This window comes from Schistocerca americana, chromosome 1, assembly GCF_021461395.2.
Source record: "Schistocerca americana isolate TAMUIC-IGC-003095 chromosome 1, iqSchAmer2.1, whole genome shotgun sequence".
Lineage (NCBI taxonomy): Eukaryota > Metazoa > Arthropoda > Insecta > Orthoptera > Acrididae > Schistocerca > Schistocerca americana.
The window spans coordinates 429953633-430025721 of NC_060119.1; the positions used below are offsets into that span (position 1 = coordinate 429953633).

At 44.9% G+C, this 72089-nt stretch overlaps 2 non-coding genes across 2 annotated transcripts; one reads left to right on the plus strand and one right to left on the minus strand.

Annotated features, from left to right (window-relative positions):
* Nucleotides 1-27625: 27625 nt before the first annotated feature.
* On the minus strand, nucleotides 27626-27700 carry Trnas-uga. Its single transcript has one exon. It is a non-coding gene; the product is annotated as a tRNA-Ser (tRNA).
* A 453-nt stretch (nucleotides 27701-28153) lies between these two features.
* On the plus strand, nucleotides 28154-28228 carry Trnas-uga. The gene has a single exon. It is a non-coding gene; the product is annotated as a tRNA-Ser (tRNA).
* Nucleotides 28229-72089: the final 43861 nt, after the last annotated feature.

Genomic DNA, 72089 nt, shown 5'->3' on the forward strand with positions numbered 1-72089 from the left:
GTAGGAACGACCGGCTCTGATGCAGTTGTGGTCCTAGCGTTTAACACGGTGCTTATGCCAGCAACGAATCAACTCCAAAACGAACAGGGAATGTATAACAGAAAGCAAAATTTCTTCTCACGACTGGAAATCCATGTGCCATTGGTCACTGGTTAGGCACGTGTTGCTGTGTCTAGCCTTACTAACTTCAGAGCCTCCTCCTGGCGGCAGACACAAACACTTATCCCATAGGCTCGGTCGCACTGCCCTCCTGAGGCCGGAGAGACAGCGCGCGAAACACGCAATCCAAAAATCTTTGGTACTGGAACTTCCGCTTTGAAAATTAAGAATGACAGTTCTGGATAAATTCTTACGTTATTTGATACAGAAACAGGTGAGTAAAACTCAACGTACTCAGACAGTTTTCTCTTTACTTATTCTGATCATCACTAAACTGACACACAATATTTTAGCACAACGCAATCTGACTTTCAATAGTCCCTACAAAAGAATGGCCCTGACTCTCAATAACCTATACCTTCATGAATCACTTACCTCACAAAAATCTTCGTTACTAGAACTACTGCAATACAGCGAGCGCCAATACTGCCAGCTAAATAAAATATTTTAACTACTGAAGGTACTAACTACTGATAGGCATAGTTAGCAAATGAAAGATTCTGATACAGAACAAACAATGTATTTACGTTAATAGTGTTAAAAAGTCATAAATATATATTCTTAATATGTATAAAAATTCTTGACATATATTTGGACGAATTCCCTTTTTCTGACGGGTACACGTCCAGATCATCCGCTCATAGCATCCTCTCAAAACTCTGGCATCTCTCTCTCTCTCTCTCTCTCTCTCTCTCTCTCTCTCTCCCCCCACATCCACTACTGCTGGCGGCTCACCTCCAACTGCCCAACGCTACGCGCTGTTCAGATCCAACTGCCCAACACTACACTAGCGAATATTCCAACAATGAGTCCAACCAGGCACAGACTGCACACAGCATAGTCAGCGATTTTCATAAAGAGCACTACGTGGCGTTACCAACATAAAAACCTCAACAGCCTACTTACAGTACGAAGAGATTGGTTTTACTTTGATACAACGGGATCGATCCCAGCCGACCACGGTTCAGATGGGAAATCATTTTAGCAAGTGTACAGGCTGCAAATGGGGAAATTCACTAAAATAAGAGACTTTGATACGAAGCAAACAGCCGGCCTCGGTGGCCGTGTGGTTCTAGCCGCTTCAGTCCGGAGCCGAGTGTCTGCTACGGTGGCAGGTTCGAATCCTGCCTCGGGCATGGATGTGTGTCATGTCCTTAGGTTAGTTAGGTTTAAGTAGTTCTAAGTTCTAGGGGACTGATGACCTCAGATGTTAAGTCCCATAGTGCTCAGAGCCATTTGAACCATTTTGAACGGTGCAAACTGTTATGACCCAGCGTCTGGGAGCGAGCATCTCGGGAACGGAGTTGCTCATAGGCTCTTCGAGTGCTGCTGCCGTGATCTTCTATGGAAAGTGGTTGCGGGACGGTGAAACATGAGTAGGTGACAGGGTGTTGGGAGTCCGTGCCTTACGTGGAGGCGGAGGCTCGTTTGCTGTGTAAAGCAGGATCTGCGGCAGCACAAGTGTTTCAAACCACACTGTTGAGCATGTGTTGTTCAACATGTGCCTCTGACACGGGGACATCATCAGCTACAGCTGCTGGGAGCATGCGGTCATTGGAAATTTGTCTCCAGGCCACTTGCGTTACATTTCTTCTTACACCAGCTTGACGGTCGTGTGGAGGCACGCCGTCGTCCATCTGAGCGGCTGCTCGAAACACGCACCGTGCCACCGACGGAGACTGGCGGGAGCAGTATACTGCAATGGCGAACATCCACGTGGGCTTCCATCGGACGTGTGGTAGCAGTGTACCGAACCATGACGCCTCTGACGACTAACGCTTTATCGCGCACCACATGCATAGCTGCTTGATGTCTTCCCCGACAGCGACGACACCTTCCACCAGGATAATTTTCCACGTCTCAAGGCCAGAATCGTGCTGTAGCGTTTCAAGGAAGCACAATTGTGAACTCACTCATTTCTTGGCCACCAGATTCGCCTGATCTGAACGCAATGGAATACGTCTGAAACGCTACTGGGCGGCAGCTCCGTAACCGCAAACTGCCGACTTGTACGAGGGCAGTTCAATAAGTAATGCAACACATTTTTTTCTGAAACAGGGGTTGTTTTATTCAGCATTGAAATACACCAGGTTATTCCCCAATCTTTTAGCTACACAACACTATTTTTCAACGTAATCTCCATTCAATGCTACGGCCTTACGCCACCTTGAAATGAGGGCCTGTATGCCTGCACGGTACCATTCCACTGGTCGATGTCGGAGCCAACGTCGTACCGCATCAATAACTACTTCATCATCCGCGTAGTGCCTCCCACGGATTGCGTCCTTCATTGGGCCAAACATATGGAAATCCGACGGTGCGAGATCGGGGCTGTAGGGTGCATGAGGAAGAACAGTCCATTGAAGTTTTGTGAGCTCCTCTCGGGTGCGAAGACTTGTGTGAGGTCTTGCGTTGTCATGAAGAAGGAGAAGTTCGTTCAGATTTTTGTGCCTACGAACACGCAGAAGTCGTTTCTTCAATTTCTGAAGAGTAGCACAATGCACTTCAGAGTTGATCGTTTGACCATGGGGAAGGACATCGAACAGAATAACCCCTTCAGCGTCCCAGTAGACTGTAACCATGACTTTACCGGCTGAGGGTATGGCTTTAAACTTTTTCTTGGTAGGGGAGTGGGTGTGGCGCCACTCCATTGATTGCCGTTTTGTTTCAGGTTCGAAGTGATGAACCCATGTTTCATCGCCTGTAACAATCTTTGACAAGAAATTGTCACCCTCAGCCACATGACGAGCAAGCAATTCCGCACAGATGGTTCTCCTTTGCTCTTTATGGTGTTCGGTTAGACAACGAGGGACCCAGCGGGAACAAACCTTTGAATATCCCAACTGGTGAACAATTGTGACAGCACTACCAACAGAGATGTCAAGTTGAGCACTGAGTTGTTTGAAGGTGATCCGTCGATCATCTCGAACGAGTGTGTTCGCACGCTCCGCCATTGCAGGAGTCACAGCTGTGCACGGCCGGCCCGCACGCGGGAGATCAGACAGTCTTGCTTGACCTTGCGGCGATGATGACACACGCTTTGCCCAACGACTCACCGTGCTTTTGTCCACTGCCTTATCACCGTAGACATTCTGCAAGCGCCTATGAATATCTGAGATGCCCTGGTTTTCCGCCAAAAGAAACTCGATCACTGCCCGTTGTTTGCAACGCACATCCGTTACAGACGCCATTTTAACAGCTCCGTACAGCGCTGCCACCTGTCGGAAGTCAATGAAACTATACGAGACGAAGCGGGAACGTTTGAAAATATTCCACAAGAAATTTCCGGTTTTTTCAACCAAAATTGGCCGAGAAAAAAAAATGTGTTGCATTACTTATTGAACTGCCCTCGTAATTTACGGGAGCTACGCGAGCTGTTAGTAGACACCGTGTACCACATCGAAAACCCACTAAAGACTTTCCGAATCCCTGCCACGCAGAATCGCTAATGTACTGCGTTCCAGAATTGTATCAGAGCGTTATTTAAGCAGATGGTCATGTTGTTTTGGGACACGAATGTGCGTTAAAGCTGAAAGAAAAGACGTCCGGAAGGGGTTTTGTGGTGCAAACACCGCTTAGTGTAGCTCTCATGTTAGCCTTTGTGGTAATATACAACAGGAAGATAGTTCTACGTTAGTAAGATGAAACACGTTCCTCTTAGACTATTTTATACGACACAGAAACTGGGTCAGCTATGAATGAAACAATGTGTTACCTTATAACGTGTCGGGAGAGGCTTAGGAAAACGATTTCATTTATACACATTGTGATCAAAAGTACCTGGACACCCCCAAAAACATATGTTTTTCATATTACATTCACTTTGGTGCCATTTACTGCCAGATACTCCATACCAACGACGTCAGTAGCAGATACTCCATACCAACGACGTCAGTAGTCATTAGACATCGTGGGAGAACAGAATGGGGCGCTCCGCGAAACTCACGGACTTCGAACGTGATCAGGTGATCGGGTGTTACTTGTGTCATACGTCTGAACACGAGATTTCCACACTCCTAACCATCCCTAGGTCCACTGTTTCCGATGTGATAGTGAAGTGGAAACCTGAAGGGACACCCACAGCACAAAAGCGTACAGGACGACGTCGTCTGTTGACAGACAGAGATCGCCGACAGTTGAAGAGGGTCGTAATGTGTAATAGGCAGACATCTATCCATACCATCACACAGGACTTCCAAACTGCATCAGGATCCACTGAAAGTACTATTGCAAGTAGGCAGGGAGGGAGAGAATTTGGAATTCATTGTCGAGCGGCTGCTCATACGCCACAAATCACGCCGGTAAATACCAAACGACGCCTCGCTTGGTGTATGGTGCGTAAACATTGGACGATTTATCAGTGGAAAAACGTCGTGTGGAGTGACAAATCACGGCACACAATGTGGCGATCCGATGGCAGGGTCTGGGTATGGCGATTGCCCGGTGAACGTCAGCTGCCAGGTGTATAGTGCCAACAGTAATATTCGGTTTTCATGGAGGGTGCTTGTGCCCCTTGTTGCCTTCCGTGGCACTATCACAACACAGGCATACACTGATGTTTGAAGCACCTTCTTGCTTCCCACTGTTGAAGAGCAATTCGGGATTGGCGATTGCATCTTTCAACATGATCGAGCTTCTGTTCATAATGCACGGCCTGTGGCGGAGTGGTTACACGACAATAAAATCACTGTAATGAACTGTTCTAGACAGAGTCCTCACCTGAATCCTATAGCACACCTTTGGGATGTTTTGGAACGCCGATTTCGTGTCAGGCCTCACCGACTGGCATCGATACCTCTCCTCAATGCAGCACTCCGTGAAAAATGGGCTGCCATCGCCCAAGAAGCGTTCCAGCACCTGATTGAACGTATGCCTGTGAAAGTGGAAGCTGTCATCAAGGCTTTGTGTGGGCCAACAGCATATTGAATTCCAGCATTACCGATGGAGGTTGCCACGGACTTTTAAGTCACTTTCAGCCAAGTGTCCGGGTACTTTTGATCACACAATGTATGTGACGCTATGGTTTGCAGACAGCAACATTCCTGAAATGGACTGGCCTGCTCGGAGTCCTGATCTGAACCCAATCGAACACCTTTGGGATGAATTTGAATGTAGACTTGGCTCCCGATCGCAGCGTCCTACATTGCTACCTTCTCTGGTTTCGGCTCTTGAAAGAGAATCGGCTGCCATTCGTTCACAAACATTCCTCTTCCTCGCTGAACGTGTCCCTAGCAGAGTTCAAGTCATCACAGAGGCGAAGGGTGGACACAGCCACTTTCATGTCCACTAATATTTGTCAGGATACTTTTGATCGGAATGTGTATGTAGAATTAATACCAAGGCGCAGTTTTAGGTTTTCTACTAAATTTTCCATAACTATTTCAGGTTTATTTATAGCATAATGGAAGTTGGAAGCTACTTCTGGTATAGTCCTCGTAGTTCCGATTTCTTTCTCGTCTCGATTACCCCGTTTTACCTTGCTTCCCAGATAAAAGAATTCATTCACTTGTAGCACTGCTGAATCGTCCACACTTTGATGTATCAACAGTCGTTACTCGCCTTTCTACTACTGATCATGATATTCAGTGCTAAGTATACCGTCTATTCCTTTCAACAGATCCGTAAAATGTGAGAATCGATGTGTTTGAGACGTAGTGCTATAGAAAAATGGTCAAAATTAGATACAGTTAAGAAATGAGGACATTCCTCAGAGGATCCGCGAGGAGAACAACAGGTGGATAATATTAACAAGACGTAGCGACAGAACGATAGGACAAATGTTTAAGGCATCAGGTAATAAGTTCCGTAGTATAGGAAGGGGCTGTAGTGGTTACAGACTGTAGTGGAAAACAGTGATTGGAATATGGGTATATCCAACAAATAATTGAAGATGTTGGATGCAAATGCAACTCTGAGCTGAAGCGGTTGGTACAGGGAAGAAATTGGTGACGGGCTGAATCAAATCTGTCAGAAGACTAATGATTAGAGACAAGACATCTTCGTAAGTCTTCGTTGTATCAAACCAAAAGTTGCGAACCTTAGGTTAGCACTGGTATCTCTTCGCCTTTTTTGAGCTTCATCAGCCCTGTCTACTGAAGTACGGTTTCAATTTCTTGTGGAGCGACCGCCCACATAGTTGTCTACAGATCGTGCACTGTGCTTACGCAAAAGTCCTAGCATTAGTGTGTACGTGGCTGACGATGGAATGAATAAATTTGGAATCTAGTTGCGTTAATGAAGTCATTTCAGTTGTGTCGGAGCCAGTTTAATGAAAATATATTTCAGTCAGTAAGTATAAATACTGATTGCCAGAGAACGTGACCTCTGTTACAGCGGCGGGTGGTGAATTTATGGAATGCAGTAGACCGGGCAGTCTTTAGAAGGGAACAAAACACAGGTGAAGGCCTGTGTGATTATTAAAGGCTGTCTTCCCCTACTCCAGACGGCTTATATAGGTAACAACGAGCTGCCGCTGTGTATACCTCCGTTTTTTTGTCTCTGACACTTCCAGCGGAGGACTGCTAATGACGGTTTAGGTCCGCTTCGACCGCCACCTGTTCGCGCACATCGGCACGCGCCGTCTGGAATGCAGAGATCTTCGTGCCGTGCATAGCTTCGCCTGCAGCGGCCAAGCATGCATACTACTTGTACAGGTATGACGCACGCTCTCCAGTGGCTATCCGTAGGCATCTGCGTGGAGGTCCATCTGCTCATCGTCATTGTCACAACATACCAATCAGACGACGAGCGACTGAGGTATTCAGTGAAGCACTGCCCAGGACGAGCTGGGATTGTGCATTTGGTCCTTAAGGAGAAGAAAACTGGCCGTGGCGTTTTCAAAGCAACCACGTCACCTTTACTGTAATGAGACTAATGGCATCTCAGTTCCTCAGACGATAAGCACGGACTACGGTTGGAGCTTCAGGGGTTCTCATGGTAATGATCTGTAATAACGTCAAGCGTATTTGGCACCATGATTACCGTTTCTTCAAACGACATTTAGTGTGGACAGCAAGTGGTATGTTACCGGAACAGATGGAAGATGCTGCACTGTATTCAGCTAGTCATACTGACCAGGGTTACGAATAACTTAAATTGGAACGATCACGTTGATAATGTTGTGGGGGAAAGCAAACCTAAGACTGCGATTTACTGACAAAACACTTAGAAAATGCAACAGAGACTGCTTACACTGCCGGCCACTGTGGTCGAGCGGTTCTAGGCGCTTCAGTCCAGAACCACGCTGCTGCTACGGTCGCAGGTTCGAATCCTGCTTCGGGCATGGATGTGTGTGATGTCCTTATGTTAGTTAGGTTTAAGTAGTTCTAAGTCTAGGGGACTGATGACCTCAGGTGTTAAGTCCCATAGTGCTTAGAGTCATTCGAACTGCTTACGCTACGCTTGTCCATTTCTGTACGGTGTGGGATCTGCATTAGGTAGGATTTATGTTCAAAGACGTGCAGTTCGTTTTGTACTATCGCGAAATAGGGAGAGAGTGCCAAGGATGTGACACACGAATTGGGGTGGCAACCATTAAAACAAGGGCGTTTATTGTTGTGGGAAGACCCTGTCATGAAATTTCAATCACCTACTTTCTTCTCAGGGTGTGAAAATATTTTGTTGACGCCTACCCACATATGGAGATATGACCGTCATAATAAAATAAGTCAGAGCTCGCTCGGAAGGATCTGAGTGTTCGTTTTTCCCGTGCACTGTTAGAGAGTGGAACGGTAGAGAAGCAGCTTAAAGGTGGTTCGATGAACCCTCTGTCAGGCGGTTAACTGTGAATTGTAGAGTAATCATATACATGTTTTCACGTTGGTGTAACACCGCAAATATTCAACTGCGACTCATAGTTGCTACAGTCAAATTCCTTCGTTTGATGCTGTCTTTCTACACCTTTGGCCGAATTGTTTTTCCGCACTCCGTATATTTCTTTATGGTATTTTCTTTTATTTCTCCTTACATATATTCTTTGCGCTTACATAATTTGAGTGCCACGGGCCTTTGTTGTGCGTTCTCTTCCTCAGCGCAAAAAAGCCTAACGAAAGCAGGACGTGCCGGAGAGGCATATACAGGGTGGTCCACTGATCGTGACCGGGCCAAATGTCTCACGAAATAAGCGTCAAACGAAAAAAGGACAAAGAACGAAATTCGTCTAGCTTGAAGGGGGAAACCAGATGGCGCTATGGTTGGCCCGCTAGATGGCGCTGCCATAGGTCAAACGGATATCGACTGCGTTTTTTAAAATAGGAACCCCTATTTTTTATTACATATTCGGCTAGTACGTAAAGAAATACGAATGTTTTAGTTGGAACACTTTTTTCGCTTTGTGATAGATGGCGCTGCAATAGTCGCAAACATATGGCTCACAATTTTAGACGAACAGTTGGTAACAGGTAGGTTATTTAAATTAAAATACAGAACGTAGGTACGTTTGAACATTTTATTTCGGTTGTTCCAACGTGATACATGTACCTTTGTGAACTTATCATTTCTGAGAACGCATGCTGTTACAGCGTGATTACCTGCAAATACCACATTAATGCAACAAATGCTCAAAATGATGTCCGTCAACCTCAATGCATTTGGCAATACGTGTAACGACATTCCTCTCAACAGCGAGTAGTTCACCTTCCGTAATGTTCGCACATGCATTGACAATGCGCTGACGCATGTTGTCAGGCGTTATCGGTGGATCACGATAGCAGATATCCTTCAGCTTTCCCCACAGAAAGAAATCCGGGGACGTCAGGTCTGGTGAACGTGCGGGACATGGTATGGTGCTTCGACAATCAATCCAACTGTCATTAAACATGCTATTCAATACCGCTTCAACCGCACGCGAGCTATGTGCCGGACATCCATCATGTTGGAAGTAAATCGCCATTCTGTAAGGCAGTGAAACATTTCGTTGTAACATCGGTAGAACATCACGTAGGAAATCAGCATATATTGCACCATTTAGATTGCCATCGATAAAATGGGGGCCAATTATCCTTCCTCCCATAATGCCGCACCATACATTAACCCGCCAAGGTCGCTGATGTTCCACTTGACGCAGCCATCGTGGATTTTCCGTTGCCCAACAGTGCATATTATGGCGGTTTACGTTACCGCTGTTGTTGAATGACGCTTCGTCGCTAAATAGAACGCGTGCAAAAAATCTGTCATCATTCCGTAATTTCTCTTGTGCCCAGTGGCAGAACTGTACACGACGTTCAAAGTCGTCGCCATGCAATTTCTGCTGCATATAAATATGGTACCGGTGCAATCGATGTTGATGTAGCATTCTCAACACCGACGTTTTTGAGATTCTGGTACTGATGTGCGGATTAGCCGCGAGAGTAGCTAGAACACCTACTCGGGCATCATCATTTGTTGCAAGTCGTGGTTGAGGTTTCACATGTGGCTGAACACTTCCTGTTTCCTTACATAACGTAACGTAATGTCGTCCAGGATACCGGGCAGCATACATAGCATTTTGATCACAATAGTAATACATCAACACGATATCGACCTTTTCCGCAACTGGTAAACGGTCCATTAACACAGGTAATGTATCACGAAGCAAAAACCGTCCGCACTGGCGGAATGTTACGTGATACCACGTACTTACACGTTTGTGACTATTACAGCGCCATCTATCACAAAGCGAAAAAGTGGTCCAACTGAAACATTGTTATTTCTTTACGTACTACACGAGCATGTAATTTAAAAAATGGGGGTTCCTATTTTAAAAAAACGCAGTTGATATCCGTTTGAGCTATGGCAGCGCCATCTAGCGGGCCAACCGTAGCGCCATCTGATTTCCCCCTTCAAGGTAGACGAGTTTCGTTCTTTGTATTTTTTTCGTTTGATGCTTATTTCGTGAGATATTTGGCCCGGTCACTATCAACGGACTACGCTGTATATTTGGCTGGACATGTCCAGATAAAGCCGGACACCTGGCAACCGGAACAGAGACAAATCTTTCTCTTCCTAAACATAAACGCTAATCACTAAGGCACGATACTGCTGTTCACATCTTTTGAAAGAACAAACCTGCAAGAAAGGCAGTGGTACTGGTTCATGTTCCCATGGAAGCTGAACAAAATTTGCTTAATATTTTTTTTTTATTTTGGTTCTGGACATAACATTATTTTGGGGGTCATGATAAATTGAACAACCGGAAGGGCCAGCCGAGAAGCAAATCTATCAACAGAGCTACCAAGTAGGAACAGCCCGCAGGGTCAAGTCCTTGCGGAAGATCGAGAGAATAGGATTTGCCGTTAGAGAGACGGAATGGGCGGTGCGACGCCACGTCTCGCCTTCCCCTGCCCCTCGGCCGCCACCGCCACCGCTCGCCGCAGTCGGTCAGCCGGCGCTGGCGGCCTTTGTGCCTGCCAGTGGCGGTTCCTGCGGCCTCATTACCGACCCCGCCGCCGCCTCTGCACGGCGCTGGCCAGTCTCGCCGTAGCGCTGCGCTGACCTCCACGCCGCTGCTGCTGCTATCGTCCCATCGGCAGCCGCTAACAGATTCCCCCGGCCGGAGGCGAGTCGGAAAAAAAGTAAAGAAGCGGCGAGAGAAAAAGAAAGACGCGCCAGCACGCAAAGGGACTCGGTTAACGGGCGTGCTCGCCGCCGGACGAACTGCAGCTCCCGCTGTTTTAGCGACCAGTGGGAGAGAAATAAACCTACGCCTTCTGGTGCCGGGATAAATCGACCGCTTTATCGCCGCCGCGTTCCGAGTTTGTCCCGTAATTAGCAACCCTTCGTTCCTCGCCGCCGTGTGTTCTTTTTTTCTCCTCCTCCGCCATCCCGTTCACGTGTTTTTCGTCTACTCCTGTAATGCGACTGCACGAAATGCGATGGTCACAGACGAAGTAGACGTCTCTTGCTGCGATCTCTGGTCGCAAAGTAGCTGCTTCTCGGCCTAACTCAAGTGGCGTCAACACTTATTACACCACCCCACCCCACCCCACAACAGCTCCCCCGCCCCCTCCCCCATACAGACTAACATGTATCCACATCTCCATTCCGTAAGCCATCTCACGGTATGTGGCTGAGGGTACTTCTGATACCACTAATTGATTTGCGCCCCCCCCCCCCCCCCGCCACCCCTTTCACTGTTCCATTCGCGAATGGCATGTGGGAACAATACTGTCGGTAAACCACGACATTAGCTCTTTTTTCTTGGATGTTCTCGCTGTGGTAATGTCGCAAGACGTATGTCGTCTGACTCTTCCCGGAACGTACTCTCTCGGAATTTCAACAACAAACCTTTCCGTCATGCACCACGCCTCTCTTCTAGCGTCTCCATAACACTCTCGTACTTACTAAGCGACCCCGTCACGAAAGTTTCTGCTCTTGGCTGAATTTCGTGTAACTGCTGTTTATCCACTCTGGCAAGGACCCCAGGCCGATGAACAATACTCAACAATCTATCTAACAAGTGTGTTGTAAGCCAGTTCTTTCATGGATGAATTACTTTTCCTTAGGATTATTCCTCTGAATTTCACACTGGTATGTGCTTTTATTTCATGTGTCATTCCACTTAAGGTCGCTCCAGATGGTCACTTCCAGATATTTTACGGTAGTTACTGTTGTGAATTTCTTCTCATATGTATGTGCAATACGTTAATGTCTTCACAGGGTGATTTCGTGAGGATGTTACAAACTTTCAGTGATGATGCAGAAGTATACATGTTTCAATCTCAGTTAAGGAACCCTGCTCTGGAAACGAACAAGTCGAACGTTACAATCGAAAATCGTTCTGATACTTCTGACAGTGAAATACATGTAACGGTACTGTTTTTGCTAAGAGTGTGGGGTAGGACACTTCCAGAGGTGGTAGCATGGACCAAAACAAGGAGAAAAAGTAAACACGGACTCTGAAATGAGTACAAGAGAAGCTATGAGCACTTCTTTATCTTTCCTGCAGTGAAACTTGTCCTCTACTGAACAAGTGCTCATAGCTCCTTGAGTATGCATTTTCGTGTCCCTGCTTAAGAGAGTTTTTTTCTCATTTTGGTCCATGCAACCGTCTCGGAAAATTACCTACCATACAATCTTAACAACAATAGTACCTTTACATGTATTCGACGAGGTATCAGAACAATTTTCACTTATAGCTTTCGATTGTTCGTTTCCAGATTAGGCTCTCATAACTGTTATTGATACTGTAGCATATCGACTGTACTCAGTCAAAACGTATGTCAGATTGGGAGCCAGCTTAACACGGTATAGTAACAGCCGATGCTCACTACACTAGCAGAACGATGGAAACCTTTCCTCATTTGCCACTATGGAACTGTTTCGAGTACGTGCCTTAAGCCCTAAACGAACATAGTCTGAAGAGTATGCGTACTCAGCCATTAGTGTACTAAGATATTCTCGTCTCAGTATCCTAGTGTATACAACCGGCCTGTGACACCTGGAGCAATATCCTGGAATGCAGTGAGGGATCTGCTGTTTAACCATGGGACAGGCAGACTAGCCCGAGGCATGGGAGCAGCCACCGCCAGGGCAGAGAGCTGCCAGCTCGCTGGAGGGGAGTTCACGGTCTCCTCCGCAGTCTCACCAGCTGCACCTGCACTGTCATAGACATTGCTGACATCAGCACTTGACTGACGTGACGCTTGGTGCTAATTTGTCAGCAATGCCAGAAGTCTACAGAAAAGTAGTATCACACGAAAGTTGTGAACAAATCAATGAGGATTTGTAGAAAATAAATGCGTGGTGTAATGACAGGCACTTATCTCTCAACATTAGTAGGTGTAACCTACTACGTATAACAAGGCGAAAATCCCCATTAATGTACGAGTACAAAATAAATGCCCAGGTTTGGAAGCGGTAAATCCATCAAATATCTGGGTGTGACTACTCGACATGATCTCAAATGGAATGATCAGATTACACAAGTGACGGGCAAGGTGAACTCTAGATTGCGGTTTTTGGTATAATCCTGAAGCGATGCAGTCCTTCAACAAAGGAAATAGTTTACAATACGCTAGTTCGTTCAGTCTTAGAGTTCGTCTGTATGGGACCCTTACCAGTTGCGTATCATTCAAGAGATTGAGAAGGTCCAAAGAAGAGCGGCAAGATCCGCGACGTACATTTAGCCATCTCGAGAGCGTTACAAATCTCGTAGAAAGTTTGAAGTGGGACACACTTGCAGATAGACGGCGCGCTAAGAAGAAGTGGTTGCTCACTAACTTCCGAATTCTGGTCTTCGCCGAGGATGTAGAGCATATATTATTACCATCAGCTTTCAAATCGCGCAGTGATCACCATTCAAAGATAAGGGAAATTAGAGCTCGTACTGAGGCGTTCAGACAGTCGTTTTTCCCTCGCGCGACCCTCGAGTGGAACAGAGGGGGGAGATATGACTTTGGCGCGAATTGTGCCCTCCGCCACACACCGCTTGGTGGCTAGCAGAGTATATATGTAGATGTAGAAGTCAATTGTTTTGCATGAAAGGCGACTGGACGTCTCCACCAAGCTGTTCCTCGTTTACTACTGCAGACGGCCAGAATAAACAAGTTAATAAAGCAAATCTACTGTCACCCTGACATCTCATTTCACTCCTCATGGGTGACAGTCAAAGCGTCTTCCAACAATACGTTCATCCTCCTCCTTCAACCCTGAAAGTTTGTAACAATCTCGGAATCATCCTGTATAAACACAACAATAAATCAAATATACATAGATATACTGGTACCAACGCCTGTAACTTCGATGCTCTGTTGCATCGTTGGATGATTTTCCTGGGCACCACTTCCTACCCTCATTTTCTGCATCGCATCGAACTTTGTCAGCGTAATTTTGAGACACCCTGTATATATTTTAAGCAGTAATCATCTATCACATTTCCTTGGAGCACTTCTGAAATTATCTTTGCATCTTTCGATTTTGTTCCATTAAGAGCGATATACTGAGTTCTGACTGCAAGGAAGTTTTGAATCCGATAGCAAATCTTGTGACATATTCAGTGAGCTATTTTTTGTAAATGACAGCATGGGACTGTGTCAAATGCTTTGTTTTCTGTTTAGTTATGTTCACAGTTCCGCAATTTTTTTTTTTAGGAAGGATTGTCTTTAAATGTGTTTATTCACCACGATCGTAATTTTGTCCAACTGTATCATTTTCGCGTCGTATATGTAACAATATAAATTTCTGAAAGACCAGTTAAACTCTAGGATGCATTGTGTTCTCAAAATATTTTATATAAACTATGTTTTTTTTAAAAAAAATATAGCTCTTCCTACCTCAGTGTGAAGTTTGTGAAAGGATAACTATTTTAAGTGGAAGCTATCCCCGTGTCAAACATATTTAGATATGCCTTGTGTGTAACAAGACAGGAGTCTTTGTCATTTGTACAACACGACGTAGCACTTCACTAAAACGGGAACACAATGTCAAACCAGGTGTCGAAACATGTCCTTGCGGGACTCTGAATGAATTCATGCTTAGGAGCTTTGTGTCTACTTACTTGTTGATAGGAATTACACATGCAGCCTCCAAATAGACAAAGTTCATTCACAAATATCAGATCCGTAAACGACAGTTGAAGAACGAAAATAAGAAATCAGTGTTGGCATCAGAATATAAAATAATTGTAGTTATAGAAACTATCATTAGCAGAGCGATGAAATAAAAAAGCAATACTTTCGTTTAACGCCTAACATTTCGGTAAATATACGTAACATAATACTCAGAAATCCCGATTAACTGCAGATTAAAAACGGGAGCAAAAATTTCAACTATATTGCAAATGTCAGACAGTTACACAAACTTCAGTATATTAAACTAAGCTTTATATTTTCTGTGAATAATGTTACGAATATAAATACCATCATCTCACGACTGTATCATGCAAAATCTCTCTACGTGTCATCTGACAGAAAATAAATGAACCCACTGACGATGGCGAAACATTGCCCATAAACTAAGTACACAGACAACGCGATTCAGTGAATCTGGTTGGCATTGCCAGCTGCGCTCGTGCAGCCTAGTCCCACTGGTTGTGACAGACCAAGCCGAACACACAGACGCTAAACCAAACCCGCACGTCATTCTAAACTGAGCGGCCAGTTTTATGACCAAATTAACCACTCTGATGACGACGTTAGTATCTTACAACAACGAGGACGCCGAAGCTGGCCCAGGAGAAATCCCAGTCGGCCAATAATGGCAACCCACCCACTACTAACATACCCTTACAGCCATCCACTAACTGCCACTGCCGGCAGCACAAGTCCACCAGTAGCGCTACAACCGTCCAACGTGGTTAAACTAAAAATAAAATGAGTAAGTATCCTTTTAATTTAGGACTTACGGTAGCAGCGATGTGCTGAGTCGTCTTAACTGAGCAACTTCTTCAAAAGCCTCGTTCGGTCTTCCGTTTCAACACGGGTAGGGGCGATGCGCAAGCGTAGCGGGGCGTCGCGAGGTGGCATCGTCTGCCCCGATTCGGCACAGGACACAAATGTCGTAATGCTGAAGTTAAGCAAATTCAAGTGGGGGGTATTGGAGGATACGCCCTATAGTCCTGGCCTCGCCCGCATGCGATTATCACGCCTGTGGTCCCTTAGAAGAGCCCTTGAAGAGCCGACGATTCCTGTCTGACGAAGATGTGGAGCAAACAGATACGGACTTCTTCACGCAGAAGGACACGGCGTTTCACCAAACAGCTATCTTCAACCCTGTGCGTCGCTAGGATGACTGCCTCGCTGCTCACGGGCATCTTGCCTGATTGACACAACGATTGTGGACTGTACGGCCTCCAACAGAAACTTTCTGATCGCCCCTTATACTTTGCCTCGCTTGCTCTGCGCGTAGCGTGGTTGTGTCAGTGTGTGTTAAGCACGTATCGCCAAGGCCTATGAAGAAAAACATTGGATATAGACATAAGAAAATACCGAGCGAGGTGGCGCAGTGACTAGCACACTGGATTCTCATTCGGGAGGACAACGGTTCAATCCCGTGTCCGGCCATCCTCATTTAGGTTTTGCGTGATTTCCCTAAATTACTCCAGACAAATGCCGCAATGGTTCCTTCGAAAGGGCACGGCCGACTTCCTTCCCCGTCCTTTCCTAATTCGATGAGACCGATGACGTCGCTGTCTCGTCTCCAACCCCAAAAACAACCCAACAACAACATAAGAATAGAATGTATTTGTCCCTATGATAAATCATCTTATTCCCCCTAGTACTTATTTCCCTACGTCGATAGCTTGGAACTGCACTTAGTTGTGAGTACTCTATTTCATCGATTAAAAGCCTAAAAAAGGCCGGACAGGTCACAGCTGTATAAATTTGGCCGGACACGTTTGGCTGAAGCTGGACACATGGCAACTCTAGTAGCAGAGCATTCTTCCCACGGTACTTGCTGTGGCACATTTTCCCCTCTGCACTAAAGCCACTATTCTTAATCACTTTCTGTGTACTATTTCCTACGCTGTACCGTATTAATGGGTTATCTCAGTTCCGCATCCCGTCAAGCCGTGATATAAATACTAATCCTTTTCCAGAGGTGACAGTGGAACTTTCTATAAAAAAGTGGAGGGGTTACACGTTTCTATAAAAAAAAAAAAAAAAAAAAAAATCTAAGCTCTCTAATTTTACTTCGTAGTTATTTCGCGACCTATGCGTAGGAGGAAGCAATATATTGAAACTTCCTGGCAGATTAGATCTGTGTGCCGGACCGAGACTCTAACTCGGGACCTTTGCCTTTCGCTGGCAAGTGCTCTACCATCTGAGCTACCCAAGCACGATTCACGCCCCGTCCTCACAGCTTTATTTCTGCCAGTACCTCGTCGCCTACCTTCCAAGTTTGGAGGTACTGGCAGAAATAAGCTGTGACGACGGGGCGTGAGTCGTGCTTGGGTAGCTCAGATGGTAGAGCACTTGCCAGCGAAAGGGAAAGGTCCCGAGTTCGAGTCTCGGTCCGGCACACAGTTTTTATCTGCCCGGAACTTTCATATCAGCGCACACTCCGCTGCAGAGTGAAATTCTCATTCAGCAATATATTGGTTGGCTGTTCCAGTAAAGTAGGCTCTCGGAATATTTGCAGTTAGTCACACTGTGACGGGGAACGCCTCTCCTGTAACGTCTGCCACTGAAGTTGGCCGAGTGCGAGTGCAGCAGAGACCCCGCGCGCCACCAGTGGGAACCTGCAGCAGGAACTCCGTGCAGGGAACAGGTTTGGGCAGAGCTGCGCCCGTGGGCGACCCCGGCCCACAAATTTGCGGCGCCGCCGGCCCACGCTGCTCCGCACCTCCTCCCACCTGGCGCCATTGCCGAACAGCCAGCTCAGCTCCCACGGCACCGAACCACAGAGGCGGGGCCCGACATTGGGCTACGCCAGAGTCTGACAGGAGACCTACGAACGAGAAATCTTGGTTGTGGTCACCGATCTGTGGCGTAGCCCGATGTCTAGGTCAGATTCTAAGCCGACTATTCCGTTGTGAATTGGCGGAGCCACCAAATGAAGCGAAATGAAGGCTCTGGTAACAGACTGACACGTAACGTAACCCAACGGTCCCTTGCTGTGGCTTGCTGTCGCTCAACACGTCACCAAGCCCAATACATTGTACGATACACGCTGGCGTTGAAACACCTTCCAATTTTCTCGGAATGGATAAATAACGCGCTTGTATGACAGTAATATCGCAAATTGGGTCCGCTCTGATGCAAAACACCTTGTTATTCGTTTATTTCTTTATTATCCCAAACTAGTTTCGGCGACAAATATCACCATCATCAGTGTTTTTTTTTGTTTTTTTTTTAAATCTACAACATGCAGAAAATGGTATGGTTGTACAAACACAGTAAAACATTATTACGTCTTTAGAAAAAAAAATGTAATAATGTTTTACTGTGTTTGTACAGCCATACCATTTTCTGAATGTTTTACATTAAAAAAAACACTGATGATGGTGATATTTGTCGCCTAAACTGGTTTGGGATAATAAATAAATAAATGATTAACAAGGTGTTTTGCATCAAGCCGGACTCTATTTGTGACATTACTGTTTTTCTATGCAATCACGGACCAAATGGAAGAGTCCCAACTCCGCAGCTCGTGGTCGTGCGGTAGCGTTCTCGCTTCCCACGCCCGGGTTCCCGGGTTCGATTCCCGGCGGGGTCAGGGATTTTCTCTGCCTCGTGTGACTGGGTGTTGTGTGCTGTCCTTAGGTTGGTTGGGTTTAAGTAGTTCTAAGTTCTAGGGGACTGATGACCATAGATGTTAAGTCCCATAGTGCTCAGAGCCATTTGAACCATTTGAAGAGTTCCAAGATAATATTATTGCGCCTGTGTGGTTTTCAAGGAAATCTTACACTATGCTTCCTGGAAAACAGTGACAAGTTCAAGTAATGATGGTGAGGGTGGATATCTATCACGCACCCTTCTCTCCAAAGTAGACCACAAAGGCTCAATAACATTGCGATATGGTGACTGCGGCGAACAGGGGAGATGCGACAGTTCATCCTCGCGCTCAAAAAACGAATCCTGAACGATGCGAACTGTGTGAACGGTGGCCCTGTCGTCTTCGAACATACCATCACAATTGGGGAGCAAACTTTGCACCATAGGTTGGTTCTGATCAGCCAAAATAATAACATAATCCATGCCAGTAACGTGAGCTTGCAGAGTAACCACGAGAGCCAGCGAATATCACGGTATGGTTCCCTAAATCACCAACGAACCTCCGCGGTGTTTCACTCTTGGGACGTAAACTCGGTGTGGCGTTGGAAACAGTGTGAAAGACGCATCTGACGACAAAATGAGTTTCTTCAATTGCTTCACAAAAAAACTACACTGAATTCCGCCCGAACAGGCCAACGGTACTGACCAGCCGCCGTATCGTCCTCAGCGCACAGGCATCAGTAGATGCAGATATGGAGGGGCATGTGGTCAGCACACCGCTCTCCCGGCCGTATGTCAATTTACGAGACCGTCCATTGCTTCATAGTCCAGGTTTCATGGCTTCGGCGCCACGTTTTCATGTTGCAGGCATTTGCATTGTTGATTTAGTTTTGGAATTCCAGGTCAGCCTGTAATTCCCAGCTTACGGAGCTGCCTTTGTGTTGTTTTGGTGCCGACAGGGTTCATGAGGGCGACATTCAGTTCTCCAATGACTAATGCAGCTGTCGTCCCCTCATGTTTCGTCATAACCCTCATCGATGACCGTCTGGCACGGTCAATGATCACACACTTCCGTCTGCGTTGTAACATAGGGGTTTTTCGCTTTGTCTATACGCGGTATAAATTTTCGATACGGTGCCTCTTGGAATGCCAAACACCTACCTTTGTTACGCATGCACCCACCAACGAGCACCCGGAATTCGCCCACCTCCGAATTCACTAAGCTCCGACATAATGCACTCACAACTACACTGACTACGACTGACATTTGCAACTTATTGAGGGCATTGCACAGGCGCCGTTCGTGGTCAAATACAACAGTGCAACCTAGCACCCGCATGTAAATTGAAGCCTTCATCTCTCGCAGTGCTTGCATATTTTTTCCAATGCCTGTGATTACTCTTCGAAAAACTGGCAGTAGCCATAAGGAATGCTGTGAATCACTCCAAAATCGGAAGACACGTGGAGTGGAGGAGTCACAATAAGTGATTACGACTGCAGGGAGATGGCGTCCATGTAGGCACAGCGGCGCCCTCTTTTGTATGACTGTACGAGCCAGTGTCACGCAAAACTCAATTGGTGCACAGCCGCCAAACGAAGTGGAAACGTGCAAAACAAGTACCAGTAATCCACCAGTAAACCACGGCGACGTGAAAGGGCGCAATATCAGCATGCGAGTGAGGTTGAACGAAGAGGAACTGTTGGCCTCCAAAAACTGGGTCTAATGTGTGATCTCGCGTCATAAATATTAAGGAAAATCTGACCACCAACCGCAACGTCAAAGACGATTAGAGCGCGAGGTGCTGCCCCCTCTTCAGGCCATACTTCAGCAGGGCAATGTCCGGTCACATGTGGCGAGAAATGTGCAAAACATTGTCGAAGAATGCTACCCTGGCTTCCACGTTCGCCTGACCTGTCACTCGCCAAACGTGTGTGGGATATGGACTGTCAGCAACTTGTTCGTTCTGCTCCCACTGCAAAACCCGTGGACGCAGAGCAGCAGTGTGCTGCAGAGTAGCATACGCATGCCCTAATTCTGATTAGGCTTCATTGCAGTATGTGGAGACTTCACTCCGTACTTAATTGGTTGCGTTGTTGGTTGTTGGGGGCGGGGGGGAGGAGACCAGACAGCGACGTCATCGGTCTCACCGGATTAGGGAAGGACGGGGAAGGAAGTCGGTCGTGTCCTTTCAAAGGAGCCATCCCGGCAGTTGCCTGGAGCGATTTAGGGAAATCACGGAAAACCTAAATCAGGATGGCCGCACGCGGGATTGAACCGTCGTCCTCCCGAATGCGAGTCCAGTGTGCTAGCCACTGCGCGACCTCGCTCGGTCCGTACTTAATTCTCACGGTCGAAGTGCATGTATATAATTCTCCAAATTCGATCATTTCTGTGTAGTCTTGTTCCTAACTGGTGGAATGAATTTCTTTGCAGTTTTAGGTCATCTCCCTGGCGTTGCAATTTTCAGAAATAGCAATGTTTGTTCACCGACCCGTGATGAAACCTTCAACAGAGGATACTGACGTTAACACGCGGCTTAGCGGCTAACAACGAGACTTGCTTACATAGAAAGAAACTTGTCTTCATCATTAGGAAACCTAACATGATCTGAGCCTGCTCGTTCCACAGGAAGTGCCAGTGAAGAAAATGATCGCCGATTTATTATGATCGACGGTCTCCCACTCGTTCCTTCGGCTACTTCACGCGCGGGGATTGTTCACTGATGTGCGAGACCCACTGCTTGCTTCAACTCTCTTTCTTTACGACGTTGCAAAGCGCAACGCGAAACAGAAGTTACTTCGGCGACGTTAGAATGAACTAACTCACACAACTGACAATTGCCCCCTTTCAGCACGTTTATCAGATTCAGGTGTTGCCCCAGCCCGCCAAACAACAAATGCAAAAGCAGAATTTCGAGTCAAGAAATTGCAGCATTTTATGACTGTGTGCTGCATTACATTTCGCAAGAGTCGTGGATGAATATCCTTTGCCGGTACTTCCTAAGAACGGAAAAATGACAACGTATTCTCCGGGAGTAGTACCTAACTACTGAATAAATTCATTAGACTTGATTCAGCTAAGACGTCATTGCATGTAGCTACTATTCCAAGCGATGCTCGTCCACGGCAGTAGCATTCGCGTCTGTCCCATTTCACTGAAGATTTATGGCAATCGCATCCAGCCACTGCTTGTCCGCAAATCTAACACTTTCCTGGACACTGTGGCGTAGCTGTGCTTGATTCCTCTTTGTCTTCAACAGGTTACTGAATCATTAAGTCTCTCATCAGTTTCTTAATACCATCACATCCGCCTTGCTAGGTTCTTGCCCCGGCCCCCGTCGGATAAAACTTAAGCTGCAGATTCTCGCCTTACAAACCTATTACTAACTCTGAACGTACGTGCGGCTTCGCTGTAATCAACGGTTCCCAACGTACCTATCAGTGGTTTCGGTTTCATGGACTTTGTCTCCCGTATCGCTTTGATGACTCATTGTTTCATTATTTACATGTGCCTAGGGGTAGCGTATTTCAATAATAACCAAAAGTTTGGGACCCTTGTTCGAACACAGCCAATGCTTAAATTGTCAATAAAAAATCAGCAAATATAACGTCCGAAGACTTCCAGTATGAGAAGTCCCCCCTCGTTCTCCCAACGGCCTTATCAAAGAAGCCGGAGGAGCGGACAGTGTTTCAAGGCACTCTCTTGCCCTTATGGTGGGAAACTAATCCCAAAAGGTGGAACAATAAGCAATGATCAACAACATGAGGATGCAGAAAGCAATGGAAACCACTGAGCTGAAGATACAATATGTATTTAGAGGTAATATGATCTATAACTGAAAATCTGTCCTGATGATCTCCCCATTGGCGAAAGATTCCGGATTAGTTCCCCATTCGTGTCTGCGGAAGGGGATTGCCAAGGGCGAGCTGACTATGAGAAAAAGATGGAATAACCAACGAAAGGGTAACGTTCTTCGAGTCGTGGCGTCGAATGTCAGAAGTTTCAACGTGGTAAAGAAGCTAGAAAATCTGGAAAGGTACGCAAAGACTCAGTCTAGATATAGCGGGGTAAGCGAAGTGAAATCGAAAGAATATAAGGATTTACGGTCGGATGAATGTAGGGTAATATAAACAGCAGCAGAAAACGGTGTAACGGGAACGGGATCTGTTACGATAAGAAAGCAGGACATAGAGTCACTGCAGTTCACTGATAGGGTACTACTCATTAGAACTGATGCCAAACCAACGTCGACAACAATAGTCCAGATGTACGTACTTTCAGATGTCGCAGGCGAAGGTGTAGAGGTAGAGAAAGTATAGGAGGATATTGAATGTATATTCAGTGCAAATCTGTAATATTGGTTATCTGGAATGCGCTTGTAGGGGGAGCAGTAGAGGGAAGAGTTACGCGAGAATGTGGGTTCGGTAGTAGCAGTGAGAGAGAAGGAAGACTGAGTTCTGCAACAAATTTCGATGATAATTGCAATACTCTACTGAAGGATCACAAGAGGAGGAGTTATACTTGGAGATGGCCCGGAGATACAAAGGATTCGAGATATCAAGATCACAAAAAGATTCCGACATCTGATGTTGGATCATAAGACGTACCTAGGGGCATATATAGACTCAGATCACAATTTAGCAATGATGAAGAAAAGACTTAAGTTTAAAAGAATCGTCCAGAAGAATCAGTGTGGAAGGAAGTGGGATACTGAAGCACTGAGGAATAATGACACACATCCGAAGTTTGCTAAAAATGTGGCTACACCGATAAGGAGTTGACGAAAACATTACTAAAAAGAGCAATCAAAGATGTTACAGTACTTGTCACAGGGACAGTTTCAAATTTACCTCTCATAATATAAAACTTTATGCTCGATCACCATTGTACATGGGATTAAAAATCTAGAATAAATTAAATAACACAAATCTGTTAAATATGGTGTTTGACCCACTAAAAAGACTTAATTCATGCAGGCCAGTTTGGCAATTTGAAAAGAAAAGAAATAATACAGATTACGTATTGCATCATAAATTGTTAATATGTTGTATAAGATGTATTGCAAGTTGCATAAGTGTTGTATATGTTCTTCTTAAATTGTTCATGTGTAAAAATGCAGCAATGCCTGCTGACAGGTGTTTATTATTACAACCTTTTTTTAAAGTAATTTGGCGTGTCTCCAGTACAAAAATCTTTGATTTGTATCTGTACGTTATGAGACGAATAAACTACATTCTACATTCATTCCACATTCAATAAATGACGGAACTAAAAGAAAGATCCAAGAGTGTGATTAAATTCAGGGTAAAATGATATCAATGATCAAATCCGCTGGTGACATTGCTATCCTCACGAAGGTGAAGAATTACAGAATCGGCTGAATGGAAGGAACAGACTAACGAGTACGAAATATGGATTGAGAATAAACCGACAAAAGTAATGAGGAGTAGCAGAAACGAGAATATCGAGAAGTTTAACATCAAAATTGGTGATCACGAAGTAGACGAAATTAAGGAATTATTCTACCTTGACAAATTAAGGAACTATTCTGCCTTGGAAGCGAAACAACCCATAGCGAACGAAGGAAGGACGACATAGGAAGCATACCAGCACTGGCAAAAAAGGCATTCCTGGCCAAAAGAAGTACACTGCTGTCAAACTTAAACCTCAATTTGAGGAAGAAATTTGTGACAATGTACGTTCGGAGCACGGTATTGTACGGTGGTGAATCATGGACTGTGGGAAAGCCGGAACAGAACAGGATCGATGGGACTGAGGTGTGGTGGTGCAGACGAATGGTGAAAGTTATGTACGTAGATTCATAAGGTGCGGGATGAGGAGGTTCTCTGGAGAACTGGCGAAGAAACATACAAATAGAAATCACTGACAAGAAGATAGGAGGTATGTTAAGACATCAGGGATAACCACTAGGGCTCCATGTGGAGCATCAGAGGGTAAAAACAGACTGGACTGCATCCAACATGTAACTGAAAATGTAGAGTGCAAACGCTATTTTGAAGTGAAGAGATTGGCACAGGAGAGAGATTCGTGGCTGACGCATCAAACCAGTGAGAAGACTGACTGGAAAAAATTTTCGCAATACATGTAAATGGTTCATCAGAATAAACAGCACTGTAAGATCGTTCGCCGCAATGCTGTGCCCTACACGAAAATATTATACTTTGAGGCCAGTAAAGAAATGCAGAACGACTGTCATGAAACTTTCACTTTGTGTGCTGAACGATAGGTCTCTCTAAATATAAATAGATGTGTTGTAATAACTGCAACAAATCTATAGTACCTGATCCTAAAATTAGCGGCGAACATTTTATGCACGCCGAATCGTTTAAATATATTTAACGGTAAAGAAAGAAGATGTTTGAAACTGTAGAAAGCGGAAAGTAGTCCTGGGGAACACGAATGGAACACTGAAGATCTGTTAAGAGGAGTTCTCGAAAAGAGCAGTCCATTTGTAAATGGAATACAAGACGCTAGTGAGACCGATTCTTGAGTATCTTTCAGTGTTTGAAGTCCGTATCAAATATGCATGACAACAGAAATCTACAATTTCATGGATCGTACAGGCATGGTACAGCCCTTACCAAAGTGTAATTGATATGATCGAGGATTTTATGAGAAACGCAGAGTCACATTTTTAAAGGCGCTCTCGAGATTTTGTCACTGCCAGCCACTTCGCACTTTCCCAGTTCTTGAAGAATCAGTCAGGTGTGCATATGAAGCAGCCAGTTTTTTTAGCTCAATAAGACATCAAAATCTGAGAGTATTGGTGACTATTGAACAAACTTCACTAACTGCTTAAATACAAATATTTGGTTAGCTATCAGCTGTATCGAGTAATCTAAATGAATACATTTAACATTTTCAGTCTGAAGAAGAAATTACGAATGCATGCACAAAAATATATGTGTAATGAAGCTGAAATGTTGCCTTGCTGTATTTGCCAATCCTCTTAATCTGCGATGGCGTCCGCCCCCGGTAGCTGAGTGGTCAGCGCGACAGAATGCCAATCCTAAGGGCCCAGGTTCAATTCCCGGCTGGGTCGGAGATTTTCCCCGCTCAGGAACTGTCCTAATCATCATCATTTCATCCCCATCGACGCTCAAGTCCCCGAAGTGGCGTCAAATAGAAAGACTTGCACCCGGTGAACGGTCTACCTGACGGGAGGCCTTAGTCACACGACATTTACATTTGTAATGGCGAGAAACTGTGTAGGCTAGCGGTTTTATTACCTGTGAACATGGATTTTATTCCTCTGTGTGACGCAGGGCACATTAATTTCGTCGGCCACTTGAGGGATTGCAGGAGGGCTCCGTCTACTGCTCCGACCCAGGGGGCCCATGGCTGCCCTTGCTCGGTGGTCCAGCCTGTCTCCTGTCCTTCGCATTTTTATCCTTATTATTATTTTAAATCTGTCTTTGGTTTACTGTTGCGTCGTCTTTCTGTTTCCTGAGATTTTACCAACTCGTCCGTTTTCCTAGTTTTATCACGGTAATGAAGGGTGCCTCTCCCGACATACGAGATTTCGCAGGTGCCTCCAGATGCTTTCTGGGCGGGGCGTCTCTCCCATATTCACCCTTTGCCCCCTCTCTAACATCTACTTGTTTGTATCACTTGGTTTTCTCGACTCTCGGATATAATAGGATGCATCGGGAGTTGTCTTTTGTAGCCTTCCTCTTTGGGGACTATTCCCAAATGGCACAGAAGATATTGAGGGACCTATGACATCGTAGTTTGGTCCCTTCAACACCAAGAATCCATCCGTCGAATAATAAATAAACGGGCATCTTTGGAAAAGAGGCAATGCAGTTGCTGCAGAACCTTGTTGGCTAAATTTAGAGGACATGTATTCGAGGAAGACTGCAACAATTCTCCTGCTAGCATCTCATACCTGACGCAGCGACGACGATGGAAAGACGAGAGAGATTAGGACATGTACAGACAAATTTAGATAGTCATTTGTTCCTTCGTCACTTAATATGCCAATGGAATAGGACAGAACATAGCCAACGCCTTGCAGATAAACAAAAATTACGCGAAGCGAAATGTAATGTGAGGAGGGCCATGCGAGAGGCGTTCAATGAATTCGAAAGTAAAGTTCTATGTACTGACTTGGCAGAAAATCCTAAGAAATTTTGGTCTCATGGTGGATCAAAACAAAATGTCCAGACACTCTGTGATCAAAATGGTACTGAAACAGAGGATGACAGACTAAAGGCCGAAATACTAAATGTCTTTTTCCAAAGCTGTTTCACAGAGGAAGACTGCACTGTAGTTCCTTCTCTACACTGTCGCACAGATGACAAAATGGTAGATAGCGAAATAGACGACAGAGGGATAGAGAAACAATTAAAATCGCTCAAAAGAGGAAAGGCCGCTGGACCTGATGGGATACCAGTTCGATTTTACACAGAATACCCGAAGGAACTAGCCACAAACGACGGAACATGGGTTCATCACTTCGAAACGGAAACAAAACCGCAATCCAAAGAGTGGCCCCACACCACCTCTCACCCGAAGCAAAAGTTCAAAGCTGAGCTCTCAGCCGTTAAAGTCGTGGCGATGGTCTTCCGGGACTTTTCAGGGGCAATCCTGTTTGATGTCCTCCCGCATGGTGCAACGCTCAACTCTGATGTGTATTGTGCTACCCTCAGTAAACTGAAGAAACGACTTTAGCGTGTTCGTCACTACAAACAAACAAACAAACAAAAAAAACAAAAAAAAAAACATGAACTTCTCCGCGACAACGCAAGGTCTAGCCTAAGTCTAAGCACGCGGGGGGAGCTAACAAAAGTTCATTGCACTGTTCTTCCTCATCCACCCCACATCTCGGATCTCACACGTTTCGAGTTCCATCTGTTTGGCCCGATGAAGAAGGTACTTCACTGGAAGCAGTACGTGGAGATTGGGACATTATTGACGCAGCAAGACGTTGGGTCCGACGTCGACCACTAGAGTGGTTAGGGTGGTACTAAGCGGGCATTCAGGCCATGCCGTTATCGTCGTGGAAGACCGTCGCACGGAACAGAGATTATGTTGGAAAATAAAGTTTCGTGACCAAAACAGCGTACTGTAGCCTTAACGACAGCAACCTGCTTCCACGAAAAAGTAAGTGTTGCATTGAACCTACCTGGCAAAAATGGTTCAAATGGCTCTGAGCACTATGGGACTTAACATCTATGGTGATCAGTCCCCTAGAACTACTTAAACCCAACTAACCTAAGAACAGCACACAACACCCAGTCACCACGAGGCAGAGAAAATCCCTGACCCCGCCGGGAATCGAACCCGGGACTACCTGGCAGATTAAAACTGTATGCCGGACCGAGACTCGAACTCGGAACCTTTGCCTTTCAAGGGCAAGTGCTCTACCAACTGAGCTACCCATGCACGACTCACGCCCCGTCCTCACACCTTTACTTCTGCCAGTACCACGTCTCCTACCTTCCAAACTTTACAGAAGCTCTCCTGCGAACCTTGCAGAACTAGCACTCCTGAAAGAAAGGATATTGCGGAGACATGGCTTAGCCAGAGCCTGGGGGTTGTTTCCAGAATTCAGTTGGTAGAGCACTTGCCCGCGAAAGGCAAAGATGCCGAGTTCGAGTCTCTGTGCGGCACACAGTTTTAATCTACCAGGTTGTTTCATATCAGCGCACACTCCACTGCAGAGTGAAAATCTCATTCTGGAAACATCCCCCAGGCTGTGGCTAAGCCATGTCTCCGCAATATCCTTTCTTTCAGGAGTGCTAGTTCCGCAAGGTTCGCAGGAGAGCTTCTGTAAATTTTGGAAGGTAGGAGACGAGGTACTGGCAGAAGTAAAGCTGTGAGGACGGGGCGTGAGTCGTGCTTGGGTAGCTCAGTTAGTAGAGCACTTGCCCTTGAAAGGCAAAGGTCCCGAGTTCGAGTCTCGGTCCGGCACACAGTTTTAATCTGCTAGGTAGTTTCATATCAGCGCACACTCCGCTGCAGAGTGAAAATCTCATTCAAGTGTTGTATTACTTATTGAACGCCTCTTGTGTATAGACGAGTTTACGTGTAAGGAATGAGCGCAATGTTTTATCGCTGAGAATGAAAGTTCTTCAAAATGCATCCCAAGCAACATTAAGTCACGTGGTTAGCTTTGCTCCTTGGCCTTCGGCTTTTGCGAGGAGGCGAATACGCATCAATTCTTTATTTTGCAAGCACTGGGAGAGAGGGAGCCGGCTTCCCGCGAGGCCTGCGTACAGATAAGCGCCGGCAGCGGAGCTGTTTGGCACGGCGCACCTCGGAAGCGTCTTTGTGAAGGGCCGGGGGTGGGGGTGGGTGGTAGAGTGGGGGAGGTCTGTTGGGCCGGGCTGATGTGCCCCCTCCCCTTCCCTCCCCCCCCTTTCTATGGCAGTGGCTGCGCCTGCAGGTGACAGCAGGAAATGCCACCCCGTGCCTCCGGCTCTGCTCCAAGCTGTGCCGTCTCTCTCCAGTCCACACCCCACGCTGCGCTCTAGAGAGCAAGCCGCGAGCCGATTGCGCCCTGTCGCCAGTTCCCTTTATCTCCGTCGGCGCCAGTCTTAAAGCTGCAGTGATCGGACAGGAACTTCTGTTTTTTTATTCCTACCAGAAGCATCAATACAAAGGAGCACGAAACGAACTGACAGAATACATGAAACAAATAACGCAAAGTAAACATGTTGCTCCATGGGTGGGCAAAACAGTAAACCTCCAGAGAATTTGGAACAGATATTTTGTCGAAAACTGACGTTTTCAAACGGTGGTGCCGGAGTGGCCGTCCGGTTCTAGGCGCTGCAGTCTGGAGCTGAGCGACCGCTCCGGTCGCAGGTTCGAATCCTGCCTCGGACATGGATGTGTGTGATGTCCTTAGGTTAGTTAGGTTTAATTAGTTCTAAGTTCTAGGGGACTGATGACCTAAGATGTTAAGTCCCATAGTGCTCAGAACCATTTGAACCATCTTCTTATCGAGCATGTGAGTTGGAATTTGGAGAGAAAGGTGTGTGAGATCGCTATGCACCTCGATCACAGTTACGTGAACTTGACATTGGAAATTCGCGGTAAGGACTATGGGACCACACTGCTGAGGTCATCGGTCCCTAGGCTTACGCACTACTTAACCTAACTTACACTAAGGTCAACACACAGACCGATGCCCAAAGGAGGACTCGAACCTCCGACAGGGGGAGTCGCGCGAACCATGGCAAGGTGCCTAGACTGCACGGCTACCCCGCGCCGCCTGAACTTAACATTATTTTTGCAGGAAGACTGGTATAAGATTCCGTTGAAAACCAGACAGGATCTCTTATTTACGCACTCCGAAGGGGCTAAAGGCGTTTTGAACGCCAACGGTTTTCCCAGAATGTATTAGCAATGGTAATGTGTTGTGTTTTTGGTACTTCCATATTTTTGTCCACACACTCCATATGTTTGGGAATGAAATACATGCTGCCTTATAGTTGCAAAGGAAACTGTTGTTGTTGAGATATTCAGTCAGAACACTGACTTAATGCAACCCTCCGTGCTACCTTACCGTGTGCAAGCCGCATACAATCATGCTTAACTATTGCAATCCCCAACTATTTGAACCTCCATACTGTAGGCATTCTACTGTAGCACCACATTTCAAAGCTGATATTATCTCCTTGTCTGAACTGTTTATCGTCTGCATTTTACTCCCAAAGAGCAAACAGAAGCATTCTTCTTCTTCTTCTTCTTCCAAGAGTGTTTCAGCTTCTGTAGAGCGACAGCAACCCTAATTTAGGTGATTTAAACTTGACTATGGAACGGTATCAGCCGCCACCTCGACGGGAAGCCAGCCGTGTGATTTGCACGGCCGGGCTGGGGTGGCCACACGTGGGCAGCCAGCCAGCTGATGAGCGTTACGCAAGCCAATCCGCCGCTCCGCCCCAGTGTGAAGTGGCGCGTCAGCTGCCGCGCGCACGTAACGGCGGCGCAACCGTGCGCTGGAGCCGTGGGCGGAGACGTGCCGAATCTGATCGCGCACGCTTTTGCGTTATACGTCACGTCACAGCCTGCGCGAAACTTTCCTTTCGTCCTGGCCTCAGAGCTACCGTGGAGTCACACAAAGCGATGTAGCACACTAAACTTGCATTCGGGAGGACGTCGGTTCAGACCCGCGTCCGACCGTCCAGGTTTCCAGTCTTTTCGTGATTTCTGTAAATCGCTTGACGCAAATGGCGGGACGAACCTACTCAGTTTTTGGAAATGTGCGACGCGTAAGACAAATTACACGACTTGCTTATTCCCAGATTTCATCGGAAACGTTTATTTTTGGACCCGGATTGATTCTCCGCCCTGGTACAGATGTAAAATCAGTTTAAGGAAGAGTCGCCAGCTTCACTTTGACCCGCGAGACACTACCTCAACTTCAATAATTAAAGGCCGTTTAGCTGTGTAAGTACTTTAATGGAAAATTCTGAGATCCAACCACTGGACTGTAATACGTTCACATCTAACAGTTCCGTGTACCGCCTTCAACGGGCTAGTAACAACTGCGGTCGGAAATCACCGCAACAACAAAACAAGAATGTAGACGATAAAATTCTCTGTGGCCTCCAGCTGCCTGAAATTGTTTGAAGTCCACGAGTCTCTGGCCGAGTTTTCCTCGTCCACAGTCAAATGGTGACACTCTTGTTTATATCTTACATAGCCGCACTGTCTTCTGTGGCATCCCTGGCGCTCTCTCCGGCGCCATATATGGTAATGTTTTTGGTGCGCTCCCGCCACCACTCCAACTTTCTGATGGTCGGTTCTCAAGCTGTCTTTAGACGCACGCCACTGCCTTTTAGAGTGTTCTCACAAAATTTTATCTCGATCGCTTCTTTGATGACGCTATCCCAAAGTCAAATGCAATACTGTGTCCGTTTTCCAGAGCACGCTCAGCTCTCACTTATTTCTCATGATACCGTAGGCCACGGGCGGCCAAGAATTCGGCTCGAGCCTTCCCTTGCCAGAGTGCCACAGTGGTCAGTCTCGCTGCACGTTTCCGCCACCATCACTGCACCGTGTCAGAATGTATGGAGAGGAAGGTTGGGAAAACTGCAAACGTGCCGCATTTAAATGGCTTATTTCGCATTTCACGCCAACATAAAATATTCAAATGTCTGGGAAATCTTATGAGACCTAACTGCTAACGTCATCAGTCTTTCAGCTTACACACTACTTAACCTAAATTATCCTAGGGACAAACACACACACACACACACACACACACACACACACACACACACACACACACACACACGCTCGAGGGAGGACTCGAACCTCCGCCGGGACCAGCCGCACAGTCCATGACTGCAGCGCCATAGACCGCTCGACTAATCCCGCGTGGCTCACGCCAACATAGATCACAAAGAAAAGGAATCAGTATTATTTGATTATTTTCGGCGCGCTTAAGAATTAATTTTTATCTTGTACAAACTGTCGGCGTACAGACAGATACAGATATTTACCCAAATTTTTGCACTGAGTTTGCTATGTAATCGTGACATATTTAGCTTCATAATCGAAAAAAGGTCTATCACGCAAATATGTTTATCGAAATACTGTAGCAATTTTCCAACCTCTTTATGGAGACATGAAAATTCTGCCTGAGGGAAACAACGCAGACGTTGTGGGCAGTTTTAATGTAAAGGATCTGTTATTAAAACTGGAATTACCTTGCGGCCCAATAAGTTACGTCTGCGCAAGCTCAGGGACGCATCCATATGAAAAGGCAAATGGTCTCGAAAACAGATGTAAGATAGACAGCGTCCTTAAAACGTCTAGGATACTGTCCTTTTAATTCTTTCAAGCCAACCATGAATTCTTCAAGCCTCAAGTTTTCTTTAACAGCAGTGAGCTTATGGACCTGGACTGTGTCAGAATGAGTGCCTACTATAACGAAATTATCTTTTTAAATGCATCACCATCAAATAAAAAAAAGTTGATTCTCACCTTGCAGTGTCTTACTGTGGATAGCGTGCAGTTAACTGCACTTAAAGTGCGAGGTCTGCAATCCATTGTGGATGTCTTAGTGTTCGTTCCTGCCCTCCTTTTTCCTTCATAAAAACAACAACAGCGATTTTTGAATCAAAAACTCATTCCAGGCATGCCCCTGACTTAACCAACGTACCTTACAGTATATATATTATGTCTCCATACTCTTTGTTCAATTCTTTCGATGACTGTTACAACTAACAGTTGAATAATGCTCGCGACTTCTGAAGTTTTACTATCCCTATCAACAATCTCTTCATGTGCCGCATGCCTGCAAGTTTAGCACAACTGCTTCTTGACGCACAGGACAATGAATCCCGTCTGTCACTCTTAAGTTTTTACCTGTTTCATTGTCAACTGAATCTTTAAATTATTTCTAACTGCCTCTTTTTGTGTAGGCAGTCACTGGACCTGTGAACGTCGTTCATACCTGAAACAAATAGCGGGGGATAAACAGTGCTGCCGCGACGATTCTGTGAAACTGAAGAGACTTGTGCCGACTGAAAAATGCCACAGCACAATACTAAACGAAGTGTCGCGCTGTAGTGACTACTTATGAGAAGGAACGACCTAAGCCGAGAGAGGTCGGGCCTTGAACCGCACATCGAGCCCGCGCGAAATTTGGCGCGCTGTGGCCGGCTCTGCGGCAGGCGAAAACATCTCTCGTGTTCTACAGGGGGATGCTAAATAGAAAGCACAGTCCATCCGACATAAAACTGTTCACAGAAATTACCGTACAACGCGCTGGAGCGAGAAACAGAGGCGTCACTGAAGGCAGTGCGGCTACGTAAGGACGGCAGCAGCAATCGCATGACGTTCTGACCGCACCTCGCAGAAGACGCACCGCAAGCAGAAGTATAAAAGTCTGTCTGTAAACTCAAGAGCGAGCAGCGCTGCTGGTGGGGGAAGTGGCCTTTCCCGGAAGAACCCTGTCACTGGCGTACAGGGCCACCCAAAATCAATTGCCCCTTACCTGTCTAGCAGTGTAGTTCGCGGTGCAGTGATATACGTCGTTTCTGTTCGTAGGATCTTAGTTACCAGCGTCAGTCAGTTGACTTTGTGTACTCACTAACGTACTTCAGTATCCGGAAGTGATGGATAATCGCCCTGCATTGCAAGAAAATGTACAGAATACGAAGAAGAGGAGGTATTTGCGGAGTAACGAGCTTTCGATCGTCTCTAACGTTATTACAGCGTGTGTTGAGGAGGAGACACAAAACGAACTGTTGACTAATATTACCAGTCCCAATCAAAGGGCTGCAGTTTATGCAAACGTCAGCATCGCCACAATAGGACGCATAAGGAAGGAACGCGAAAATAAGCCGCATGGTTTACTGGAATCGTCGCAAAGGAAAACTAATAATTTAGGGAGGAAACCCACCGTTATAGACAGTTTAACAAAATCGGTCATTCGACAAACGACGGAGGACTTCTACATAAACAAAAAATTTTGTCCCCATTACGGAAATTACTTACTGCCGTGAAACAAAAAATACGTTTTCCTTGGCAGAAAGATGTTTTACACAAGACATTGCGTGAAATGGGATTTACCTGGAAATACTTTTCAGACATGTTTACGAAGATAGTGACAAAAAAAGCAGTGCGAATCGAACTAATATAACACATGAAATTCTAAATTTCTGGTTACTTTTTAAACACTCTTCGTGACGCAAGAGTTGTTAAGTTTCAATGCAGCCCTTCAAAGAAACCTTCAACCTTTTAGTAGAAACACAAAATAAGAACAAGCCTTAAATTCTACAGATTGATTGCACTATATCTGGTTCGTCTTACGAATAGAGGAACATACATTCACATGAGTAGGCATTCGGATCTATGTTTGTAGCAGAATCCTGACTTCCGTTCTTATGTTAATATTAATTACTCTGTAACGTTTTCTTTCGAAGAAGCTATCGTCTTTGTTTTCCTTATATTAAAGCATTTGTCTAAAACTAAACGCAGCCGGGGCGTATCTGTACACGGCGTCACCACAGATTTAAACGCGCGCCGCGGCAGGGCCGGTACTACGTTGTGAAACAGCCTGTAGAAGAGCCCTGTGACGTAGCAGGGCAGGCACAGTGGGGACTCGCTCGCTCTTCAGTTTACCGACAGACTATAGTGGCCAATAGTGATGGGCTAAACTGCGATTTTCCGATATCAGTGATTTCTGTGAATGCTACTTTTCAGTATCTGTTATTCTTAACTGCGATTTGTCGCAGTTAAGAGTCGCAGTTAAGGAACATAGGTCGTGTATCCCACCGCCACTGCTATTTCTGCGATTTCTGTGACTCCTGCGATTTCTGCGACTTACCACCGTATGAAAAAGTTACATCTGTCAACACAGAAAATTGCATCTCAACAAACCTGTCATTGGCAAGTATGTTTTACGTTTTTTCTTCCGTTGGCTTTAATTTTGTATTAAAGAAACAACTGTGAAAATATTAATAGTATAATTAATATGTAAGTAGCCGTACAGTACCGTAATAGTTCGTGTTTAGAAAATGAATTCTAACATATTGTTATGTTCACAGGTACCTGAACTACATTTCAGTCACTCAGTAAAGTGATAACTCAAAATATCATTGTCAACAGATCTGAAGAAATTGCCACTGCGTCTTTAGACCGTTTTCATCAGACGAGATGTTAGTTTCTAAGCGTTTCGATGGACTTAATTACTTCAGTGAGATCGTTCTTGCAAATGTGATATTCCTTATAGCAAATATTAGCAATCTACTCTGCCAATTATATTGTTAGTAATTAATGACAGCAAAAATTGTTTAATAATCCTTGTGTTTTTGCAGACGCAGTTCTGACTCTGATTACTGGTTGCTGTACGTATCTATCCACATCAAGGCAGTTGAGAGAGACTCGTGAAAATTCAAGACAGCTCTTAGAGGATTTGCAGTTTAAAAGTGAAATAATTTTAAAATAAGTGTGTGAATGATTAAACTGTGTTTTATTGAAGTTGTTGTGCGATTTTAAAGGAATAATAAATGTTAAATACAGTGAGTGAATAATAAAAATCTCATTTTCCACATGTTAAGCCGTCCAATACCCATAATTTTCCGCCACTTACTTATTGGTAAACACTTGTTGGAGAGTGACATGCCGCCCCCCCCCCCCCCCCCCCTTTCTCCACAATCTTGGTGTGACACTGTCCTGTAACATATCCCGAAGTCTACAATATGCATTTTGAGGCTGTTGATATGAAAGTGGGAAGTACAGATCTTCCAGTTAAATCAGAAATAGCTTAAGTGCATTACTTAAAAGTAACACAGGAAAAGCGTACTTATGTAGGTGGTAGTAGTGTTGGCAAAAAGTTCTTGTGTGTAAAGTTGCCATGTAGAACACCAGGTGTAAAACTTTTCTCCCGAGTCTTGAACTGTGTTGGAACAAAAGTGAGGCATTCATGTGACTGTTTTCATTTCACTACACTTATACAGAGGTCTAAGTTCTGCTGTGTTAACATTGCAAAGTCCTGTAGGCATGTGGAGTAGTAACCAAAACTGTCATATTGGAAGCAGAATCAAACACAGTTGTTACGTTACTTGATATTTTCAGGAGAAAAAGGCAATGTTGCTTCTTATTAATATAATACATTCAGAGTCACAGCAGTATTTGACCAATCATAACTGATGCTGAATGTGCATGTCGTCATATAATATGAAGGGCTTATTTCAATAGTGGTACAAGTCCATTACCTCCACTTTTCTGTCTATAATGCTTCTGAAATTAATGATCCAAACAAACATAAATAAAGGTTCATCTCTAGCAAGAAGCCATATGCTTGAATATTTCTGGTATCTAAACTGCAGATTTTTCAGCGCTCATTTAACTTTACGACTCTGTATCTCAAAATGAACAAAAATGGACTTTTACCACTATAGAAATAAGCCCTTCATATGCACACACAGCACATCGATCTCGTGAGGCACAAGGCTCTCATAACGAAGTACGTACGTCGGTCAACAGATGGCACTAGGAAAAGTATGTTAACTGCACTTTTTAGTTGCTACTTGCGACTCTTAGTTGCGATTTGTCACAGAAATCGTAGTTTGACTCTGTAGCGAATAGCGTAGTATGAACTTTGCTCAACAGATGGCAGTGCTAACTGCGCTTTTTAGTTGCTACTTGCGACTCTTAGTTGCGACTTGTCACAGAAATCGCAGTTGGACTCGACAGCGTGTCGCAGAGATGAGCGTAGTACGAACTTTGGCCTACAGGTGGCACTGTTAACTGCGCCTTTTAGTTGCTACTTGCGACTTCTAGCCGCGACTTGTCACTGAAATCGCAGAAAGGAGTATGGAATTCGGCCCACAGATGGCTCACGGCATTGAATGTGAAATGCTACTTCCGACTGCTAACTGACTGAAATCGCAGTTAGATTTTGTAAAGTTGTTATTGTGATATCTGTGACTTCTCAGTCACTGTGATTTCTAACAGATACGCGATTTTCTGCCCACCACTAGTGGCAAAGCAGACGGACGTCCCACCCGACAACGAAACCGCGCCAGAGAAGCTTCCCCACCATCTCAGCCCTGGACGGTGAGGCCGGCTCCAGGGGCCCTTGACGAAGTCGACGGGGACTTCGATGGTCAACAAGCTGCAGCCAGAGTGGGTCTGCTGCTGCGACTGCAGAGGCATCGATTCGCACTGGCCTTTTTACGACGAACAGATGTTTATGACACGGCTATCGGGTTGCGTGATAACCGCTGCTAATACAACCTGCCTTCGAATGATCTCTCGCAGATACATTCTACTGAACTTCGCCAAATCTGTCTCGTTCAATAGCTCTGGCTACTGGCTCTGCTTACCAGACATGTGCACTCTCACATAAAGGTATGCTCCTTCATGACACCGCGAAGTTCAACCTGAATTCACGATTGCGCCATTTTCCGAATTGTAAGAAATATCTTAGCTAATCACGAAGGACCACCTTCTCCTGACATCTGGGATACACAACAACACCAGCTCCACCCCGAAGAACACACGACTTCTACACTCAGCAAGGGTTACCGAGCGACTTACCTATTTCGCGAGCTCAAAACCAGGAAATTATTTAACGTTTGGATTTTCCAGCCATTTCCTGCTCACACTTATAGCACTTGTACAAGATGCTGTTCAGGATCTGATAGATGACGACGTCTGGCTCTAGGAAACGTAGAGGCAATACAGACTCCGTTCTGACGTTCCGCTTGATAACGGAAGAAAGAGAAAAGAAAAATTAGACACGCTCATCTGTGGACGTAGAAAAAGCGTTCTACCGTGGAAAATGGTGCAAGGCGTTGAAATTAATGAGACAAATAGAAATAAGCTATAGGGAATGTTCAAATGTGGGTGAAATCTTATGGGACTTAACTGCTAAGGTCATCAGTCCCTAAGCTTACACACTACTTAACCTAAATTATCCTAAGGAGAAACACAAACACCCATGCCCGAGGGAGGACTCGAACCTCCACCGGGACCAGCTATAGGGAAAGACGGGTATGTAAAATATACAAGAACTAAGAGGGACCAATAAGAGTGGACGACCAGGAAGGCAGTGCTAGAGTTAATAAGGGGATAAGACAGGTATGCAGTCTTTCGCCCCTGCTCTTCAGTCTACACATGGAGGACAATAAAAAAGTTTCAACACTGGGATTAAAATTCAGACGGAAAAGATATCAATGATAAAATTCGCTGATGACATTGCTATCATGAATTACATCTAAGAGCTGGATTGAATGAACAGGCTAACGAGCACAGTATGTGGATTGAGGGTAAATCGCAATAAGGACTAGCAGAAATGAGATTAGCAATAAACTTAACAACAAAATGGGTGGCCACGAAATACAAGAAGTTAAGGACTGCTACTACCTTGGAAACAAAATAACCCATGACGGACGGAGCAACGAGGACATCAACAGCAGACTAGCACAGTCAAAGAGGGCATTGTTGACCAGGAGGAGTCTACTGGTATCAAAGATTGGTCCTAATTTGAAGAATAAAATTCTGAAAACGTACGTTTGGAGCACAGCGTTCCATGGTGGTGAATCAACGACAGCTAAAAAAACAAAACAGAAGAGAAGAGAATCGAAGAGTTTGAGACATGGTGCTACACAAGAATGTTGAGAAGTAGGTGGACTGGTAAGATAAAAAAAAATGAGAAGGTTCCTCGCAGTGTCGGCGAAGTTAGTAACATACGGAAGACACTGATAAGAGGGAGGGACAGGATGACAGAACATGAGTTACGACGTACGGGAATGGTGATAGAGGTGTTTGTAGAGGGCAAGGCCTGTAGGGAAACACAGAGACTGGAATACATCGAAAAAATAACTGAGGTTGTAATATGCAAATGCTACTCTGAGTTGAAGAGATTACGGCAGGAAAAACTTTAGCAGGAATGGGTGCACACCTGCCAGTCGTCTTCAGGCCGAACAGAAGGCCCCTTACCCCTGCAACCGGAAACCAGCCGAGGCTACTACAATAGCAAACAAAGCTACCACACGCTGGCGTCCAGGAAATGATACGTTACAACTGTGACGTGAAAGGAGAACAACATGTCACTGGCTGCCATCACGTAGCTGCGGCGTATTGCACAAATGTAAGCGTCACAGAGGCCGAGTCCTAGAATCACATCAGAAGACTGTCACGGCGCGGGGGCGGACGCGCTGCGTCGTAATCTGCAGGTAGCGGGTTCGGTCTCGCTACTGAACGGGTTGTGTTTTTAAGTGTGCCGTGAACCGATCGAGATGATGCAGTAGTTTAAGTAATGAACTTGCTTTATAGTGTCCTAGAGTTCTGTTCCCCTTAGGATGATCCACATTTGGGATTTCATACAGGGCAACGTTAGCCAGTCAGCTAGTTAGTTGGTTAGTTAGATAGGTGTTCCATTGATCAACCCCACGGTAACCGTTGTGAGGTGAAACTTGTCAAGTGCATAAGAAATACACATGAATCGAGTTTATTTTTTTTTTAATTTTTACAGCTTGAAATTTTTATTACGTTCCCCATTCCCTTAAATGGCACAAAATGCATATATTATACCTATAGATTTATTTATTCCTATTCAAGAATTCGTCTGTGGTATAGAAGGAGTTGTCACGGAGATGTGATTTAAATTTATTTTTCAAACTATTATTGCTGTCTGTCAGACATTTTATTTCATCTGGTAATTTACGAAAAGTTTCACAGCAGAATATTTTCCCTCTTTCTGAGGTTAAGTAGATGACAGTGTCAGGCTTTCTTTCTTCTGATATTATAATCATGAATGCTACTCTTGTTTCTAAACTGGTCCATGTTGTTGAGAACTAATTTCATTACTGAATAAATGTACTGTGAGGCTGCTGTAAGAATTTATAACCTTTTAAACATATGTCTACAAGACGTGCGACTATGAGCACTACACATTATTCTAACCACTTTCTTTTGAACAATGAATACTTTTTGCCTAAGTAGGTTGTTACCCCAAAATATTATTCCGAATGTCATGAGATAGTGAAGGTATCCAAAGTGTGTAAGCTTACTAATTTCTATATCCTCAAAATTTACAATTATTCTGATTGCAAGATTTGTTGAACCTAGTCGCTTTAGGGGATCCGAAATATGAATTTCCCAACTAAGATTCTCATATATATGTGCACCCAAAAACTTAGTATGCTCCACCCTGGCTACTGACTTCTTTTGATGTGTGATATTTACTGAAGGAACTGTGCTCCTTGCAGTAGAAAATTGGATGTGCAGTGTTTTCTCAAAGTTCAGAGCAAGTCCATTCGTAGAAAACCAATCAATAACTGTTCCAAAGACATTCTTTGTATTATTTTCTATTGAAGTTTCTTTTACTGCACTGAAGCAGTGTCAGCTTAGCTTCTTATTTCAGATGGATATGACAAATGCCAGGATGGTTCCCTTGAAAGGGACATGAGCAACTTTCCTCCTCCATCAATACCAGACAATCTGTCTATAATGATCTTGTCGTCGACGAGACGCTAAATCCTTTCTTCGGTCTTCTGTCATTCAACATAATTACGACTTTAACAATTATGTGCAATAAAGAAAAATTGAATTCCGCTGAGAGGATCAGAGATTCGGATCGTTAGAATAATTTGAAGTAAAGACAGAGGGAGAAGAGTACAATATCTACAACACTGGAACGAAAATAGTAACACAACTGAAACTCAGAATTTCAGAACAAAGGAAAAAGGCACAACGAGAGCAGCCATTAATTATAAAATTCAATGACGACGTAAGGATCCTGAAAAATTGAAAAGAACGATTGAACTGAATGGCAGCCAACTTTGTTTATAATATGGATTACGGACAAACCAAGGCTTCAAAATGAGATGAAACGTACCTGAATAAAACAGAACGCTTTTACTGTCCTAATGCGATTATATAACAGTACTTATACATTTGTTAAATATTTGTGAAGTAGTGACACCCACAGAATTTGCATAAAAAAACATTTGTTTCATGTTGTCACAGCATCCAAGTTTGTTGCAGACAGCACGCAGTTCCCATTATGTTTCTCCCAGAACCATGGCCTGGCCTGCACTGTATTCTTATTATACAACTTCGTCATAATTACATATTAGCACAAAATAAGCCGCCTTCTGTTTTATCCAGGTATGTTTCATTACGTTTTTGTGCTCATGTTTTCTGCATATTTGGAATAATTATCTTGTCATTATTTTATAATTTACGGCTTACAAGATGTATATCATCCATCCCCTTTCTGACAGAACTGAAGATGATCATTACATACCACAATCTGTAAGTCTGACGACAATTTGCTTCGAATTAAAAAAATAAATTCTGAACTTCCTTGGTCACTGCCTACAGAGTCCGACAGAAAAATGTATACACACACTTTAAGGAACGAAAAGCTTTACTTATGTGTTTATTTTACATTTAGTAATTGATCACACATGTTTTGTAACCTTCAGTTTAGCACATGGTTACTTTAAATGTCCTAAATGTTCACCGTTGGCGGCTATACACATAACAGAACGACAAGCAACTACGTCATTCAATGTTACAGTGGAGATCACTGCACATGTCGCTGTAATCTCCTGGCGAAGTTCCTATAGCGTGCGTGGCTTACGTCGATGGACGTTATCTTTCACAGTGCCCCACAAGTAAAAGTCCATAGATGTTAGATATGGCGACCGTGAAGAGAACTCAATGGGCCCTCTTCGTCCAATGCAATGCCCCAGAAAATTGTCATCCAGGAAAGCTCGTACGGCTAGGTGATAGTGTGCTGGCGCCCCGTCGTGTTGGTAGAATACCTCTTCACCAGCTCCGTAAAGCGCATGTATACTTGGCAAAACTGATGTGCGTAACATTCCCAGGTACACTTCTCCAGCGACAGTAGCATCAAAGAAAAAGTGTCCTACTAAGTCCCTAGATGATATGCCACACCACACATGGACTTCTGGCAGACTGACCTGTTTATCCACATTAACATGTGGATTCTCCAGTGCCCAATACACATTGTTATGCCGACTCATGGTTCCATTAAGTTTAAATAGTGCCTCGTCACTCCACACTACCTTCCTCAGAAATTGTTCATCAGTTACCATTTGCTGATACCATTCACAAAATTGCATTCGGCGATCAGGATTGTCATCATTAATCGCGTGCAGTAATTGTGGAATGTAAACTTCCCACTTTGCACCTTTCAGAATTCTTCGTACACTTGTACTGCTAACCCCCACTTCAAGTGCACACTGCGTGACAGACTTCTGTGGAGAATTAACAAACTTTTCCAACACGAGAGCCGACGAAACAGGACTTGTAGCTGTACGCTGTCTTCCTGATCTTCCATTGTGAGTAATACAAATCGTTCAATGCAATTTAAACTTGTCAGTGATGCGTTTAATTGTTAGAAGGGTTGGAGGTTCTGTTTCTAACTTCCGCCTCCACTAACGTTGCACTTCAATGGCATTATCAAACTTGAAAAACCACTTCACAATACATTTTCGTTGCTCGAATGTCAAGCGTGCTCCAGCCATCTTGTTTTCTTAATACGGAGATGAAAGTACTAACATCTGTTGAGCCAAAGATCGTACTACAACACATTCGTAATTCAGATCGAACGACAATATCTCGATAGAGTTTGACAAAGAGTATATATATTTTTCTGGTGGACTCTGTATTTTTTGCTGCTACGTTGCACCTTGTACAAGACGTGCTTCACTAGTCAGTCTGTGTTTGGCGTACAATGGGGCGCTGTGCCTGCAAACAATTAGGCAATGTTCACGACGACTCTTAATCAGAAACATTGCTTTCGTACGGTATCGCATGAGCTGATGAGTTTGCCTGTAACACTTACATGGCGCGTACTTCAAAATGAACCGTTGGCCGAAAATAGTTGCAGGGTAAAAGAAAACTAAATTACAACATATGAAGTGGAAATATGGGTGTCTGATGTTCAATATGTGTTACTGCCTTACTGCAGGTGATTTGTAACATTATGCAACGAATGCATGTGTTGCAGCTCTCGGGAACTCAGTGCGTCAGTCGCGGAGTGGTGGTGTGGGTTGCCGAACCACTGGGGCACTCATTTTAGAAAGCGTTAGGCCGGTCTCATCAGCATTAAGCGCTCGGTCTGTTTACTCGCTTGTTAATATCCACGGGTCGTTAGCGCTGGAGGGCTACGGTGATTTTTTAACGTTTTTGTCTCCAAGGAATCTTACTGGCGTGTCATTTCCTAACTGGAACTCGGTTAACATAAAACTTGTCTTTATCGAAGCTCAACTCTCTCTCTCTCTCTCTCTCTCTCTCTCTCTCTCTCTCACTCTCTCCCCTTCTCTTATATAATATGAAATTACTACCGTTTCATTATTTTATAATTTACTGATTACAAGAATTTAAAAGAACTTTAGTCGACTTAAGATCAAATAAGGCAGAACGGACGGATAACATTCCATCAGAATTTCTAAAATCCTTAATTGAAGTTGCAACACAACGACTATTCATGTTAGTGTGTAGAATGTAGGAGACTGATGGTATACCATCAAGACTTCCAGAGCATACAAGTTCTTCAACTGTAACAGAACCAGATTAACAGCTCGTGCATCCAAGATGCTGACAAGAATAATACACAGAAGAATGGAAAATTGAGGATCTGTTAGATGACGATCAGTGTGGCTTTAGGAAAGGTAAAGGTACCAGACAGGCAGTTCTGATGTTGCGACTAATAATGGAGGCAAGACTGAAGAAATATCAGTACATGTTCGTAGGATTTGTCGACCTAGAAAAAGCGTTCGACAATGTAAAATGGCACAAGATGTTCGAAATTCTGAGAAAAATAGAAGTAAGCTATTGGGAAAGACGGGTAATATACAATGTGTACTTGAGCCAAGAGGGAACAATAAGAACGTAAGACCAAGATAGAAATGCTCGGATTAAGAAGAGAGTGAGAAAGGGATTCAGTCTTCCGCCCGTAGGCTTCTATCTGTATATAAAAGAAGTAATGACGGATATAAAAGAAAGACTCAAGAGTGGGATTAAAATTCAGGGTGAAAGATGTCGATGATAAGATTCGCTGACGACCTTACTATCCTGAGTGAAAGTGAAGAATTGCAGGATCTGTTGAATGGAAAGGAAAGCCTAATGAGCATAGAATATGGGACTGAAAGTCACTTTACAAAGATAAAAAGTAATGAGAAGTAGCAGAAATGAGAACTGCGAGAAACTTATCACTGGCAAAAAGGGCATTCCTGGCCAAGAGAAGTCAACTAGTATCGAATACGGGCGTTGTGGAAGAAATTTCAGAGTATGTACGTTTGGAGCACAGTATTGTATGGCAGTGAAATATGGACTGTGGGAAAGCCGGAACAGAACAGAATCGAAGCACTTCAGATATGGTGCTACAGAAGGATGTTGAAAATTAAGTAGACTGATAAGGCAAGGAATGAGGAGGTTGTCGGCAGAATGAGCGTGGGAGATCTGAAGAAGTTCATTATAAACAAAATTGATATTCTGAGAAGTTGTTTCTGATCACTGATTGGAATTACAAAAAGAAATTCACGTCTTGCACAGTGATGATTGGGTGCATAGCAGCCATCAATGTTCCCAAGTATTTATCATCTTTCCATTCACTACACTTTTGTGATCTCATTTTTGAATTATTCAAAACAATACTTTAACAACAATTGTGATTCTCCGAAGTAAATCTGAACAGGCCACGAAAGGCGTTCCTAATGCGAACACGTCTGCACTGTGCCTGACGGAGCTGAAGACTTACGCTAATTACCTAACAGTACAGCTTGAATAAAATAACTTGGTGACTGACAGACTGTAGTTGGGGGGGGGGGGGAGGGGGGGGGGGGGGCGCAGTGTTAGCAACGTGCAGTCAGCCACTTAAAACAAGGCGCAGGACGTACCTGCGAAACAGACAACACAGCGTGGGCGTGGGTCTCGGGAAAGAACTACACCTGGCTGCTCATCTACTCTAAAACACAGCTAAACTATTGCTAATAAAGTACCCGACAATGAAGGGCAGTGTGGAAATGAACAGTACGTAGCCACTTCTTCTCACCTTGCCAGTCTTTGATTGCACGTGAAATTACTCTTAGCACAAGGATTCAAACAGGGAAACTCCAGATACGGCGTCAACGCTTTGATACTGTCTAGTCAACTCTGCGACGTCGGGAGATAGATTCTAAGACAATTTAGAACACACGAGGGTCACTCCAAAAGAAATGCACACTATTTTTGTAAAAGTACAGTTTTCATTATGCATGTGTGAAAGTTTTACAGTGTGTTGATACATCCTTCCCACTTGTTTTCAAACTTAGTTCAACCTGTTCCCGTGAGTGGCACCGCCACAGCATATCTTCAAGATGGCTGCTACACTTGACGTTCGTCAGAAGCAAAGTGCTGTCATAGAATTCCTGAGCTGTGAAAACGAGACAGTGGGAAACATCCACAAGAGGATGAAAAAGGTGTATGGAGATGCAGCTGTCGATCGCAGTACAGTTAGTCGGTGTGCAAGCAGGTTATGTGATGAAAGTGGGCACGGCAATATTGAGGATTGTCCTCGCAGCGGCAAGCCTCGTACTGCACACACTCCAGACAATGTGCAGAGAGTTAACGAATTGGTGACTGCTGACAGACGCATCACAGTGAACGAATTGTCACGCTATGTTGTGATAGGGGAAGGAAGTGCTTACAGGATACTAAAAGTGTTGACGTTAAAAAAAGGTTTGTGCCAGGTGGGTTCCGAGGATGTTGACAGTGGGTCACAAAGAAACAAGAAAAACGGTATACAGCGAACTTTTGGAACAGTACGAGAATGGTGGAGATGAATTTCTTGGAAGAATTGTGACAGGTGATGAAACATGGTTCCATCATTTTTCACCAGAGATGAAGAGGCAATCAATGGAGTGGCATCATGCAAATTCACCCAAGAAAAAAAAAATTCAAAACCAGACCTTCTGCTGGAAAAGTTACGACTACGTTGTTTTTCGATTCCGACGGAATCTTGTTTGTGGACATTATGCCAAGTAGAACCACCATAAATTCTGATGCATATGTAACGACACTGAAGAAACTTCAAGCTCGACTGAGTCGTGTTCGACCACAGCGGCAAAAGCAGGATGTTTTGCTGTTGCACGACAATGCACGGCCACGTGTCAGTCAAAAAAAACCATGGAAGCGATCACAAAACTATGGTGGACAACACTGAAACACCCGCCTTACAATCCTGGCCTGGCTCCATGTGACTATCACCTCTTTCGGAAACTGAAAGACTATCTTCGTGGAACAAGGTTTGAAGATGATGACTCGCTTGTGCACGCTACCACACAGTGGCTCCAACGCGTTGATCCAGAATTTTACCGTGCGCGTATACAGGCACTTGTTTCAAGATGGCGTAAGGCAGTTAAGAGGGCTGGAAATTATTTGGAGAAATGAAAATATTATTCCTAAAGGATGTATCTACACAATGTAAAACTTTCAAACATGTAGAATAAAAGATGGATTTTAAAAAAATTCAGTGAATTTCTTTTGGGGTGACCCTCGTACGTCTTAAATGGTCGAAAGTAAATACTTTATCATTTTAGATTTTCCCCGCTCTTGAATCACCATCAGTCTGAACAAACGTTATCGACATGACATAGAAGGACGGTTTTTTGACAACAAAGGTACAGAAACAGCACAGGAGTCCACTGCAACTAGACACGGACTGGACACGAGGTGGGATGGCCGTCACACCCTCTCGTACCCACATTTGACCCTTTCTTTTGAACCCTCTGCGGCGGAGGTCGGAACAGCGACGATCAATTTTGAAATCACACGGCCTGGTTATAGATGGTGGAGGAAAACATTTGAGACTCACCGCCGCTCAAAATCAACACGAGAAGGCCTCAGAGGGTGGTATAAAGGGCGCCAATGAAACCAGTTCTTCAATTGGAACTTTGATTCCCAGACTTCGCGGTCGAAAGCGACAGTTCGCTGACGCCCCCAGTCGTTTCACCCCTTCTCTGTGGACAATGTGGGGCTGCATCCCTATTTAACGTTTTCGCACACCCTTTGGAGTGCCGCGCTGCCGCAATTTTTGCTCATTTGTACAACATGTAGGGACCGCTCAAAACCATTCGACGATATCTGAACGTGATCCAGAGCAGCAAAAGGTGCTTATGCATTTTCAGCCCTCTTGTTTCATGGCGTGCTGTGGCGCGATCATCGGGGGGAGGGGGGAAAAATTTTTACATGCTTGGATAAAACGACAAAGGGTTCCTCTATGATCCCTCTGTTTGGCAATAACCTCCGTGGCGTCCGCCCATATTTAATGAGAACTTTAAAAATGTGTCTTTACAGAAGAAACCTTTGAAACAGTCCTAGGCGTCTGCAGGCAGGTAACTGGCGTCGGAGGGTTGTCAAGTGGTTGCCTCCCTACACACACCTAGGACTGCTTCACAGGTTTTCTCTGTAAAGACACACTTTAAAATTCTCAATAAATATGGACGAGTGCCCCAGAGGTTGTTGCCGAACTGGAAGGGGGATGGGGGAGGGTAGTCTTAGACGGACCCTTTGCTGTTTCGTTCTCGCATTTATCAATGTCGCATCCCCACGATCACGCCAGAGGAGAGCTGAAATGCACAACCACCCCTTGCTGCTTTGGCTCACTTTCAAATTTCGTCGAACGGTTTTCAACGATCCCTAGTGGTTCCTACCTGCACACGAGAGCAAAAATTGCAGTCGTGCTGCACTACAAAGAGTTGCGATCACGTTCAATGGGGATGCAGCCTCTCAACATCCTCAGAGAAGGGCTGAAACGTCGGGGGAGCCAGCAGTGTCAAAGATTGTCAAGAACGTTGTTCTGTTCCTCATCGGAATGCAAACTGCCGTTTTCGACCGCGAAATTTATGAGAACCAACGTCCCCGAGGAAAGGGGTGGTTTCACTGACGCCCTTTATGTTGCCCCTCACGCCTTTTCGTGTCTGTTCTCAGCGGCACTGCGTCTAAATTTTTTTCCTTGACCAACCATAAGAAAACCGCGTGATTTCAACGCTTGGCATCGCGGTTCTGACCTCCATCGCAGAGGCGTCAAAAGAAAGGGTGAAATTTGTGTAAGAGGACCATCCCATGGTGTGACAGTTCCACGGTGGCGTTGGGCAAAAGTGTGGTGAAATTTAGTGCCAAAATGACATCATCAACCCACTTTTATACGTCGTAGCGGGAGACAGTTATGGGGTTTCGAAAAGGTGATCCTTTAATTGTGCTAGTCAGCGTAGTTCAGTACGTTGACACGAGGAGAACAAATTACATGCAATGTCGACAAATTGAATTATATTGTAGAACTATGAATACAGTTGATATCTGTGTTCTGCTTGTACTTTTGATGTCAATGAATCTTCCTGACTTCTGATCTTGAAAATCGAAACTTGTCTAAAATAACGTAAGAACTTCGGCATTCCTAAACTGCCTTTTCTGAATAAATATTGTAGCTAGTTCATAGACTTGGCGTGCTCTCGCAGTCTTCCATATTCCCCGCTTCCCTTCAAAAGCTTTCAGTCCATATGTACTATATGCTGACCATACTGACGAATGCACGCACCTTGTCGTATGGACAAAAATCACAGACCCGAATCCTGTGAATCCCGATGGTTCTACACGTTCCACAGAGGTGACAGAACGCTCTGTGCTGGAAACCACGCAGCGGTATCCTTTCTTTCTTACCTCCCCGGTCTTACATTCCTGAGCTCCTCACTGTGCAGGCCCCTGGCTGCCCTGACTTAACAACTCAACCACCGCCGCCGCGACTGATGCAGTAAAACAGAGTGCCGCCGGTAGCCCGCATTGCGACCGGGACAATTTCGCGCTGTAATTACTGTGTCAAAGTTGCGAGTTACCTTCAGTTCCGGCGTCAACTAAGAATAGAGGGGACGCAGTGAAGGGCCGCCGCAAAGGCAACGTCTAAATTGCCCGACGTCACGCCGCGGGCTGCTTTTTGCGGGACCCCGTGGCGCAATCAACGTCTGCGAGAACACCCAACACGCTGGGCGCTGTGTAATCTGCGTTTTTCTCCTGTCTCTCTCTCTCTCTCTCTCTCTCTCTCTCTCTCTCTCTCTCTCTCTCTCTCCCTCATGCGACGTTTATGTACTCGCGGCACCAGACGCCACCGCCTTGCTTCTGCGAAAGCTCCGCCGTGTCGCGTATACAAAGCAAACAGGCGTGCGCTATATATATTTTTTTTTGCGCCGTCAACACACGCGATGACTTTCCTGAAAGAGGCCGCCTCACTGTGCCCGAGACACGACGGACTTCCGCTTAGACAGTGCTCGGAGAAAGCAGAGCAGCTGGACGCAAGAGGAGCCGACGTCTTCCGCAGCAAGTACCCCGCTCTCGCTAGGAGACGCTATGTTGTCACTCTGACTGCGCGCGTTCGTTTCATCCATCTTGGTAATATACTCCCCCTCCGCCTCCTTCCCCACACTCAGTGTAAGTCTTTTTTCTGTGTCCCATGTTACAGTTCCAAAACTAATGCTTTGCTGGTGGAAGCAAATGAAATGCTGTTAGAATTACGCAGGAAATGCATCGTCGCCAAATTCCTGTTAAAGCGTTCCCACTTCTTACACTGCAGTGTATTAACAATGATTACAAATGGTTCAAATGGCTCTGAGAGCTATGGGACTTATCATCTGAGGTCATCATTCCCCTAGAACTTAGAACTACTTAAACCTAACTAATCTAAGAACATCACACACATCCATGCCCGAGGCAGGATTCGAACCTGCGACCGTAGCGGTCGCGCGGTTCCAGGCTGAAGCGCCTAGAACCGCTAGGTCACAACGGCCGACACAAATGATTACAGAACTCCCTACGAAGTTGTATGCAGACAGATTTTGGCTTACCACTGAACTGCCGTCCTTAGCAGATTTTTATTTTGACGCTTTGCCTTCGCGTGAGTACATCGTCACTTTCCCAAATTTGAGCTGCTTCACCAAGCCCTTCGCCATCACCTAAGAGACGCTGAACATTAAGACGCCTTCCATACATCCAAATTATAACGAAAGAGAAAATCGTTGCTGAAGTTTAGCAGCATGACCATCCTTAAAACAAATTTGCGCAGATGGGTCTAAACAAAATGACCGAGCAGGAAGTGCATTTGCAAGACTAATCCAGGCGACCAATTCAAGCTCCCTGACGCGATGCAGGCTTTCGATCCTCCGTGCCCTGATTCTAGTCCTTATGATACGTAAGAGCTCATCATGTGACACTTCCTAATTCCACGAAACCGTTGTATACAGCTTCCTTAACCGGAGTGTCTACTCCTTGGTTTTCTTGTTTGGCTCTGCCTCTGAGCACTATGGGACTTAACTTCTGGGGTCATCAATCCCCTAGAACTTAGAACTACTAAAACCTAACTAACCTAAGGACATCACACACATCCATGCCCGGAGCAGGATTCCAACCTGCGACCGTAGCGGTCACGCGGTTCCAGACTGAAGCGCCTAGAACCGCATGGCCACACCGGCCATCGGTTTTCTTGTTTCACTCAGATCATAATGATAATACCTCCTAGGCGCGAAAGCTTATGTAACAACTTTTGGTGTTGTTGATATTGTAGCATTTTAACAGCATTGATGCTGAGCGTGAATATGATAAAATAATCATTGTTTTTTTCTTGAACTGCTTATGCGTTATCAAGTCCCTCTAAAATCGCTGCAGGTAAGTTACGTGGTGAATATGGGCTATTGGCGCAAATACACATTTTCAAACGCTTTCTCGTGGAATAATGTCCTTTTTCAAAATTGTTATACATTTTGTCCAGCACGATGAACACAGCTGAGAGTAAAATAGTATTTTTCAAAATGGATCTAGTGCTCCCTTTGACAATATCAAATTTCATTGTCCAACCAGACGAGCTGCCACACGCATTTAGAGAAGGACAACGCATCTACGTCCCCCCCCCCCCCCACTCTGCAAACCACTGCGAAATGGATAGCAGAGGGTACATACCATTGTACCAGTTATTAGAGTTTCATCCCGTTCCATACACCTATGGAGTGCGGGAAGAATGACTGAATGCCTCTGTATGCTATGATTATACTACTCTTGTCCTCGCAATCCCTATGTGAGCGATAAGTAGGGCGTTAGAATATATTCCTATGCTCTTCATTTAAAGTCGCTTCTTAAAATTTTGTTAGGCGTAAACTACCGCGAGAAATTCTGCTATCTTCAACAGCCCGCCACTTCAGTTTCTTCAGTATTTCCGTGCCTCTGGCCCACGGTCAAACAATTCTGTGATCATTCGTGCTGCCCTTCTCTGCACTTTGAATATGCCCCGTCAATCCTATCTGGTATGCGTTCCACACACTTTAGCACTATTCCAGTTGGACTGACGGATTCGATTCCATCTAGAAACACTACAAAAATAATCGCCTTTCGGTTCAGTGAAGTAGGGAGAAAGGAAGCTACAGAATAATGTATCAAAGCTCTGTCTTGAAGGCACAAATGTTGCATTAAACCACTCGGAGACCCAGATATAGCTTCAACTATCACGTCTTAGAACAGAACTTGGCGGACAAGTTCGGGGTCAGCTGTAAAGCAGATTGCCCATAAGTGGCTAGAAACCAGGTATAGCAGCTGTAATTTGTTGGAAACATTCATTAAAGGGCACATCATGCAGCGAAGTGAGTCATTGTGAATGCTATAGTCGTATTTTAGAAAACCGGTGTCTACCATACCAGAAAACGCATCTATGGTGGACGAAAATCAGCGTGACAGGCAGAACATAGTCTCCCGCCGAGCAGTCGAGACCATATAACACTGTACAGCGTCATATGCACGCAATGAATGCGTCAGAGCTGAAGCGTCTTTCTTGAGATTTATGTATGCGTATTTCAATCTGCTTTAACGATGTTTTCCCCAGTGTTTTTCTCTTGAACCACCAGTCCTTGAATTCGCTACTTCGAGTCGGCGGAACAATACGTAACGTGACTGCAAACTACTGGTGGAAATCTCGCTGCTGATTACCACCCGCTCGTAAAACGCCCAGTTAATTGCAATCGCGATGAAAGAAAAAGAGTTAGAATGGTGGTGGAGTGGCTCATGAAATGAAAGAAGTCTTACCCTCCCCGCCCCCCCCCCCCTCCTTCCTTTACAGATAGTGATAATGGCGGTGGTGGTGAAAATGATCCACCATTACATATGGTCAAGAGTGCAATATTGACCGCACTAAGTCACGAAATCAAATGGTTTACAAATTTAAATTTTATATCTGTAGATACAATATTCTATATTCCTATCCTTTTTTCATCGCTTCAGTTCCATTTTACTCTCAAGCACACACACTTTGAAATTGTTAGGAGAGTAGGCTATTTACATAAGATAAATTGTTCATTCACTATAAGAATGACAGAAGTATAATTAAGCCAGAAATGATTAAGAGAAACGTGTGTCTGACATCAACAAAATACGCTAAACTCTCTCCTCCTAGCAAAACCAGGGACGCGGAGTGGCCGCATGGTTAGAGGCGCAATGTCACGGTTTGCGTGGCCTCTCCCGCCGGAGGTTCGAGTCCTCCCTCGGGCTTGGGTGTGCGTGTGTTGTTCTTAGCATAAGTTAAAGTTAGTTTAAAGTAGCTTGTAACTCTAGGTACCGATGACCTCAGTTGTTTGGTCCTTTAGGAATTTTCACACACCCACCCACCCCGCACCCCCTCCTCCCCCCCCCCCCCCCCCACACACACTCCAAAACAAGGGAAAACATCGATGTATAGTACAAAAAAAAGGGGGTAACGAACATAATAATACACAAATGTAAACACTGTTCGGCTTTTGCTCTTCGCCGGCCGCGGTGACCGAGCGTTTCTAGGCGCTTCAGTCCGGAACCGCGCTGCTGCTACGGTCGTAGGTTCGAATCCTACCTCGGGCATGGATGTGTGTGATGTCCTTAGGTTATATTATACATTTAATTTGCAATGCGAAGCATTTTAGAATCTGAAGTACTGTAGAAATGTGTGATAAGAATTCGCGGCGCTCTTTTATTTGCTGGAAGTAGCGAAAACAAATTTTCAGGGATTCTGAATATTTTATGTAATGAAAATTCGTCCCTCATTATTGCAGTTATCTCAGACTATTATGTATATAAAAATGTCATTAGAGTTTCCTGTAGAATTCTCAGGGAGCTGTTCATAATTGTGATCATAATTTTTTCGCGATACACTGTAAAGTTATTCAAATTTTGTACATGGAACTCTAGAACTATAGCATATCTATCAAGAACTCAAAACACAAAAAACGCATATTTCTTCAAATTAGGATGATAACTTTGCATGCCATGTTTAAGGACACCATTGCTACAACCAAAAAATAAGCTTTCCCGACTGAAAAATGGTAGCAATAGTAATATGCTAGACTGAGGCTGGAAGTCCGATATTTGTGGTGACGACGACTCGAGACATGATATCTACTAATAGTAACAAAAAATGTTTACGGCATTGTCGGGGTTGAAAAAAGCCTATGTCAGATTTTTGGTGATTTCCCTATACCCTTAAGGGTATCCCGAAAGCGGGATAGCCCCTCTGAAGAGGCCACTGCCGGTTTTACGACTCACCCTTGTCCAAGTCGAACTTGTGCTCCGTCTCTAAACCCTGCTCCCTCAATATGACGTTGAATTCAAATCTGTCTTCCTTTTTCCCAGCGATAAAAGAGCATGTACTTCACATCTAACATCTATTCTGCGGCCGTGTGTTACTTGAGACTAACTCTCAATGTTCGCAATCAGTTGTGTTTCAATTTAACGTTGTGCATATCGTGCTGTTTGGGGTGTAACCATTTACTTTCTTTGTGAAGATGAGAGAATCTCTGTACGCTTCTCACATATCTATGCGAGGCGATGTGGCGGGTTGGTAAAATACTGAGCTGGTTTCGGGAGGCGGTTCAAATGAGGACGGTGAACCAAATCATCGTCGTAGTTATTGACGGAAAGCTATCAGGTGAAAAAGAAGTGATATATTGAGTTCTCCAAGTAGACGTTATAGGCCCTCTGGCGTTCCTAATCTACATGAATGATTTAAGAGACAATCTGAGCAGCCCTCTTTTGTTTGCAGATGATCTCTCATATATCGTCTAGTAAAGTCATCGAAAGATCAAAACCAACTGCAAAAGATTTCAGGTAAGACATATGTACGGTGCGAAAAGTGGCAATTAACCTTAAATGATGGAAACTGTGAGATCACCCACAAGAGCAGTAAAAGATATCCGTTTAAGTTTCGTTACACGATAAACCACAAGGCTGTCAGTTCAACTAAATACCTACGAGTTACGATTACGAACAGCTTATGTTGGAACGATCAAACAGATAATATTGTGGGGAAGGCGAACCGAAGACTGCGATTTATTCGCAGAACACTTACAAAATGCAACAGATTTATTAAAGATACTGCCTACGCTAGGGTTGTCCGTCCTCTCCTAGAGTATTGCATCGCCGTATGGGATCCGTAGCAAATAGGATGACGGAGGACATAGAAAATTTTCAAAGATCGTCAGTTAGTTTTGTATTATCACGAAATAGGGGAGACAATATCACGAATATGGTAAGCGAGCTGAGGTCATTAAGAAAAGGCGTTTTTCGTTGAGGCGACATCTTTCCACGAAATTTCTATCACAACTTTCTCAACTAAATGCAAAGATATATTGTTGATTGCAATCTACATACGTACAACTGTTCATCATAATAAAATAAGAGAAATCAGAGCTCGCACGGACAAAATTAGCTGTTCGTTCTCACCACGTGCTGTTTGAGGCTGGAACGGAGAGAAATAGTATAAAAGTGGTTCGATGAACCCTCTGTGGGGAACTATATTGATAACTGCAGAGTAGTCATCTAAATGTGATGTAGGCCATCTTGATTTACATTTTCTGTGATTTTCCTAACCCGCTTAAGGGCAATGCTGAGACGGTTGCTTTCCAAAAGTAAAGCCGATACGTTTCTCTGTCCTTCCCTAAACTGAGGTTGCGTTCCGTGTCTAATAATGGAAGAGTCGTTAATCCATAATCTTCCTTCCTTTCCATACATATCTCCTGACGTATTTTACACTTGGCGGTGGCATGTTCACTCCGTGTCTGCACACTACTGCTGCATATCTTGTTACAGTACTTCTACTTGGCGAGATTAAGTCTTTTGAACTGCGTCGTCGACGAGATGTATCTTTCCTTTTATTATCGTTGATATTCCTTTATCAACGATTTTATCGTCCGTTCCATTCGAGGGCTTATCCTCTAATGAACTCTAAGTTTCCGATATACCGACTCTGTCTTCCTCATGTCCGAACTTCGACGTCTAGGTTCGAGTCCCAGCTTGTCAAACAGTTTTGATCTGTGCTGAAGACCATAACGTCTCTCAATATTTCGACCCATTTCGCAGCTACGAGTAGAAGGTATTTAGCCGAAGTGGACCTCCGACAGCCCACCTCAGAATTCAGAAAACGAAACGCGACGAGGAACGCAAAATTCTCAGTGTTCGAATATGATGAATAAATCATCATGAAAAAAAAGGGGGTAGGATCACGAACACGCAGAAGTTATTAGTTCGATGTGGGATACACTGGCGGAAAGTCACTTAAGTGGGTACCAAACTGGACACATGAACGGTGAGTTTCCTTGCTGCTGACGTGGAGGCCTCCTTGACTTTTGCCGGTGACCAGGTCTCATTTTGCTGGGGAGCGGTCCACACAGTTTCGTCGAAACAATTCTCTTTGGAAACAGCAGCACGGCCACCGAGACCATGTCACTGCAGTGACTTAGTGCCTAGGGCAATGAACCGCACGACCTTTTCCTAGTCAACGAACTTGGCTCCTAGTCTAAATCCCGATTTTCATTCTGTTTAGGGCTGCCAGTGGTTTCCAGAGCGCGGCCGCACTTGTCGCCGCCACCTCCAGTTTCATTCAACAAGACATGTTTATTCACGCTGTTTATCATACAGTGTATACATTACAGCGCATATCATCAATAAAATTACCGGGGAGAGTGTCCGAGACAGGTTCATTAAAATACACAACTGGGGCGCCGACTGCTGCCAGCGCGGGCCCGGCCTGTACTGCATTAACTGTGCAGCGAAAAAGTCACACGCAGTGCAGTACGGAAATCTCCACACACAGCTGTGGCAACACAACGGCGAGAGAGAAAAACAAAGAGAGAGAGAGAGAGAGAGAGAGAGAGAGAGAGAGAGGCGTGGAGAGAGGGTGTGTGAGGGCGGGGGAGTACACCGGACGGAACGCCATCTGACTATAATATAGACATTATATAATATTCGCTCACTACACGCAGACAACGAGGTGACAAATGTTGTCTACGGTAAATTAAAGCTGCCATCAACCAGAGGCGTGGTATGAACATCTGCTGAGGCGGTATGTGCTGGCCTTCCTCCGATCTCTGAACTGACTGACACAGACACCAACTGACATCGACACTGAAGCACGAAGAACTTCGGCATTTTTCACATTAAAGTACCAAGGATGGATGAAATATTACAATGTCTCCTCTCCACGGTTGCCCCCAGTGCCATGTTTATAACTCCTGGATGTAATTAAAGAACTTTGGAACCAGCAACCTGGGCGCTACGGATTACACCTCTCGTTATCATTCCCCAACCCCCGCCCCCGCCTCCTCCCCCCCTCGTGCTATGAATAAACACACACTGTCATCAACCGCCGGCCGGTGTGGCCGTGCGGTTAAAGGCGCTTCAGTCTGGAACCGCGTGACCGCTACGGTCGCAGGTTCGAATCCTGCCTCGGGCATGGATGTGTGTGATGTCCTTAGGTTAGTTAGGTTTAATTAGTTCTAAGTTCTAGGCGACTGATGACCTCAGACGTTAAGTCGCATAGTGCTCAGAGCCATTTTGTCATCAACCATAACAATTTGACACGGCATTCATCACAAGAAGCCGTAGAAGCGTATGTCAGTATATTCAAATACCAAGCGAGGGAATTACTGACACACGCTACTCTTGACATCCCACAGACATTTGAAAAAATATTCCAAAACGCCGTGCATAAAAACGGTATTTTCAGATGCTCATACCACAGGTTCTATTGGTGATAAAAAGATAGGGTCAAATGTTTTGGATAGCCCTTGGGCTAGGGACCAGTTGTATACGAAACAGGAAGATCGTCTTAGTGTCACTATACTCTAGTACAGGGTCAACGTGTGAATATTACGTACTTTCCTCCTGCTTATGGAAATCGAGCAAATCGTCTGGCTCTTTTTTAATTTGACGTGGTCTACGGCGGGTTTTATGGGAGTCATGAAGGCACCATTAGTTCGTTCACGGTTCCTCGGAGAACAACAATTTTTTTAACTATATTTTCGCGGTTACCACCGGACTAAAACCCACCCGAGAGTTCCAAGATGGCAATGAACAGCGAATGGCTGAAGTTTTAACGATGTGTTCCTAAGATCCCGGTCTCCAACAACCTTGAAAATTTTCTTCGTATTTTCATCTGTTTCAGAGATACAGAGGTGCATAGTTACGCTACTTTTACACGTGAAATATGTAGGTAAAATCCGGTGTGAGGCGAAAACGTAGTTTATAGACTGACGTAACACGGAGAAATACCCTGAAAGTGTATCCGTTATCATCTGGGAATCCAATGTCTTAATACTGAAGCACATAAAAACTTTTTTTACTCGTATAACCCGCCCTGAAGAGTAAAATTCGTTTTGCGTACTTCAATTTCACGTAAGTGAACTACCTAAATTTTACTGAGCAATACATTTCTTTTCAGATGAGTTACATGCCCTGCTGCACCAGGGAAAAAGAAGGGAACCAGTGAAAAATATGCGACTATGTCCCTGTTTATTTCATAGAGACTGACTGAAAAGTGGGGTACCAGCTGCCTCATTCTACCTTCCTCAGCACCTTTACAAAGTTTTCCAGAAGTTATGACATGCGAATATATTCGTGCTTTTTTATGCTAAGAGAGAAGAAGACAGTAGCAGTAGCAAAGAGACGAAGAAGTAATAGGTACTGGAAGATAGTAGACAGTAGTTGTGTTATAGAAAGAGCGAAGGAGACAGTGGCTGTGTGAAAGAAACAGAAGGACACAGTGGCAGTGGAATTCTCGAACGTAATTGATAGCGACAGAGCAGTACTAGGAAAAGAGCGAAGGAGACAGTGCGGAACGAGGACGGTGGGAGGGGGATGGTAGGGAGGAGCGGGGGAGAGATAGAGTTAGATTATATGACAATGACAACGACAACGAAGGGGGAGGGGGGGGGGGAGAGAGTGACAGTGTGAAGAGGCAGCAGCAGGAAAGAAAGAAAGAAAGAATGAATGAATAAATGAATCGAGATAGTAGCAGTAAGAGAGAGCAAGAGGGAGACAGTGATAGTGAGAGACCTCGGTGGTGGTGGTGGTAGTAGTAGTAGTAGTAGTAGTAGTAGAAGTAGTAATAGTACAGAACGAAGGGGACTGTGACTGTGACACAGGAGACAATGACGAGAGAAACAGACACCGACTAGTGGGTGTCTTTGATTTACAGTTAGGAGAGCTTGTGGGAGTTGAGGTGTTTTGCATGTTAACAAACACTCAGACTTTTCGGAAAATTTTTAAAGATGCTGAGGAAGGTACAGGGTGTTTCAAAAATGACCGGTATGTTTGAAACGGCAATAAAAACTAAACGAGCAGCGATAGAAATACACCGTTTGTTGCAATATGCTTGGGATAACAGTACATTTTCAGGCAGACAAACTTTCGAAATTACAGTAGTTACAATTTTCAACAACAGATGGCGCTGCGGTCTGGGAAACTCTATAGTACGATATTTTCCACACATCCACCATGCGTAGCAATAATATGGCGTAGTCTCTGAATGAAATTACCCGAAACCTTTGACAACGTGTCTGGCGGAATGGCTTCACATGCAGATGAGATGTACTGCTTGAGCTGTTCAATTGTTTCTGGATTCTGGCGGTACACCTGGTCTTTCAAGTGTCCCCACAGAAAGAAGTCACAGGGGTTCATGTCTGGCGAATAGGGAGGCCAATACACGCCGCCTCCTGTATGTTTCGGATAGCCCAAAGCAATCACACGATCATCGAAATATTCATTCAGGAAATTAAAGACGTCGGCCGTGCGATGTGGCCGGGCACCATCTTGCATAAACCACGAGGTGTTCGCAGTGTCGTCTAAGGCAGTTTGTACCGCCACAAATTCACGAAGAATGTCCAGATAGCGTGATGCAGTAATCGTTTCGGATCTGAAAAATGGGCCAATGATTCCTTTGGAAGAAATGGCGGCCCAGACCAGTACTTTTTGAGGATGCAGGGACGATGGGACTGCAACATGGGGCTTTTCGGTTCCCCATATGCGCCAGTTCTGTTTATTGACGAAGCCGTCCAGGTAAAAATAAGCTTCGTCAGTAAACCAAATGCTGCCCACATGCATATCGCCGTCATCAATCCTGTGCACTATATCGTTAGCGAATGTCTCTCGTGCAGCAATGGTAGCGGCGCTGAGGGGTTGCCGCGTTTGAATTTTGTATGGATAGAGGTGTAAACTCTGGCGCATGAGACGATACGTGGACATTGGCGTCATTAGGACCGCAGCTGCAACACGGCGAACGGAAACCCGAGGCCGCTGTTGGATCACCTGCTGCACTAGCTGCGCGTTGCCCTCTGTGGTTGCCGTACGCGGTCGCCCTACCTTTCCAGCACGTTCATCCGTCACGTTCCCAGTCCGTTGAAATTTTTCAAACAGATCCTTTATTGTATCGCTTTTCGGTCCTTTGGTTACATTAAACCTCCGTTGAAAACTTCGTCTTGTTGCAACAACACTGTGTTCTAGGTGGTGGAATTCCAACACCAGAAAAATCCTCTGTTCTAAGGAATAAACCATGTTGTCTACAGCACACTTGCACGTTGTGAACAGCACACGCTTACAGCAGAAAGACGACGTACAGAATGGCGCACCCACAGACTGCGTTGTCTTCTATATCGTTCACATCACTTGCAGCGCCATCTGTTGTTGAAAATTGTAACTACTGTAATTTCGAAAGTTTGTCTGCCTGAAAATGTACTGTTGTCCCAAGCATATTGCAACAAACGGTGTATTTCTATCGCTGCTCGTTTAGTTTTTATTGGTGTTTCAAATATACCGGTCATTTTTGAAACACCCTGTATAATGCGGCAGCCGGTAACTCGCTTTTTAGTCAGAGTCTATGAAATAAACAAGGTCATACTCATTTTTTGCGCTCCGATAGGACCACTTTTCGATCCTTACTCCCATCTCATGTCCAATTTGTGTATCGCTCTGTTGTTCGGTTTCACGAAACTAAACGACGTACGAGTTTGCGACATCGTCTCTGGCGGGCCGCTTGAATTTGGCCGTGCAACGGCCTGATTGGCTAACTTCAGTGCTAACTAACTCGGTAACAGAGAGACTCGTCTAATTTTTTTCTGAACAATTATTTCTCGGAACAAATTATCCTGCTACCCCCTTACAAGCTTTTCAGACCGTTTCTGATCACGCTGAATAAGTAAACAATGTAATTAACCTTACTAATATCACACTGCGCTCATCACAACCAAGCCATAATAAAATGGCTCTGAGCACTATGGGACTTAACATCTGAGGTCATCAGTCCCCGAGAACTTAGAACTACTTAAACCTAGCTAACCTAAGGACATCACACACACCCATGCCCGAGGCAGGATTCGAACCTGCGACCGTAGCGGTCGCGCGATCCATGCCATAATAGTCAAGACACTCAAATACCAGTGAGAAAAGAATAAATGCAACACCATACTCTACATTCTCACAATTGTCTGGAAAAAAAAAGAAAAAAAAAAAAAGAAATTCATATGATGATAATGGGGCATGACCTTCTCGACTATTGTATTGTAAAAATGGACAAGTGTGTGTGTGTGTGTGTGTGTGTGTGTGTGTGTGTGTGTGTGTGTGTGTGTGTGTGTGTGTGTGTGTGTTTCAACCAAACTTTGTACACACATCCTTCTCTGTCAGTCAACAATCGCACTACTGATAAGAAACACCTACCTAACATAGTTCAGGAGATATGACGTCATTAACAATAAGACGTGTGACGAGCTGCCGCATCCCGCATGACGTTAAAATTTATTTTTCTGTTCTAACTGCATTCGCAATAAATTGATTATTCTGGTTCTGTCGACAAAAAGTGTGTCGCACAGTTTTAACCAAATTTCACGAACTGAAGCGGAAAACGCCTTCTGTTGCTGCGTCATCGCCACCTGGACTAGAAGCACGGAGTGCGGGATCTGGCTGCATGGCGGAGACCCCTACCAGCAACCAAAAGAACCGGCAACTAACAACTGGCGCCAAAGTAAGCCTTTACTTTCAATGCGTAAATCAAAATCTATCTCACATTTGTAAACTCGTGAAGATGTATTTTCATGAAGTAGGACTAATATTTTTGTAGCACTCTGTTATATTCCATAGCTATTTTCTTCTCTCTGCGATTATTTTCGGCCACCGTCGCTTTCTTCTCCTCACGTCCCAGGGAGATTTCTGGGAGAGAACTATCGATGGCTCTTTCCATTTTGGATCGTTTCTTTGGCCAGAAACGCGAGTTACCGCGAGATTCTCACGAGGTAAACAGGCTGCCAGTTTCTCATGCAAAACAAGCACGCTGCGCTCCCAAGGCGACCGACTGGCTCCAAATATTCTTACATATTCCCGTAGGAATTCCTACGCCGCTCGTTTTCGAGATGCAAGGAGAGTAAGCCTCAAGGACGCTGGCCATCAGGCGAAACACGTATCGCCGGGAGAAGCGCGTATACGCACCCGCTCTCATCTTCTTCTCACAAACCGACTATTTGCAGACAGTTCGCTGACGAATCATTGCAAAACAGAGTTCGGCTAGAGCGACTGGTGTCGTACGACAGCACCGCACACGTAACTGGACACACAATGACTGCAGAATCACTGGCGAGTTTGAACTGCAGATTCCGGCTAAGTACGCTCTTTAATTGATAATCGGTATGTGCCGCACGTTTCAGAACGCCGACATCATCGTTACCTCAAGTATTTCTTCAACTTGTCGCACTGATTGGAAAACTGGTACGCACACATACTGTGACAAATGTCGGTTCGATAGCGGCCAGTTTTATTACCTTTGAACAAAGAAAGCTACTTAGTTTAGTGAGACCAGTAAAGTCTTTGAAATTGTGTCATTTCATTTGTACTAGGGCAGTTTTTACTTCTTGACGTACGTTTCAACACGTTATTTTGGTGAACTTTTAAGACAGAGCAACATTGAAGCCTAGACAAAACAGTTCGCGCGATGGCGCTGGGGTAATATATCAGACTTTGAAGACGGAGTTCTGCCGGCCAGGTCCCCATTCAGCAATTACAGTCTTACTTTTTAATCACAAATTAAAATGTGACAATTTTTTGTGTAGGCTCTTTTTAAAATCGAAAGAAAATAAAACTTTAATCACTCATTGTTTGAATACCAAGGTATATTACCAAGAGGACGAGCCCGAGAGCCTAGCCATAGGCTATCTATTTTGTTTTTATCGAGTTTGTGCTTTAGCTTCATTTGTCATTTCCGTACTCACTTATCCTTCTCTGACTTGAGTCGTGTATTGCCTGCTTACGGAATAATAAGTTAACTGCCCAACTACGTAATCTGAATAACCTTTTTGGATTACTAGTGTTGTCATTTGAGAGGCCGTCTTCGAAAGGTAAGAGTCGGGTTGTCCAATGAACTAGCGAATCGAGCTTCATTTTTAAGGTTTAATAACAAGTAAACTGTTATTGTTCTACTGATTTTTGAATATTTCGAACTAGTTTTCGCCTTATTTGGCGACCTTCACGAAACAACTGAGTAGTGTCTGGAAGGGACACTGTTTTTTATATTTATGTAAGTTGTTTCCTGAAGATGACCTAATAAGCTGAAAAAAAAGAACGAAATAAACAAAAATCAATAGAACAAAAAAAGTGTACTTGTTATTCAGCCTTAAATACGGCATTGTTCAACCAAGAAGTAAGGGAAGAACCCATAAATAACATTCGAGCTTCATTTATGATCTTGAAGTCCGACTACATTAATTTCTACACTTTTTCAATGCAAGAAACACCAAAACGCAATGGCCTGAGATTTTTTAAAATTATGGCGATCGGAATAGTTAGGACTGACAAGAAGTTTGTAATAAAAGGCAATCAGGCAGTTTGTAAGTATAAAAGAGAATCCGATCGTTGCTGGAATGTACCTGCTTGACGCGACAAAATACGTACGAGAAACTTTTAAATCATTTGCCGTTTTCAATGTAGGCTAGTTCGAGGATTTTTCCTGTGAAGAAATTTTTCTATGTCCGGGGTGGTTCGTTGGTGAAGAAAAACGCCAATGTTCTTGTCTGCCGTTTCAAAAAGTGTCTAAAGCGTAACATATGTCTCATCATACACGTGGGATAAGAGTAAGCGACGCTATCGCGAAAACAGAGGCGGGCCATTTGAAATTCTCTCGCTCCCTTTTCAACCGGAGCAACACGGACACGCGGCGTGAAGTAGCGCCAAGGCTCCAGCTCCAGGACAATCGCTCCATGACAAGTACTACATTAACTTTTTAGGGAATTAAACATTAGAACAAAAAACCCTTCCCTCCAAACTTTACTGTGCCCTCGAGATGAGAAAGTGACGGAAATTAAACATCACAGTTGCCGCCATAAGTAGAATAATTTTGGGCCAGGCAAATTTTAATGTAACGCCTTTCAGACTTTAATTACCACAGAGATGGAGGTGGCTGTAAGAAATGCTCCTTTGTTTCCAGAATTACGCCGCAGGGATACCTTCCTGGAAGGTAGTTGGCGGTTAGGAGCAGCCTGGTAATGTCAACATAACAGATCTGGAGAGTTCCCTCAGAACTCGCTTGTACACCACTTAAGGAATGGCCGTTAAGGTGGCAACGGCCATCAATGTCCTCCAGACAGTCTGCTGTTTTCTTGCTGATACCGATCTTTCAAACAACGCAGCAGCGTCGCTCTGCCTCACTTCTGTCGGTATCCCCGAACAGTCAAACCGTAGCGCCAGTGAAGTTGGTGTGTGTCACGGAGGACCCCAAGACACTCGCCGTGTTGGAGAAAGTCCGGCTCTGAGGCCTCATGCGTTCATAGTAGTAGAGCGAGCCTCAGAAAGTGAAGTATGGCGTTTGGTACTTGCGAGACATAAGACATAAGTGGTCTACGCCCTACACGCGATCGGACGACAACTGCCGACCGCTGTATGCGTAACACAATGAGGTGCTATGCCTCTCTCGCTTGGTAACACGGCGTCATGCTCCACTACTGCTCCTCATAGCTACTATTACTCTCTCTCGCTCGTCTCAACCACTTAGCGGCTTCTTTCACATCATTTCTTAACTTTTATTTTTGATTCACGATTGATCACTTGTGAAACCTGATATTGAATACTAGTGCACTGTTCCCTCTTCCGGTGTACGCAACACTCGTTTTGCTGATAGTGTGTCACTCTTAAGCGCGGAATACATCTCAGTTATTGAATCAAATTTGGATACCCCTCCCCCTCCGAAGTTATGGTTGTGGTACAGCCCTTCCGATTCGCTCACATTCCGATGATGAGCTTTGATTAATCGATGTTTAGACTGCTTGATTCACGCCTGGGCGTAACGTTGCAAAGCGATGTAAAATGGAACGATCATGTAAAGGTTGCGGCAGGAGAAGTTGATGGTAGACTTCGGTTTATTGGGAGAAGTTTGGGGAAAATGTGCTTCAAGTGCAAAGGAGACCGCACACAGCACTTTAGTGCGACCTATTTTTGAGTACTCCTCCAGAGTTTGTGATCTGCGCCGGGTCGAATTAAAGGAAAGCATTGGCGGAATTCAGAGGTGGGCTGCTACATTTGTTACCGGCAGGTTCGAGCAACACCCGGAAGTGTTACGGAGGACATGGAAAAAGTGCAAAGAAGGGCAGTTCGTTTAATGTTATCGTGCAACAGGGGTGAGTGTGTCACTGATATGTTACGCGAGTTGGGGTGGCAGTCACTGAAACAAAGGCGGTTTTCTTTGCGGCGAGATCTATTTACGAAATTTCAATCGGCAACTTTCTCTTCCGAATGCGAAAATATTTTGTTGACAGCCAGCTACGTAGGGAGAAATGATCGTCATAACAAAATAAGAGAAATCAGAGCTCGAACGGAAAGATTTAGGTGTTCCTTTTTCTTACGCGCCATTCGAGAGTTGAATGGTAGAGAAGTAGTATGAAAATGGTTCGATGAATCCTCTACCAGGTACTTACGTGTGAATTGCAGAATAACCATGTACATGTGACCATGTACACTACTGGCCATTAAAATTGCAACATCAAGAAGAAATGCATATGATAAACGGGTATTCATTGGACAAATGTATTATACTAGGACTGACATGTGATAACATTTTCACGCAATTTGGGTGCATAGATCCTGAGAAATCAGTGCCCAGAACAACCACCACTGGCCGTAATAACGGACTTGATACGTCTGGGAATTGAGTCAAACAGAGCTTGGATGGCGTGTACAGGTACAGCTGCTCATGCAGCTTCAACACGATACCACAATTCATCAAGAGTAGTGACTGGCGTATTGTGACGAGCCAGTTGCTCGGTCACCATTGACCAGACGTTTTCAATTGGTGAGAGATCTGGAGAATGTGCTGGCCAGGGCAGCAGTCGAACATTTTCTGTATCTAGAAAGGCCCGTACAGGACCTGCAACATGCAGTCGTGCATTGTCCTGCTGAAATGTAGGGTTTCGCAGGGATCGAATGAAGGTTAGAGCCACGGGTCGTAACACGTCTGAAATGTAACGTCCACTGTTCAAAGTGCCGTCAATGCAAACAAGAGGTGACCAAGACGTGTAACGATTGGCACCCCATACCATCACGCCGGGTTATACGCCAGTATGGCGATAACGAATACACACTTCCAATGTGCGTTCACCGCGATGTCGCCAAACACGGATGCGACCATCATGATGCTGTAAACAGAACCTGGATTCATCCGAAAAAATGACGTTTTGCCATTCGTGCACCCAGGTTCGTCGTTGAGTACACCATCGCAGGCGCTCCTGTCTGTGATGCGCGTCAAGGGTAACCGCAGCCGTGGACTCCGAGCTGATAGTCCATGCTGCTGCAAACGTCGACGAACTGTTCGTGCAGATGGTTGTTGTCTTGCAAACGTCCACATCTGTTGACTCAGGGATCGAGACGTGGTTGCACGATCCGTTACAGCCATGCGGATAAGATGCCTGTCATCTCGACTGCTAGTGATACGAGGCCGTTGGGATCCAGCACGGCGTTCCGTGTTACCCTCCTGAACCCACCGATTCCATATTCTGCTAACAGTCATTGGATCTCGAACAACGCGAGCAACAACGTCGCGATACGATAAACCGCAATCGCGATAGGCTACAATCTGACGTTTATCAAAGTTGGAAACGTGATGGTACGCATTTCTCCTCTCTACACGAGGCATCACAAAAACGTTTCACCAGGCAACGCCGGTCAACTGCTGTTTGTATATGAGAAATCGGTTGGAAACTTTCCTCACGTCAGCACGTTGTATGTGTCGCCACCGGCACCAACCTTGCGTGAATGCTCTGAAAAGCTAATCATTTGCATATCACAGCATCTTCCTCCTGTCGGTTACATTTCGCGTGTGTAGCACGTCATCTTCGTGGTGTAGCAATTTTAATGGCCAGTGGTGTAGATGTAGAAATGCGTAGCGAAGTCAAATAGGAATCCCTGGAGGAAGAACGATGTTCCTTTAAAGGAAAGCTGTTGAGAAAATTTAGAGAACCGGTATTTGAAGCTGGATGGAAAAGTTCTATTACTGCCAACATACATTTCGCGTAAGGGCCACGAAGATAAGAGGACTCATACGGACGCACAGAGAAAGTTGTTTTACCCTCGCTCTATTTGGTACTGGAACAAGATAGGAAACGAGTATTAGTGATACAGGGAATTGCATACGAATGATAACATTGCAGTATTCAAATGCTAAAACAATATTTGTAAAAAACTCAATATTCATTGAGAACTGATGATGTGGCTTGATCAGCTTAGACACACTAATGTGCTAACAACAATATGAACAGGGTAGATGACTATTCAGCATGTAGATAAGCCACTGAGTCACAGGCAGAAACAGTGAAAAGACTGCTAAATTTTTATATTTTCGACAAAGAAGTCCTTGGTTGGCTGGACAGTGGGAGGTGGTAAGTGAAATCGTGCGGCAGATTGTGGAGTATGTACGTAGATGTAAATAGGATCGAGTCCAAGAACATCTGACACGCCATCACCTTTATTGGGTTTGACTAGTTTGAAGAAGTGGGGAATGTGAGGGATCAGACGAGTTGTACCGCCACAAATTTAATCAAAACTTTTAAGTAAGTGAGTGCGTGTGTGTATTACTGGAGCTTTTATACCTCGGCTACCGCAGAGGTCATTCCAGCAGCAGGTACGGACGGATGGGCGGCCGGCACGTGCTGCAGCCCCTGGATAGCGGCAGTGCCGTGGGCGGCGGGCACGCACGAGCGCGGGCGCCGTCAGCTGCTTTATTAATATTGGCAACACGCCACGCGGCGATTAGCATAAGAGGGCGTTAATGGCCGCACACACAAATCTGTGTGGCCGGCGAGCGCGCGTCGCCTAAATCAGCCCGAATCCCCCGCCGCCGGCGTCAGCCATAAATCCGGGGTCCAGGTCCAGCTCCAGCCCACTGTGACCAGGCGAGCATGCGCCGCCACGTGATATCTTCTCCAGTTAATGCCGCCTATAACCACCACAGACTTGCCGTTCCGATTTCAAGTTGCTACTCTGACGCTCTCTCAAATTCTGCAACCGCAAAGCGTCAGTGAGACACGGTTTCCGTGTAAAATAACTAACTCACGATTCATGAAGGGAGTCACACAAAACCAAAGATCATCCTTGTTAAACTACGCACAATCAAAATGTATGAACCCACAACCATCGCGGGTGTTCGACGTCAACAACCTATAACCACTCACAGACAGTAGGTAGCGGCACTTGCAGTGTGGGAAGTAGGGAGGTATGTAAAACGTGTCGATAGGACGCCGAAAAGCAATGCAGTCGTTGTCGTGATGGGGAACGTAGCGATTTATTTGGCATCCTAAAAGGCTTGACCATTGGCTTTTGGGCCAAGGGTCGAAGCATTTCAGAAACGGCTAGACTTGTAAATTGAACGGGTGCCGTCGTGATTAAAGTATACCGTGCATGGCAAAATGGCGGCATCCAAAACTGGGGCCGTGCCACCTGTGGTGCACGACAGGTCATACATGACTTGCATAAATGACGGCTGCGGAGATGTGTACGGGCGAAGAGCCGTGGAACTGTTGCGCAGTTGACCGCCCAGACGAGCCAAGGGGCTAGTAATAGTGTCTCCTTAAAATTGCATTTTTGTATCCATAGAAGTGCTTAGAATCCACCCTTGTATTCGCGGTCGAACAAAAAATTCACCTGCCTGAAATCGGCCTTTTTCACGCACCAGTTTTTTTTCTTTCGGAGGACGAGTCATTGTACCGGTACTTGGGAGGAAACACACAAAATTCAAATGAAAGTTCGAACGCGTGTGTTTGGAAGTTAGCCCCAAAGCATTTGCATTCTGGTGCGAAGACTGTGGAGGTTGTGTCTTTCCTGGCAGTGAGCAGCTTCAACGAAGGGTATTCAGCAATTCTGAAGACCATGAAAACGATGGCCGTCACCCTGTGACTATTCGACTCAGTTCGCCAACCATTCGGACGACCACCGAATTCAAGCGGCCGAAAACCGCTTGTCACCGGCCGTACGGCGGCTCTGGAACAGGGCAGGATGGCCCAGATCGAACAGAACGCCTTCTATGAGGAAGAGGAAGGACTAGTTTAAGGATCCGGAATAGCATATGCAACGGAAGTTGCATAATATTAAATTTATATCTAGTCAAAACTTCAAATGCGTTTTTCTCGAAATGACTTTTATCGCGCGCTATGGTAACTTCAAATCTACTGAACCGATTGGCATCATTATTTGTTTCCGACGAAGCTAACTAAATCGTCTAGGAGTTGTACCACTTTTATTCCGATACATCAACTATAAATATTTCTACTTGACCGATGAAGTCGAAAAATCGATGAAAAACCCTATTTTTTTCAAATGGCCGCCATTTTGTTTCCTATGGTCCACATAACTTAAGCGAGGAACAACTCCTAAAGAATCTTATGTACTTCGCTAACATTTACTCAATTTTGATTTCAGACCAGCCGGCTGACCTGTGACATACAAGCGCGTGGAGGTCTACATCGAAATTTTGTTTCGTTCCGACGGCACTTCCGCCTTTGCTCTTCGACATTTCCGGTGGAAAAAATTCCAGTTTGTAGAGGAAATATGAATAAACATTTTGACCAAATTTGACATTGATATCTACAACACATCCCGAGAAAAAAATTCTCAAAGAACATGCTTTTTTCGGGCGAAAGATAGTAAACCTCCCCTTAATGACCATTCAGCAAAAGTTGCTGCGTATGGCCCTCCGCAGGAGGTGCCTGGTTCATGCACCCATACTGATTGCGGTTCATCGGCGACGGAGGCTGAATTTGCACGCCAGCACCACAATTGGACGTCGGTGGTCTTTTTTGGATTAATCATGCTTTACGCTTCATCGGACCGGTGGCCGTTGGCGCGTGGTGCAAAACATCTGGAAACAAACCAAGAGACAGCGTTATGGTCTGGGGAATGTTTTCATGGTATTCCCTGGGTGATCTCGTCATTCTGGAATGCACAATGGATCAACACAAGTATGCTTCTATCCTTCGGGATTGCGTCCACCCCTACATGAAGTTTTTTTTTACTTAGGCACGAAGGCATCTACCAGCAGGACAATGAAATGTGTCACGCATCTCGCAGTGTACTTTCGTGGTGCGAAGAACACCAGTATTATTTTACTTTACTCCACTGGCCAACAGCTCTCGGATTAAAACCCAATCGAGACTCTCTGGGATCACCTCGATCGTGCTGTTCCCATCGTGTACGCTGAACAGAGTAACCTAGCACAGCTACCCACGACATTGCAGTTGGTATGGCTGCAAATCCCGCTAGATTCCTTCCAGAACCTCACTGACACTCCCCCTGCACGTCTGCACATTAATATGACTGGACAGTGTATGTGGTTTGGTTGATTGATTTGCGGGAAGGGACCGAACAGCTAGGTCATCGGTACCATCGGATTAGGGAAGGATGGGGATGGAAGTCGACCGTACCCTTTCAAAATAACGTGAAGTGATTTAGAGAAATCACGGAAAACCAAAGTCAGGATGGCCAGACGCGAATTTGTACCATCGTCCTCCCGGATGCGAGTCTAGCGTGCTAACCGCTGCGCCACCTCAGTCAGTGACGAAGTGTACAAAAATGATTTAGTACAAAACGTCGCGAACTCCATAAGGTAGTTCACAGGTGATGCACTTGTTTACAAGAAGGTAGCAACGCCAGGAGAGTGGAGGTATTTGCAAAAGGGCCTGCAGACGGTTGTTGACTGGCGCAGGGAATGGCAGTCGGTCCTAAACATGAAGAAATTCGTCATACTACGCATACATAGGAGAACAAATCCATTACTGTACAACCACACTATTGACGACAAATTATAGCAAACAGTACCTACCTTAAAACATCTGAGTTTCCATCCAGAGTGATCTTAAGTGTAATGACCACACTAATCGAATCGCAGGAAAATCAGATGCTAGACTGAGGTTCGTAGGACGAATATTAAGGAAATTTAACTCATCTACGAGAGAAGTGGCTCACAAAACACTTGTCCAACGGATTCTTGCACCTTCTTTGAGATTTTAGCAGGTAGGGTTCATAGAAGAGATAAGGAATATCCAAAGAAGAGCGGCGCGTTTCGTCACGGGTTTGTTTAATCAGTGTAAGAGCGTTACAGAGATGCTCAACAAACTCAAATGGCAGAAGCTACGAGAGAGAAGTAGTGCAGCACGGAAATGTTTGCTACTGATATTCCGAGAGAGTACGTTTTCAGAAGAGTCTGACAACGTACTTTCTCCCACGAAATTACCACAACGAAAAAGCTCGATAAATTAGAGCTAATGGAAGTTTATCGACAGCCTTTTTTTCCCATCTGCCATTCGCGACTGGAATAGGAATCGGGGGATCAGTTAGAGGTACTGGAAGTACGCTCCACCACACACTTTGACGCGCCTTGTGGAGAACTGATGTACGTGTAGCGCAGCATACGGCGGTCACACTGTTCTGCGTGTCAGTTCGTGAATCTGGTGTAGGTCGTTGTTCAGAAGGATGTGTCCGAGTTCTCTCTGCCATATATCCCATTCCTTCATGGGATTTGCTATTGACTGTACTGAACCATTCACAATGAAACTGCAACGTTCATTCTGTGGACACTTTGAGGACAACCGATATGCATATTGACAGCTCTTACTTAAACACTGTGCAGAAAGGTGTGCACTTTTCAACAGGATTCATTTACAAATGGCTTCCGGCAGCACTGAAAAAAAAAAAAAAAAAAAAAAAAAAAAAAAAAAAAAAAAAAAAAAAATTGAGTGAGGAGTCCCAAGCCTTCAGTTTCAAGTTGAAAGGTTTCCTTGTCGCACAGTTACCTGTTCCGTACAGCAATTTGTCGGAGTTGTCGAGAACTTTTCTCTGTAATGTGTTATTTATTTGTATACTCTCTCACAATTTGATTTGTGTTTCATTAATTCTTAAATTCTATTCTTCATAAATTTTCTAATCAATATTTTTTGAACTAAGTACTTGCTGGTTCCAACGTGAAGCGGTTTTGGCTCTGATGCTACCATAGAACCTCATAAATAAATAAAGTTTATTTTTTAAACAAGAGTAGTGAACTACAAAATGGTTCAAATGGCTCTGAGCACTATGTGACTTAACAGCTGAGGTCATCAGTCCCCTAGAACTTAGAACTACTTAAACCTAACTAACCTTCGGACATCACACACATCCATGCCCGAGGCAGGATCCGAACCTGCGACCGTAGCGGTCGCGCGGTTCCAGACTGAAGCGCCTAGAACCGCTCGGCCACACTGGCCGGCTGGTGAATTACAGCCGGTTATCTAATTGCTGTAGTCAGACATAGCTAACAGCGATTAAACATGGATTGGACGACCACGGATACAGAGCTTTACGTAGAGCTGTAAAAGTGTGAGCATAGCACGGTTAGGTTCCTTGGTATAGGGGCAATCGTTGGCCATTTTAGTACTGGTAATTCCAACTTCTGAATTCTAGTGTGCGCGCCGCTGGCGGCAGTCAGATCTGTCAGGAAGGGCGTTACATGGAATATCAATTAACAGTAAGCGTGA